The sequence below is a fragment of the Magallana gigas genome, chromosome 7 (genome assembly GCF_963853765.1).
Source record: "Magallana gigas chromosome 7, xbMagGiga1.1, whole genome shotgun sequence".
Lineage (NCBI taxonomy): Eukaryota > Metazoa > Mollusca > Bivalvia > Ostreida > Ostreidae > Magallana > Magallana gigas.
In genome coordinates this window covers 8,373,662-8,444,599 of record NC_088859.1, presented here as the reverse complement: position 1 = coordinate 8,444,599, position 70,938 = coordinate 8,373,662, and the positions used below count along the sequence as shown (strand labels likewise).

General features: G+C 33.0%; 3 protein-coding genes across 4 annotated transcripts; 1 reads left to right on the top strand and 2 right to left on the bottom strand.

Annotated features, from left to right (window-relative positions):
• Positions 1-25,455: 25,455 nt before the first annotated feature.
• Positions 25,456-35,549, bottom strand: LOC117684338 (uncharacterized). The gene is made up of 2 exons (XM_034456020.2): positions 34,970-35,549; positions 25,456-27,056 (listed from the first exon to the last, which is right to left on the bottom strand). The coding sequence occupies exons 1-2, from the start codon at positions 35,460-35,462 to the stop codon at positions 26,476-26,478; spliced, it is 1,074 nt and encodes a 357-aa protein (XP_034311911.2). The 5' UTR covers positions 35,463-35,549; the 3' UTR covers positions 25,456-26,475.
• An 11,270-nt stretch (positions 35,550-46,819) lies between these two features.
• Positions 46,820-49,285, bottom strand: LOC105343559 (uncharacterized). The gene is made up of 6 exons (XM_011450965.4): positions 49,103-49,285; positions 48,534-48,717; positions 47,984-48,211; positions 47,650-47,731; positions 47,332-47,442; positions 46,820-46,905 (listed from the first exon to the last, which is right to left on the bottom strand). The coding sequence occupies exons 1-6, from the start codon at positions 49,193-49,195 to the stop codon at positions 46,824-46,826; spliced, it is 780 nt and encodes a 259-aa protein (XP_011449267.3). The 5' UTR covers positions 49,196-49,285; the 3' UTR covers positions 46,820-46,823.
• A 2,958-nt stretch (positions 49,286-52,243) lies between these two features.
• On the top strand, positions 52,244-69,931 carry LOC105343557 (uncharacterized). 2 transcript variants are annotated; one of them, XM_066065663.1, is made up of 34 exons: positions 52,244-52,467; positions 54,465-54,538; positions 56,831-56,922; positions 57,347-57,489; positions 57,689-57,784; positions 57,977-58,096; positions 59,048-59,139; positions 59,261-59,333; positions 59,469-59,743; positions 59,860-59,921; positions 60,029-60,291; positions 60,403-60,599; positions 60,720-60,781; positions 60,889-61,151; positions 61,263-61,495; positions 61,955-62,016; positions 62,429-62,691; positions 62,804-63,018; positions 63,479-63,540; positions 63,953-64,215; positions 64,311-64,543; positions 64,658-64,719; positions 64,829-65,091; positions 65,186-65,296; positions 65,397-65,597; positions 65,712-65,921; positions 66,024-66,211; positions 66,312-66,373; positions 66,603-66,862; positions 67,003-67,157; positions 67,300-67,358; positions 67,480-67,625; positions 67,964-68,115; positions 68,254-69,931. In XM_066065663.1, exons 1-34 carry the CDS (start codon positions 52,281-52,283, stop codon positions 68,473-68,475), a joined length of 5,421 nt encoding a protein of 1,806 aa, XP_065921735.1. In that variant the 5' UTR covers positions 52,244-52,280; the 3' UTR covers positions 68,476-69,931. The 2 variants fall into 2 exon arrangements, with proteins under 2 accessions (XP_065921735.1, XP_065921734.1); XM_066065662.1 differs by having other exon boundaries at positions 65,174-65,296.
• The last annotated feature ends 1,007 nt before the right edge of the window (positions 69,932-70,938 follow it).

The following is a 70,938-nucleotide window of genomic DNA, read 5'->3' as shown; positions in this document are numbered from 1 at the left end:
ACAGATACGCCACATATACCTTTAACAATAATTATGTTACTTTTACTCTATCTTTATAACCAATTTTTAAAAATGTTAAATATGTTAAAAGAGAGATGTAAATATGTTTCCCTTGATATTATCCGCATGAACCACCAAAGAAATAATTTATTATTGTTTTTTACTCAATACATTTGAATCAACTGAACAATCAAAGATAGACAACTGTGCAATTTGAATTAAAATGAGAAGTATGTTATCTTTAAAATGCCCCCTTCTGCAAAACCAAATAAAAAGTAACTGAATAAGGAACAAACCAAAATTGTGCGTGTTTTAATGAGGTTTTCAAATGTATAGTGCTAAACCAGTATATAACAGTTTATTTGCTCGCATTTTCTAGGTCATCATTGTTCCTTTCCCCACTACCTTGCCTCACCCCCCCCCCCCCCCAAATCAAAACAAACAAATCAGAGATTTTTTTGTGTTACATTTGGACACAATTTGATCCTGACCATAAGGTATTTTTTAAAAGTATTATCTCGTTATACACAAAAGTGCATATTGTCAAGTTAATTTCCAGTGTCCGCACGTTTTTTCTGGGGCCCACTCCTTTCTCCAAAAACGGTTCAATTGGAGTCTATCTTGGAGACGCAGATTATGCACATTAGAATACAACAAAAGTAAGCATGCTATATATGGTTGTTTAGATGATTTATTGTAGATGAAAATGGTACTAAACACTTTTGCATTGCATTTCGTATAAAAGCGAAAACGACTGCAACACACGAGAGGGGGTGGTTTACCTCATTCGGAGTTAGATTAACCTTGTGTTATTATTATACTAAAGGGTAAATTTTTTTCTCAGAAACAAGTGCCTGTGAGTGTGACGTAGGTCTGTCTATTTATTTACTGACCACCCATAGCTCTTTATAGTCAACGAAATTTGTCTGCCTTTTGAGCTAACGTGAGACAATCTGTGTATATTTCACTTGACACCAGCGTTATTTTTAACTTGTTTTGATGCAAGAAAAAGATATTTACATCATACCGAAAGTACAAGGTCTTGTTAAATGGTGCTACTTGCGATGTTTACATAGGAAGAAAACTGAATTTGAAGTCTTTACTTCCTGTAAATTTATAAACTTCAAAGACAATTATGAAAATGACGATAACACATCAGTGTAATAGTCCTGTTAAAAGACATTATATCTACTAAATACTTTGCTATTTAAGAGCTTGGTGTACAAACAGTAATTAAACAAGGGCGACGGCCTAGTAATTATATAGAACAGTCATGTCGGACTTTGTACGATGATTGCCTCAGATGTGTTGAGAGATTTAAGTTTTATAAAATGAAACATTCATATTCAAGATTATTTATTTGAGTATCAATGAAAGTGCACACATTTTCGTTGATCTGGTTTCAACTGACTTAATTGGTACAAGCAGTGGCACTATTGAATATTGATACATTGATATTTTCACATTATTTGATACATACTGTATTCATAAATAAAGATAAACGGCTAAAAATCAGTATGTAGATCTGGAGATTATGTGATAATTTAATCATTTAATTTATGTCATGTCATGTTGTATCAGTATATGTATGGCTAAGCTAATCTTTTAGAGCAGAATTCATATTTTCATTTAAATGTAGGGTTTTGGTTTTTTTCCTTCTTAAATAAAAAATGAATTGAGTTTTTTTTCTGATGATTCAAGCAGGACTAAAAAGCATTATTTACATTTTTTACGTAGAAAACTGCTAAACGTACATTAAGAATTCTTAATTAAAGAATCATATTATTAATTGAAAATCACAACTGAAATAATCAACGTACAATTGCCATTAAGTTTCTTTTTCAAATTACCTAAACATTTTTACTTCCTTACGGCACTGAACAGTAACTGTAAATTGTTAATTTCACACAAGGTAAAATTCCAAGGGCGCTAAATGCTCTTGAGTCCTTGATAATGCACTATTGGGTATATTGTCAAATATAGAATAGCTTCCAAAATGTATCTATATAGCAACAAACATATTCTTTTCGCTGAAAATATTATTTTCACGTCATATATGTTGACTGAATGCCAAAAAGCATTGTTTTCCCAACTGATACCCATTTTATACACACACACACAAAGCAATAAATTCAATGAGATGAGAATTAATTTGATTAAATAATGATGATGCATACAGATTTCCCGAGGAAAAAACCCTGGGATGGAATGATTTTTTATAACAACGATTAATGGTAGAGATGATTTAAATATTGATTAAAAAGAAGAGTGTAAATTACGTGAAGTCTCTTACAGTGTTGAATTATTATTGTTATGAGTCGTTGTGTTATAACTATCATTCACTGATACATTTGTACACACACAAACACACACACACACTCTCTCTCTCTCTCTCTCTCTCTCTCTCTCTCTCTCTCTCTCTCTCTCTCTCTCTCTCTCTCTCTCTCATTTAGCCCTATTTGCTTTCTTCCCATATCCGTAATCTATATTCTTCCATAATTCAATTATTTCTACAGTGATTACAAACTTTTTATTTCTCTCGTACATATTTAATATTTAAACAATAAAATGCTTTCTTCGGTGATTCATGCTGGACATAAAGGAAACGACATTGCATTCAGAAAAAAAAATACATAACCTGCGTTAGTACTACACATCTGAAGATGATAAATTCATTGACAAACGATGAAATAGTACATAAATAAATAGATAAATAAATATTCAATAATGACTTACAAAGAACTTTCATATTCCTTTACTAAACATATCAAAAAGGTATATGTAGCCTTGTATATAACGTTTCGACAATGTCAAAACTTACAAAAATGCATGAAAAAATAATTGAAATATTGATAATGACATAAATGAACAAATAACAGATGTTTTGATCTATTGAAGATTAAATCCCTTTGAAGTACGGCTATCATTTTAGCTCATTTACATTTACAATTTCATTCACATTTAAAAAAACAATCTGCTCTCATTTCTATCATTTCCACAGAAACATGTCATCCAGTGTATCGACCACCAAACGCTGTCACGCTGTAAAAGAGGACATCAATATTTCTACGGATTCCCAATACCTCGTCAATAAGTCTCATGTACGATATCCGTGAATTGTATTCACCAACAAAGAAAATCACTCGGTCTTTCCGAAACAGAACCAACATTGATTTCAGGGAAGATTCACTTTTCCCAACGATGTCACCAGAAGCGGACACTGAACACAAAAATACATCCTCAGAAAGTCCAACTCTCAAAGGGCCTCTAGTCTTGCAGCGTTGTCGATGTATGTTTCCAAAAGTTTTAAATAATCCGTGTATTTGTAAGTCGCTTTTATTATTTCCGTAATTTAATAACACTTTGCCCTCCTTGTCAAAAACTACCGCTGACAATATTCCTGGTATAGCAACTATATTTGTCTCGTCCATGATAAGTTTTCGTTCATCTTAGTACGTCGAATCGTATATAAAATGCACCAACAAATAAAAAATAACCCACTAAGCCAGACTCTGCTTCTGGTAACACGTGGTTAATTTTTTACGCTCATCACATGACACTCAGCAAAGCAGCTGACTTCAGAGATTGATGACGCTATAATACCATGTCCTTTGTGATTTTGAGATGAACGGATGATAAAACTATCGATTCAAATCAATAGGGAGAGTGTAATGGGGAAACTTGTTTCCCAAGGCATAAATCTATTGAACGACCAGTACAGCCAAGTACTTGATAATTGTAGAATTTTATTCGAGATCATGATCAGTGTTGTACAAAAGTGATAATATCTGTATATTTTATGCACTGTGATGACTTGTTTTAAGTTTGTGCGTTGAATATCAAACCATTGGACCCTTTCATTTCCGTTCCTATGTTTATAATGAGCAGGATTTGATACAGAACACGATTTTAAAATCGTTCTTTTGATAATTCCAATAACTTTTGTTAGTTTCCTAACTCAGGGCTGCTTTTTAAAATGTTAACCATTTTGCTATAAGTATTACTTTTTAAAATCATTTTTCTGATTATATCTATGAAATGTTTTATAGATTCTACCCATATATATTAAATTAGATGTCTATTTTACAATTTATCTATACATGAAACAAACTGTTATTTATATCTTGTCGAAACAACTGCATGTCTAACTTAAAATTTTCTCTGTTGTTGTTGTTGTTGTTGTTCTTGTACTAGCATACTAATACTAACGCATTTTGATTGTCATTAATACATTAAGAGATATTTCAATGAACAAGTGTTATTGTTATACTTTCATGTTAAATACTGAAATCTGATTGGTTAAGACGCAGTTAATAATATTTACTATTACCCTCAGCGTTAGCAACGCACTTGGCAACGGGTAACATTAAAAAATGTTACATGCGCGAAAATTATGCGCGTACGGTTCGCTGTAGAATTCACGTTATTCCTATATAAAAGCAGTAAAATTTTCTTTAAAATTTTAAAAAAGACATTCAGTATAACAAAATAAATAGTGCCTGTTTGGGAGGATAACAGTTGAAACTGACACCCCTCGAAAACCATTGTCAACCTCCGCTTCGCGTCGGTTGACAATGGTTTTCTGGGGGTGTCAATTTCAACTGTTACCCTCCCAAACAGGCACTATTTATATACTATAATCATATATAGAAAAATATCTTTTTAAATGAGAATCATAGGAATATAACTATATTTTACTGACCATTTCTTTGTTTTAATCGAATCTTCACAATAAATTCAAAATTTTCAACAAAAATTCAAAACAAAAAAAAGTCTTATTAACTAAATTTCAAAGAAAATTTGAAGCTTGAAATCATGATTGATGATTCAATAATGTACAACAACATTTCATTGTTTGAATTTCCTTTGTAGCATTAATGAAGTAATCACGATAAACCACACAGTGAATAACGTAAACTCATCATCCTCTGTAATATGAAGCTCACTTTTAATTATCGTATGCATTTGAGACCTGATAAAAACGATTTCATGTTTACCTGCCGTACCTTCCTACATTACGTATGGCTTGTGTCCCTAGCATTCCTATTCCTATACACCATGTGAAGCTTGTGTCCCTGGCGTTTTTATAACGACACAACGTAAAGCATGTGTCACTGGCGTTCTTGCTACTACACCATGTAAAGTTTGTGTCTTTGGCGTTCTTATTGCTACACCACGTAAAGATTGTGCCACTGGCGTTCGTATAACTACATCACGTAAAGCTTGTGTCACTGGCGTTCCCCCGGCGTTTTTATATCTACATCACATATAGGTTGTGTCCCTGGCATACCTACCTACTTTACCTATAGCTTTTGTTTCTGGCATACCTACCTACATCACATATTGCTTGTTTCTCTGGCGTACCTATCATTAATTTGGCGTTCTGTAAACGTTTGACAGAAGCATTTGTTTGTTGTTGTTTTTTTTTAAAATTAGGTATTAATATTAACAACTTTCATGCACTTTTCTTATCAAAACAGGCGCACTTTAAAATAGATATGCAGTTTTATTATATTTTTAAAGGAACAGCATTGATATACATGTACTGTTTGCATTGAGATTTAGAGTCTTAGTTTTCAGGATTAACTTACTATGTAAGGTGTACAGATTTAATAAGCTACATCAAAGTGTATACATTCTTTACCAACATCATCAAACAGGTACATTAACAACTCAACGTTAAAAGTATATATAACTTTTATATATATATATATATATATATATATATATATATATATATATATATATATATATATATATATATATATATATATAAACCCTTCTGCAAAATAAGATTTAAAAAAACCGACAGTATAAGAGCTAAGGATATGGAGCATGTTTACGGAACAAATTTTTTGTGTAATACTTAACAGTTAACAGTTAATCAAATGATTTTTGTCTTTAAATATACTTTTTTGTCTTTATTCACCTTCTGATCTAACTCATTCAGGAGTTTTTTGCTTAATACGTATTTCTTGTTCATTAATATTTTCCACACCCTCTTCCCCACCCCCCACCCTTCTCCTCTCAAGAAAATGGCAAGAGAGTAATCTATATTTGACACATTCATACGTTTGGAAACAATAGAATTCTGACCAAATGCTTTATTCAAAGACAAGGTTTATCTCATTGTTTGTACGAATGTTTCGTAAGAGGGATAACTTACCTTCAGACGTGAACAAACGTAATGAAGTTCATAAAATTACTGGTTTGTATGTCTGTTTGATATTTTTTCTTTCACACTGTAAATTACTGTCAGATTTATGCTATGGCAATGTATGTAATGTGTACGCCAATAAAATACTAATACTACTTTATACAAATGTGACTCTAGTTAAGCTTATATCTAGAGAGCTGTTTCTGTACCATACTTTGGGATTCAATCACCCATCTCCCCAAGTAGCATCATTTTATGTCTATCAGAGGCTGACTACATTGTAGAAAAAAAACGAGGCCAGGATATCACTGATAAGTTGTGTTTGCCTGAGGGGAGGGGGGTGGTTGCAAGGTCCTGTTTGGTACATTCAGAATGTGAAATAAATATAAATTTGGATTTTCCCGGAGGATGGGTTGGGTTGCCCCCCCCCCCCCCCCTCGAGATCAGCATATGGAGGGTTTTAACACTTTTTGACATCATGATGTGAATTGAATAATTAAATAAAACACGTACATTTCAAGCAATTTTACTTTTTTTTTGGGGGGGGGGGTGGCTAATTTGTCAGTTAAGATTGGTTTGTAAGCAGACGAACTTATCTTTATGAAATTCTACTTCATAATAATCCAATAATGCTCCTTTTAAAATTCACAAGTACTGAACTTTTATATATATCAACCGAGCAATTACTTAACTGCCATGGATACATAAGGAAAGAACAGAGTTTGAAGTCTATACTTCCTGTAATCATAACCTTCAAAGAGAATTATCAAATGACGAAAACATTAGTTTATTTTAATTGCACCGTTAAAACACATAATATACTCATACTTCGCTATTTAAGAGCCACGTGAAACTTCGCGTGCAACCAGTACTTACACGAGAGCGTCGGCCTAACGATTAGATTACTCTTGTGTTAGATGCAGACATGGAGATTACGTGATCATTAAAATTTCTTCATGTTCTTTTCCTATGATTATGGAATAGTAAAAAAAATTCTTCACAATTCCGGTGGTTAAAGCAGAATTAAAGTTTGCAATATACCTGTATTCCTCCTTTTTAAAACCCCAAAATTATTATGTATAAGGTATATAAAGATTTCTTATTAAAATTATCATAATTAAAAAACACAGCTAAAATAGTCAAAGTACAATTGATATTTCGTATTAACAAAAGGTTTTTTTAAATTGTTTTCAGATCGATGTCCTAAAATATTTTTACTAGATTATCTTTGGAATGCCTTGAAAAGCAACAACGAACAATAGGATTTCAGGTAAAGATGAAGGGAGTTAACAGTAATTGAGTCTTTTGACAATGCAATTACGTATATTGTCAAACATCTAATAGCTTATATATCACATATTTATGCACTACTATATAGCAACGAACCTACTCTTATCGTTATTTTTTTACTCATTAAATATGTTGACTGAATGCCAAAAACCATGGTATACTCAATGATACAAATATTCTTCTCAAGTTGTCTAATACTGACTATATATAATAACTAAATTAAATATCAACACCAATATTTTTTTAGATTCTGTCATACACAGAGATTAATTCGACCAAATGCAAATCAAATTTATTAAACAATGATGAAAACATTGGACATAAATGGCATATAAATGTTGGGAGGGAATATGTGAAGCTGCTTACGGCGTGAATATATTATGAGTTGCTCTGTTGTAAAACCAGCATACAATCTTTTTTCCTTTCAAGGAAATACAAAGTATATTTCATTACTAGTTTTCTTAACTGTGTGTTAGCTTCTGTCTCAAGAAGTTCGATTTCCTCCATAGATTGAAAAGAGCATGACAGAGACAAACTGATATGTCCCCTGACCACTGCCTCAGTTTCTTACAACAGAACACCTACCTCTTGTCATTTAGCCTTATTCGCTTTCTTCCCATCTACTTCTTTTGTAATTCAAGTACTACTGAATCATCATTGTTCTTGGGGGACCAATGTCCATGGCTTTCGTGGGTAACCCTTGCCCACGAATTTACATCCCCACGAACTTATATACCTTACAAACAAAAAATATTCCACAGTATTTTGTACCGTAATTTCTTAATTTTTCTGCTTCTAACACACATCTAATCATGCACAATGTATATAACAGAAATCATATTATCATAAAACACCTTCAGTAAAATAAGCCCTGGTAGACGATTAAGAATTCTTGTAAAATTACAATCAGTCATGCAAGACCTGTTGCTATCGGTAAAAGTACTGCATATCTAAAGATGACCATTTCATTGATACATGATGGAATGATAAATCAATTCATATTCAACAGTTTATTAATAAGAACTTTCATTTTCCTTAACTGGACATATCAAATAGTTATATGTAAGTCACGTGTTTATTACGTAACGGTTATAATTATAAATTGCAAAATTGTATGAATAAATATAGAAAATATATACATTTCTAATTATAACTTGCATGTTCATATAACATTCCGCGCTGATGTGTTAATCTGATGAAGATTAAATCCTTTTGAAGTAATGCTATCAATTCAGATGTTTTACATTCATTTGAAAAACAATCTGCTATCATTTCTATTATTTCCACAGAAACATGTCATCCAGTATATCGGCCACCAAATGCTGTCACGCTGTAAAAGAGGACATCAATATTTTTACGGATTCCCAATACCTCGTCAATAAGTCTCATGTACGATATCCGTGAATTGTATTCACCAACAAAGAAAATCACTCGGTCTTTCCGAAACAGAACCAACATTGATTTCAGGGAAGATTCACTTTTCCCAACGATGTCACCAGAAGCGGACACTGAACACAAAAATACATCCTCAGAAAGTCCAACTCTCAAAGGGCCTCTAGTCTTGCAGCGTTGTCGATGTATGTTTCCAAAAGTTTTAAATAATCCGTGTATTTGTAAGTCGCTTTTATTATTTCCGTAATTTAATAACACTTTGCCCTCCTTGTCAAAAACTACCGCTGACAATATTCCTGGTATAGCCACGATATTTGTCTCCTCCATAATAAGTTTTCGTTCATTTTAGTACGTCGAATCGGATATAAAATGCACCAACATATAAAAAATAAGCCACTAAGCCAGACCCTACTTCTGTGAACACGTGGGTATTTTTTTTACGCTCATCACATGACACTCAGTAAAGCAGCTGACTTCAGAGATTGATGATGCTATAATACCATGTCCTTTGTGATTTTGAGATGAACGGATGATAAAACTATCGATTCAAATCAATAGGGAGAGTGTAAATGGGGAAACTTGTTTCCCAAAGCATAAATCTATTGAACGACCAGTACAGCCAAGTACTTGATAATTGTAGAATTATATTCGAGATCATGATCAGTGTTGTACAAAAGTGATAATATCTGTATATTTTATGCACTGTGATGACTTGATTTAAGTTTGTGCGTTGAATATCAAACCATTGGACCCTTTCATTTCCGTTCCTATGTTTATAATGAGCAGGATTTGATACAGAAAACGATTTTAAAATCGTTCTTTTGATAATTCCAATACATTTGGTTACTTTCCTAACTCAGGGCTATTCTTTTTAAAATGTTAACCATTTTGCTATAAGTATTACTTTTTAAAATCATTTTTCTGGTTAAATTTATGAAATGTTTTAAAGATTCTTCCCGTATATATTAAATTAGATGTCTATTTTACAGTTCATCTATAGATGATACAAACTGTTATTTATATCTTGATCATTACGAAACAACTGCATGTCTAACTTAAAATTTTCTCTGTTGTTGTTGTTGTTGTTGGTTGTTGTTGTTCTTGTACTAGCATACTAATACTAACACAGTTTGATTGTCATTAATACATTAAGAGATATTTCAATGAACAAGTGTTACTATAATCATGTATAGAAAAATTTCTTTTTAAATGAGAATCATAGAAATATAACTATATTTTGCTGACCATTTCTTTTTTTTAATCGAATCTTCACAATAAATTCAAAATTTTCAACAAAATTTCAAAACAAAAAAAAGTATTATAAATTTAATTTCAAAGAAAATTTGAAGCTTGAAATCATGATTGATAATTCAATAATGTACAACATTTCATTGTTTGAATTTCCTTTGTAGCATTAATGAAGTAATCACGATAAACCACACAGTGAATAACGTAAACTCATCATCCTCTGTAATATGAAGCTCACTTTTAATTATCGTATGCATTTGAGACCTGATAAAAACGAGTTCATGTTTACCTGCCGTACCGTCCTACATTACGTATTGCTTGTGTCCCCAGCATTCCTATTCCTATACACAATGTGAAGCTTGTGTCACTGGCGTTTTTATAACGACACCACGTAAAGCTTGTGTCACTGGCGTTCTTGCGACTACACCATGTAAAGTTTGTGTCTTTGGTGTTCTTATTACTACACCACGTAAAGCGTGTGCCACTGGCGTTTTTATATCTACATCACATATAGATTGTTCCCCTGGCATACCTACCTACTTTACCTATAACTTTTGTTTCTGGCATACCTACCTACATCACGTATTACTTGTTTCTCTGGCGTACCTATCATTAATTTGGCGTTCTGTAAACGTTTGGCAGGAGCATTTGTTTGGGGTTTTTTTTTTACACTTTAGGTATTTATATTAACAACTTTCATGCACTTTTCTTATCAAAACAGGCCTAGCGCACTTTAAATTAAAGTAAAGACCCTAAATCTCAATGCAAACATGTACTGTTTGCATTGAGATTTAGGGTCTTAGTTTTCAGGATAAACTAAGTAAGGGGTAAGGATCTAATAAGCTAATACAAAGTGCATGTATTCTTTACCAACATCATCAAACATCTACATTTACTATCATTAAAAGGAAAAGTCATGCATTTGGATGTCTGTTATATTCATTAAGGGGGTAATATCTCTTTCAGCGTTATAAATGTAATCATGGCCGTGAAAAATATGCAAGTACGTTTGAATTTTTGGGATGTACGTACTTTTAAGCAATAGACACCAATGTATATACCCTCCTTTCATAACTACTGCGAACGATGGTATTGTTTCAGAGCCTACAGGTATTTATCGGTCATTTTCTGACAAAAACAGTATATATCACTGTAAAATGGCGTTTTTTTTATCGATACTAACAGCGATATAAAAATTCAGAACATTTGAATCAATTTGATAATGAAAAATATACAACGGTGTTATTTGGTTTAAAATTTCTATTTCAAAAAAGGATTCAACGTTTAAAGTATGTTATATATTTTTTTTAAACCCTTCTGCACAATAAAATTTTAAAACCCCACAGTATAAGAGCTAAGGATATGGAATATGTTTACGGAACAAAATTTTTTGTGTAATACTTAACAGTTAACATTTAATCAAATGAATGAAATATATTTTTTGTCTTTATACACCTTCTGATCTAACTCATTCAGGGTTTTTTTGCTTAGTACGTATTTTTAGTTCATTAATATTTTCTACACCCTCTCCTCCCCCCCCCCACCCTTTTCCTCTCAAGAAAATGCCAAGAAAGTAATCTATATTTGACATATTCATACGTTTAGAAACAATAGAATTCTGACCAAATTCTTTATTTAAAGATAAGGTTTATCTCATTGCATGTACGAACGTTTCGATAAGAGGGATAACTTACCTTCAGACGTGATTTCATAAGCGCAAATTAAGTTCATAAAATTACTGGTTTGTAGGTCTGTTTGATATTTGTTCTTTCACTTTATACTTTATATTTACATAACCTGCATCCCCCTGTTATCACAATTATTGTAAATTACTGTTTAATTTATGCTATGGCGCAATGTATGAATATGTATACGCCAATAAACTACTACTACTGCTCTATACAAAATTTAAATGACTCTAGTCAAGTTTATATCTACCGAGTAGTTTCTTTACGATACTTTGGGATTCACTCACTGATCTCCCCAAGTAGCATCATTTTATGTATATCAGAGGCTGACTAAATTGTAGAAAAAACGAGGGAATCACTGATAATTCGTGTTTGCCTGAGGGGAGGGGGATGGTTGCGAGGCTCTTTTTGGTACATTTAATATGTGAATGAAATGAATTTGAATTTTCCGGGAGGATGGGTTGGGTTGGGCTCCCCTCCAGATCCACACATGAAAGGTATTAACACTTTTTTGACTACGTGATGGGAATAATAATAAATAAAACACGTACATTACAACCAATTTTATTTTTTTTTGGCTAATTTGTCAGTTAAGATTGGTTTGTATGCAGGCGACCTTATCTTTATGAAATTCTACTTCATATGAATCCAATAATTCTCCTTTTAAAATTCACAAGTACTGAACTTTTATATATATCAACCGAGCAATTACTTAACTGCCATGGATACATAAGGAAAGAACAGAGTTTGAAGTCTATACTTCCTGTAATCATAACCTTCAAAGAGAATTATCAAATGACGAAAACATTAGTTTATTTTAATTGCACCGGTAAAAAACATTATATACTCATACTTCACTATTTAAAAGCCACGTGAAACTTCGCGTTCAACCAGTACTTACACGAGGGCGTCGGCCTAACGATTAGATTACTCTTGTGTTAGATGTAGGCATGGAGATTACGTGATCATTAAAATTACTTCATTTTTTTCCTATGATTATGGAATAGTAAAAAAAATTCTTCACAATTCCGGTGGTTAAAGCAGAATTAAAATTTGCAATATACCTGTATTCTTCCTTTATAAAACCCCAAAATTAATATGTATAAGGTATATAAAGATTTCTTATTAAAACTATCATAATTAAAAAACACAGCTAAAATAGTCAAAGTACAATTGATATTTCATATTAACAAAAGGTTTTTTTAATTGTTTTCAGATGTCCTAAAATATTTTTACTAGCTTTTCTTTGGAAAGCCTTGAAAAGCAACAATGAACAATAGGATTTCAGGTAAAGATGAAGGGAGTTAACAGTAATTGAGTCTTTTGACAATGCAATTACGTATATTGTCAAACATCTTATAGCTTATATATCACATATTTATGCACTGCTATATAGCAACGAACTTACTCTTATCGCTAATTTTTTCTCATTAAATATGTTGACTGAATGCCAAAAACCATGGTATACTCAATGATACACATATTCTTCACAAGTTATCGAATACTGACAACATGTAATAACTAAATTAAATATTAACACCAATATATTTTTAGATTCTGTCATACACAGACATGAATTCGACCAAATGCAAATCAAATTTATTAAGCAATAATGAAAACATTGGACATAAATGGCATATAAATGTTGGGAGGGAATATGTGAAGTTGCTTACGGCGTGAATATATTATGAGTTGCTCTGTTGTAAAACCCGCATGCAATCTTTTTTCCTTTCAAGGAAATACAAAGTATATTTCATTTTCTAAACTGTGTGTTAGCTTCTGTCTCAAGAAGTCGATTTCCTCCATAGATTGAAAAGAGCATGACAGAGACACATTGAGAATTTGATATGCCCCCTGACCACTGCAGCAGTTTCTTAAAACAGAACATCTACCTCTTGTCATTTAGCCTTATTTGCTTTCTTCCCATCTACTTCTTTCGTAATTCAAGTACTATGGAATCATCATTGTTCTTGGGGGACCAATGTCCATGGCTTTCGTGGGTAACCCTTGCCCACGAATTTACATCCCTACGAACTTATATACCTTACAAACAAAAACTATTCCACAGTATTTTGTACCGTAATTTCTTAATTTTTCTGCTTCTAACACACATCTAATCATGTACAATGTATAAAACAGAAATCATAATATCATAAAACACCTTCAATAAAATAAGCCCTGGTAGACGATTAAGAATTCTTGTAAAATTACAATCAGTAATGCAAGCCATGTTGCTTTTGGTAAAAGTACTGCATATCTAAAGATGACCATTTCATTGATACATGATGGAATGATAAATCAATTCATATTCAACAGTTTATTAATAAGAACTTTCATTTTCCTTAACTGGAAATATCAAATAGTTATATGTAAGTCAACTGTTTATTAAGTAACGGTAATAATTATAAATTGCAAAATTGCATTGATAAATATAGAAAATATATAATTATAACTTGCATGTACAAATAACATTCCGCGCTGATGTGTTGATCTGATGAAGATTAAATCCCTTTGAAGTACGGCTATCATTTCAGATCATTTACATTTACAATTTCATTCTATTTGAAAAACAATCTGCTATCATTTCTATTATTTCCACAGAAACATGTCATCCAGTGTATCGGCCACCAAATGCTGTCACGCTGTAAAAGAGGACATCAATATTTTTACGGATTCCCAATACCTCGTCAATAAGTCTCATGTACGATATCCGTGAATTGTATTCACCAACAAAGAAAATTACGCGGTCTTTCCGAAACAGAACCAACATTGATTTCAGGGAAGATTCACTTTTCCCAACGATGTCACCAGAAGCGGACACTGAACACAAAAATACATCCTCAGAAAGTCCAACTCTCAAAGGACCTCTAGTCTTGCAACGTTGTCGATGTATGATTCCAAAAGTTCTAAATAATCCGTGAATTTGTAAGTCGCTTTTATTATTTCCGAAATTTAATAACACTTTGCCCTCCTTGTCAAAAACTACCGCTGACAATATTCCTGGTATAGCCATGATATTTGTCTCCTCCATAATTAATTTTCGTTCATTTTTGTACGTCGAATCGTCTATAAAATGCACCAACAAATAAAAAATAACCCACTTAGCCAGACTCTACTTCTGTGAACACGTGGTTATTTTTTTAAGCTCATCACATGACACTCAGCAAAGCAGCTGACTTCAGAGATTGATGATGCTTTAATACCATGTCCTTTGTGGTTTTGAGATGAACGGATGATAAAACTATCGATTCTAGGCTATAGGGAGAGTGTAATGAGGAAACTTGTTTCCTAAGGCATAAATCTATTGAACGACCAGTACAGCACAGTACTTGATAATTGCAAAATTATATTCGAGATCATGATCAGTGTTGTACAAAAGTGATAATATCTGGATATTTTATGCACTATGATGACTTGTTTTAACTGTGTGTGCTGACTATCAAACCACGTTCAAGCCATAAGGTTAATAAATGTATCGTACTTCTAATAAATCCTATTATAACTTTTCTAACTCAGAGAAGTCGTCATTGTTTAAATTTCTTCTGTAGCATTAAGGAAGTAATCACGATAAACAACACTACAGTTAACGAAAATTAATCATTATGCATAATACCAAGTGTAATTTATATCTCGTATGCATTTTGAAACCTGAGAAAACATGAAACAGCTTATATTATTCGAAATAACGCGAAGGTAAATAATTTGTAACATAGTGTTTTCATAGCCCAAGCGATACCCGTATTTTGAGAGAATTTCCTTTCAATACACACCTGAACAAAACGAAAATAACGAAATATGAATTTTTCATATTATTTGTAACTAGTACTTTCAAGACTTTGAACACACCTAATAATGTAAATTATGTAAGGGGATTTAACTTGTACTCCCGTCTTTCTACCTTGCATTTAGAATAAACAAATAATGTCAGTTTTTAAACAATTCTCTAAGTAATATCTTGATAAAGATACCCTATTATTTTTATCTCTGTGCTTTATCTATATAATATCAAAAGCAGAAATGCAATTATCTCTTTTAATCAAATTTTAAATTAAAGTACAAATTATTAATACAACTTATCAAAATACAAGACAAAGTGGTGGTATAACATAACATCTGCTTTAAGTATTTCTTGTCTGCTTTTTCGAATAGAGGTCTGCCTCCCAGGATTTAACTATGGTTTTGCAGTAACTCGTCGGATACACAGAACAATCCAATCAGATTCTTCCACGGTGTCCTTTGACCTTTATAAAGCATCTTGAGTTCTTTCGAACAAAAATATTCATTTTGTGCATTATCGAGAATTTGTTCTAATGTAGCATATTTATGTACAAACCCATCTTGATCACCCGCCACCCTTTCTTAACACAATTGTGAAGGAACTTTTATTCTTGTTACTAATCAATTCTACTAATCAATTCTATCAAAAGCCTTATACAGAATCTTTTCATATCTGGTCAATGTTAAATGAGAAGAAAGCATCTCGATAAATCTTTCAAGCGTGAAAGCAAAGGATACTTTGATTTTATTGTTCAATAAATCAAACAGCTATGGAAAGTTAATGTTTTGGTGATGAACATTACCTTTAATAGTTTCGAATGATTATTAAGAGTTTAAGAAAAGTGATCCTTAACAATTTATTTTTTGGAACAGTCACATATATATGTTGTAGTTTATCTACATATCATAATTGTAAAACTGATTTATTTTAACAATGAAACGTATTTATTTGAAAAAAATAACAATCCTTTCAAATACTGGCGCTATCAAATTCATTAACACGCACATTTTTATTACGATTTTAAACATATGTTGCCAATCGCATAGTTATCATAAAAACAAATGCCATTATCCTTGATATCGTTTACCAATTGAGGTTACGCTATTAGAGACACCATTACTATTTCTATGCATTTCCAACACATCTTCAATAATTTTTATGTACGATATCTTTAAATTGTAGTCATCAGGAAAGAGGATTACTCAGATTTTTCGGAATAATTTGAGCATTGTTTTTAAAAGATGGTTTTCTTTTTTCCATGTCAATATCATTGGACAATGTTTTTTTGATCACAAAATTAAGTCCACGCAAATCACAAAGAATTTCTTAACTAGAGGGTTTGTTGATTAATATTTCTAAAATTTACAAATACAATATTTGTAAGTAGGCTTTTTATATCTCATGTATACAAACAACAACATGTCATATCTTTCATAAACTAGTGTATATTGGTGGCAGCTTTCCTCTCCTAGCATAGTTAGGTTATTGTTATCTCCATTAGGGTGTATGCCTGTTTTGACCAAAAATTGAAATATATCGTTGAGAGGTGTCACCAATGCTGGCCACTTATTTCAAAACATGGTACTGTTGGGGAGGTTTTAAAAATATGTTCATCACATGACACACAGCTGTTATATACTGTAAACGTACTACATTTGGCTGTGTATTCTATTTAGCGCTTTTGGCGGAACGATACTTCCGCTAAACAAGTACATCGCTAAATGCCATGCATAAATGTATAAGAATAGTCACATTCAGGAAAACGCTAATTCAAATCCACGCCAACTTGTTCAAAAACTTATTTCCGCCAAATATCGTACACGCCATATATAATACGTTTATAGTATCCTACAGATGAATTCAGAGATTATTTTCTCGTCAGTGTGGTTAAGAGGACGGACATTTGTTGCTTAAGTTTAGAGCAGTATGATGAGGAAAACGTAAATCTATTAATGGATCTGTACGTTTGGGGATGAATATTTCATTTAAGATAATGTTATGCGATAGTTTATTGCTAAATAAATTCGATATTTCGCGCTATTCGCAAAATTAACAAGTTTAATAAATGTCAGAACTTTTAACAAACAATTCCATTTAGTATTCAATGGAAGTTTGTTTTATATCTTTTTTGATTTGATATACATTTATGTATATTTACAATTTGAAAGTAATTAAAGTCTTCCGTTGAAACGGAAGACCTTATTGTCTTTTCCACTATTATTTTTATTTTTTGTGTAAGGTTTTCTCAAAAACGCTTCAGCCGATTTTCATGAAACTTTCAGAACTTACTCTAAATAAAATTTGCAAGAAACTGGTTGATCATTTATTTGATCGCCAATTCTGGTCCCGAGATATTAAAGATTTTATGTTTTTCTTTGTGGCTTATTTTTCTCATAAGTTCTGAGAGATTAATTAAACTCTAAAGTTTTCAGGGATGGCAGAGAGTCTCCAGCCGCAGTGTCTCTCGCATATCCGAACGTCCGCCGACACTTCCGGATATCACCGGAAGGAAATGAAAAACCTTAATTTTTCAAATTTTTTTTACTTGAATTTTTTTTTATGCTTTTATTCGACAGAGACGCTCTCAAAACTTTCTAATATGAAATTTGTATTAAAATCGGTCCACGCATTCTCGAGATTTTGGGCTCCGAAGTCCTGCTCAGTCGTTAGAGTGGTGGACTTGAACCCAGGCGACCCGGGTTCGGTCCCCGAGTGCCGAATTTTTTTGTCCTTAATAGCGTTAAGATTTATGATTTTATATTTGAAATGATAAATTTTACTTATTTTCAATTTAATTGTATCAAAAATCACAATAATAGCGACTTTTTAAAGTATAATTTAAGTATAATTTTATGTCTATTGAAATTTTTATAGAGGGTTAAATGGAATTTAATAACGGGTTTATAAATGACAATGACAATGAACTTTATTCTCATAACTGAATTTACAGTGTAGAGAAAAAACATATGTACAGTATGTACAAATACAATATATATAATACATGAAAATCAATAGTACAGGCATGATGAAGGGATAACAGATATAATTTAACCAAGAGAGCTAACTCTCTCAAATATAGTATCTAATAGTTTACAAATATTGGTAAGTTGGTTTATGTTTGTGACATTAAACAGTTTTTCAAATTTTACAACATTTGGATTTGTTATGAAATATTTTGGTAAACATCTAACCCTTGAATTGGATATATATACATCAGTACATTTGAAAAGGTAGTGAAATTCATCCCCAATTTCATTGCAGGTACATAGTTTACAAATTCTGTTTTCTCTAGGAATATTAAACCATCTACCTATCTCAATAGGTAATTTAGCATTACCAGTTCTAAAGTTACAATATTTCTTACATAATTGTGTTGGCAAAGTCAATAAATACTTTTCAAAATCCAGTGACTTTTTAAAAATCCTATAATTTAAACCTTTTGGAGAATTATGTACCTCACTATACCATGATTGCTTAAATTGGTCTAATAAAATATTGTATACTTTAGATTTTAACCAGGGTATGTTTATTGTGTTTTGATACCATATATATGTCAATCCACATTGATTTAAAGTTTTCTTAATGGCTTCGCACCATGGGTTATTAAAATTCTTCAATACATTAAAAAGTTTTTCTGACAATTTTGAGTTCTGGAAATTGACTAATTTACCCCAGAAGGAAATCATTCTAACTTTAACATTAATTGTTAAGGGGTATCTTCCAAGTTCCCCATATACCATAAAGTTTGGAGTTGAGGTTCTCAAGTTCAATATATGTTTACAAAATTTTAAATGTAATTTTTCAAGGAGATTAGTGTTATGAAAACCCCAAACTTCGCATCCATATAATAATATTGGTTTGATAATTTTATCGAACATGTCTACTTTACAATCAATTGTTAGATTATGGGTTCTGCACTTCCCAATAACACCATACATTGCTTTAGTAGCTTTATCAAACAGTTCTTTAACATTAAGATTAAAAGAGTTGCTTTTACAAAAAGTAACACCCAGGTATTTTAAGTTGTTAACAATTTCTAATTGGGAACCTTCAAAAGTAAAACAGTTGGTTTGTTTACCTCTACCAAATATTACAACTTTAGTTTTTTTAAGACGCCACTCTTTACAATATCTAGAAAAAACATTGAGTAAGTGTTGAAAATCTTCTGGATTTTCTGACAATAAGATGGTATCATCTGCATACAATAAGACAAAAAGGTTTAAATTAAGATTAAGATCTTTCTTAATGTTATCAGACAAGCGTGACAAACCTCTGACATTGTTTGTATAAAGATACTCCTCAAGATCATTTAAATATAGTGAAAATAAAAAAGGCGATAAATTTTCCCCTTGTCGTACTCCAACTGTACATTCAAAAAATTCCGAACTTAATCCATTAACCAGAACTTTTGACTTAATACCTTTGTACATATTAGTAATAATTTTAAAACATTTCCATCAATATTGTTTGATAATACCTTGTTCCATAAACCAATGTGCCAAACAGAGTCAAATGCTTTCTCAAAATCTATAAACGCACAATATAATTTCATCTTATGCAATTTGAAGAGTTCGATAAGAGAATACAATGAAAAAATATGATCTATTGTACTACGACCCCTATGAAAACCTGCTTGGTTCTCTAAAATGAGTTGAACATTGTCAGCATATTTAAGAGTGTAATTGGTCTATAATTTTGGGGTTCTGTACTATCCCCTTTATTCTTATAAACAGGTATAATGTTACCACTAACCCACTGTGTGGGTATAACACCAGAATCAAATATTTTGTTAAACAATACAGTATATAATTCAACATACAATCTTGGGTACTTTTGATATATTCATTAAAAATTCTATCATCACCACAAGCTTTGTTATTTTTCAACATATTGATACCCTTGAATATTTCTTCACAAGTTATTGGTTGGTTAATGTCATTACTAAGATTAAATATCAGATAACATATTAAGTTCATCTAGAGAAAATACATTGTTATTTGACTCTTCTTGTTCATTATAGTTCTTGTTACAACAATCCTGATAAAAAGTAAAAAGGTCATATAAATTTGCATTACATCTTTTCTTATCTGTGTTTGTATTCAAAATTTTCCAATTCTCTAGGATTATTTGTTCTTAAACAAAAAAGGTTTTTTTTCATTTCTACTCTATGCGTTACATTTGCATTTTTCAACCTTTTTTTATACAATTTTTCTTTTTCATACAAGTCACTTTTAAAAATATCTCCACCGAATTTTTTTACAACCTTTTCGCTTTTCTATAATTCTGTCGAGCATTCTTACAGTCCCGAGTAAACCATGGTTTCTTAAATTTAACATTGAATGTTTCACTTGTATTTGTAAGAACTGGCTTTCTACCGAATACTTTTTGGCACTTTCGACCAGTACATCACTAATCTTTTCAACAATATTATCAATAAATTCAAGTGATATGTTTTTAAGCATAGTGTTACTTAGTTCATTTTCTAATGATTTTACAATATCTACTTTATCTTCTATATAGTTATGATATACTTCAACTTTTTCGGGATTCCATTGTTTAGCAATTTCTTGTGTTGGCTTTTGTTGATATATGGATTCAGTGCTGTGCTGTCTTTCAAGTGCCAATACTATCTATATAGGGTTATGAACATCAGATAAAAATGAGGAAAAAGGTAATATTCTCACATTGTGTACATATCTTAAAAACTCAGTGTTTGAAATACAATAATCTATGACACTTGATTGTTTACATGTAAACTCACCATTTTGGTCACCCATGGATCTACCATTAAGTATTATAATGTTACAATGTTTACAAATATCAATAAGTTTTTTTCCATAGCAGTTAACAATGTTATCTTTAGATTTCCTTTCTATGGAAAAACCATATTTTTCAATTGCTTCTAGGTCTATTTGATCAACAGTCCAATCAAAATTACTGTTATTGTCAGCACTGTTACAAAAATGTGATAGAGAATCATCAACATCAATAAAATCTCTCAATGTGGATACTCTACTATTAAAGTCACCTAATAAACATATTCAATCATTTTCTTTGGACAAGTTAAAAATCTCATTCTCAATATCGTCAAAAATTTCAGCTGATGAAAATCTGGAGTTTGATGGCGGTATATAAACAGTTCCCATCAAAATATGTTTCTTAATACTAAATGTTTTACCTTCTATTCTAATCCATAATATGTTTACGGTGCTACCGTTCTGGCGAGCGCAGCAAGAATTACACATACCTTGCATCATTGTCAACTTATAGAATTTTTGAGAGTATTGCTCTACAATAAGTATGCCAAAGGTACTAATTTTAATGGTTATGATACATACAGCGCAACCCCCTACCCCGAGAGAGAGAGAGAGAGAGAGAGAGAGAGAGAGAGAGAGAGAGAGACCGGTTTCTGTCTGTTGGTGTGTAATTTCCCACTTTTAAATTTGATGGTCTGACTATATGCAATATCTATATAATTTTTTTAACTGTTTATTTTTTCATTTAATTTCTTTTTATTTAGTTCAAAATGTCCTATTGTTTATTTCCTCCCTACTCATATACTTACCTGCCTACTGTACATGCATGAACAATTAGCTTAAAAATGGATGATATGACAGTAAAGTATGGCTCTTGCTAGTATAGATACATATAAAATCTCTATATTAAAAAAAAATAAAAACAAATCATATGTCAATAAGGCAGGTATATCGCAGTCTATACTGAAATAGCCAGTACACTCATTACAGATGTTTGATCCACCTCTAAATTTATCGCGGGAAATATAGCGCGAGTGCACTGTGACGTCATCCATGACTTTGTTCGTCTTTGTTTACGTTTCTCGACTCAATACGGAGGTATGGAAGCATGTAACAAATCTTTTGAGTCTCGCCAAAGCATATGCGGTACTCAAAACGTGTCCTCAAACTTTAAGTCACCGTAAATTACGAGTTAAAAGTCGGCCATTTTTGGCATAGCACCACGGGTGAAAACATTAGAGAGCATTATGGGACGTAGACAAAAAATTTTGTTTGATGAACTGTAGGTTTAGCTCGTTCTTTTTCCCGCGCACACTGGTTCTTACAGCTCGCTTCGCTTGCCGGCGCTGCGCGCCGGCGAGCTGCGCTCGCTAATATATTGTCACTTGCGTTATTAATAATGCTACAGAATTTGGATAAAGAATCTCTAATATAGACTACAATACCAACAGACTTCCGAAATGACATATTTGATCTATGTTTGCTGAATACACTGAAATTTGGGATATCAATATTGTCAGCTTTATCTGTTTTGTCTCTGTGAGGCAGATTATATCATATTTGCTAATAACATCAACAAACTCAGGATTTCGGAGCTTAGAAGCTAGACCGCAAACTTTGATAGAAACAATCCTCGCATAAGAAGTGTCTGAAGATGTGAGAGAGTTACATTCGGTGGTTTCGTTTTCGTTGTTTACATTCCCGCTCGGTTGCTCTCTTTGGTATCCCTAACGGCGCGTGGTCGCAAAACGGGTTTCATGTCGATTTGCGCTGCGCGTTGCGGATTGGCGTGGTCCGTATGCGGTATCCGAGTCAGTGCGCTGTGTTACGCTGGGTTGTGGATCGAGGAAAGGGGGATTTCTGTCCCATTCACGAAAAGTTTATCTGCAATCAGCACAGCCTTTTTTCCGAGACGTTTTGCTTGTTTATAATGAGGGTATAACAGTTTTCTGCGGTCGTTGATTTCCTTTGGGAACTGTTCATTAATTCCAAATGGTTTTCCAACAAGTTTGGATGGAGCAGCTTTTCTGACCTTTTCTCTCTCTTTGAATAGGACGAATTTTAAATGATAGAAAAGAACAACTATCACTATAGTCTACTTTATGGTGCACTCAAACGGAACACTTTTCGTTGCTCGCAACGAGCGTCTAGTTCTTCTTCCTTTATTTAAATTACATCTGGCTGTCAATAATTGGCTTCCAAACAATTTACCATGTAAAAAATAATACCCATCATTAAAGATCGAGACTTTTTACCTGTCACTTTACCACAGGTATGTCTAGGTGAGAGACAGCGCTTTTTTTTAAAGGCGTGAAAGTCCCGAAGGAAAAACGTTCGGGGTGTGTACAAAAACTAAATACATCCTCTGTTAGGATGTGAAAATAAATTACCTGTGTTTAGAGCAATTGTCATTTGGGGTTTTTTGGTTTTTAAGTAAAATCATTTTGAAACTACATTCAAGTTGTTGTTTTTGAATAACTTTAATAAAATGTGTCTCGGCACTTGCTGAAAGAATAATATTGAGTGTCGTTTGCTGTTCATTTCATATCGTACTCTACTATTTTCGTAAATATCGGGCTAACATTGAGTTTGATAATGTTTTTCAAACATTTATGCCTAATTAACGACAAAAATTTGACTTAACATTTAGATTGTGCAATGAATTTTACTAAAAAATTTTAAAAGCAATACTAAAATGGGAAGAGAATGACACAATATTTAATGAGAATGATTGGTATAAAATATTTGAACTTCCTTTTAAGACAACCCAAGAATCTAAATTCCATTGGTTACAATTCCAAATTTTACACAGGATATTACTAACAAATTATTACTTGCATAAGCTTAAACTTATTGAATCCCCTAAATGTTCTTTTTGTAAACAAGATTCTGAAACAATCGGCCATCTTTTTGTGGAATGCCCATTTGTAAAAGAACTATGGAGTGACATTGAAGAGTTATTTTTAAGAAACTACAGGGTGTCCCTAATGTTTGATAAGCAAAGTATACTTTTTGGTAAATATAAAAACTACCATATGTATAGAATACAAAACCTTTTAAGTTATATTGTAAAACAGTATATTTTCACTTGTAGACTTAAAACTTACCCAACTTTAAATGTGTTGGAACTCAAAAGGAAAATTGAAAACAGGCTTCTTGTGGAAAAATATTTACTTTTAAAGAACTGTGAATTTGAAAAATTTGGGAGAATATTATTGAAAGAATTTAGCAAGTCTTTACTATATCCCCAACTATTTGTTAAAAGAATGTATGATGCTTTTTTAAAATATCTAAATAAATCTTTTTGATAAGCAAACCCTGATAGACAGCTATGCTGCAAAGCAACCATTGCCCCGTCAGCTTTTTTCTCTCCGCCTTCTTTTCTCTCATAAATAAATATATGTACATGTACGTGCTAAATATTATGTTCATGCTGGTGTTTGTGTATTATATTATAATCACATATTGGAAAATCCTTAAATTTAGAGCTGTCAATTTATAAATTGGTGTGCATGTTATATTTTTTATTTGCTTTTCTTCTTTTGTTTCTTTTGTTTGTGTTTATATGCATATTATTTCACTCAATGTTTTCTGTCCTTTCTCACCCCCACTAAAAACATAAAAAACAAACTTTCACACCATTGTGAACTATTATATATCTATGCTTGCATGTATATTGTATGTAAAAAAAATTTTAAATGCTGACATTATCGCCATGGTAGAGCAAATATGGAAAAATTGTCCTTAATCATTGATTAAGAAATGTTGCACGTTGCAGCACAAGTAAAATTATATAATGTTTTAATTCTGAGTCTGCAACGGGAAATAACTCCAATAGAAAAATTCAATAAATACACCGGATTTTCTAAGAACATATTTACATATTACCTAAAGTATCCTTACATTTTTAGGATTACAATATTTTAGATTTTTTCACTTTAATTAAATCAAAGAATAACATTCCTGGTTGGAATGCAAGAACATGAAAATTAATGTTATTTGTTCTTTTTTTTTAAAAAGGATAATGGTGTCAATACAAATTGTATAATTATTATTTTTAAAACATATCGTATACATGATCTAAATCTTTTAAAAAAAAATTTAATGTATGCACATTTTGAACTTCAATACATCTGTTTTGGGTATTGAAATAATTGAACTTCAAGAAAACGAGTAACGTCCTTTTATAAAACTGTTGATTTAAATATTCAGGATATAAACAAACTGCGTTTTAGGCATTAAGAAAGGTGGATGGTCGTTGCCACTTCTCAACTTTTTGATCTTCTCTGGAAGAAGAGCTCTGTATGAGAATATGAAAAAAAAATCTAAATCAAAAACAGCTTTTACTTAATGATAGAACATAGCAAAATAAGTCACAGTTTTAAAATGTTGGATACATGTGTAATTTAATAGTTAATTTTTTACCACCCAGGCAAAATAAGTATAATTCTGCCACTGATATTCAGCGTGCCGTTTACTTCGAGTCGAAACTTTGAAATTTAAAGAAAAAATATGCAATTCCTCTTTGTCCATCAATAAGAACAATGTCCTTTGAGAAAACAAAACTAAGACTGACGACCTCTTGTAAACAAAACAAAGCACTTTGCGCATAATCCACTTCGAATACTAAATGCTGAGATTTAACCAAAGAAAGATATCCTTTGTAACAAACAAAATAAATAATTTCTGATAAACAATTCAAATAAAAAAATATAGAATGCAAATGATAATTAAACAAAACAAATGAGATATTTTACAATACAAATTAAAAGTATCTGATACAAATGCATAATAATACAATACAAATGAGTTATTTTAGTTCTTTTCTTCTATATTTTCGGAGACACTGCTATAAAGTAGACTAAAAAGCATTTGGGAAAACTTTTTAAAATATGATTTCTCCCTTTCTCAAAAATCGAATTTGATATCATACATTGTGATGGTAATAAAGTCGTACCCAGAAACCAAAATTTCTTACTTCAGGAATTTTATAATCATGTACAAATTTTATAAAATGTGTTAAATTCAATAGTTTTAATTTTGTAAGTTCGAAGAGTGATCTAGTGAAGATAACTTCAAGTCAATGTTTTCTATGAAGCTCAAAACTGTTTATACCCTTGATTAACAAAGTTTTATAGAGTTCATAGAGAAAACTAACTCTTGGCTTTAGTTTGGAAGCCAAAAAATGTCTAATCCCCACTGGTCACTCCTTGATACATTCAACGGCATTTTATTCATATCGCACTTGTAAGGTTTGTAATTCCGCGCGGTCATGAAGTCAATGATTTTCTTTGCAGTCGGATGTTGTCTATGAAACACCCATTCCATTATGAATCCTTTAACATTAATTTTTTCGAAAAACCTTGTTGCCTTTTCAATGGCGCGGTCCTCGAATCCCTCAATATCCATTTTGATAACTACATTTTGGAAATATTGCATAACTGGAAGATCCAAAAGATCGTCCATTGTTATAGTGTACACGTGTCCATAAGTACCCTGAGCCCGACCTTCTTTCAGGTTTTTTATATGACTGGAGTCCACATCAACAAATGTACCACCCATGTTATTCTTGTCCATTCCCAGGTTGACGAGCGTGTTTTCATTGGATATGGCGTTGTGGATGAGGTATACGTTGTCTTGTAAGCCCCCTTCCATGACAGAAGCACAAAGATGCTGCAGGTTTGTATACAGGGCCTCAACGGCCAGAACCTTACGTCCAGCCTTTGCAAAGCTCAGCGTGTAAACACCTGAAAATAACATTTCTGCATGTGTCTTAAGGTAAGGTTTGCGGTTACAGGGAGATAACTCACACATTTTCATTGTGACGTAACACCAACTACCCTTTATTTCAGTTATGACGTGAAAATTTATATGACGTCATAATTGATTTCAGTTCTTTTTTATTTCGCGGGTTTTTTTAGTTTCAATGAAAAAATAAGAGGACACAAGCATTTTATCAATTTCCACGAAAACGAAATCCGCATCATATGGTTTTGAATAGTGTTTTAGAAACAACAGATCACACATATTCTAAGATAAGTTTTTCCTGAAATCGGTGGACTTGGAAAGGTTTCAAATAAGATGTTTTCGTTTACATAATAGTAGTCCAAAATTAAGACTTTTGTTGCATTTTATTCTATTTTTAGATAGTTCATCAGAAATTAATAAAAGTGAATCATGATATTAATAGTGATATTATTTTCGAACATTTTAAGCATAAATAACCCCCATAATAGTCACATATAAAATGTACATATTTTCACGAAATTGTTTACATTTCATCAAAATGAAAATTGGAAATCATGAACTTTGACCTTTTGTAGTTATAAAACGGGACGGGCAAAATTCATTTGAATTTCATGAGAAAAAAAACTTTAGTATAGTAGACAAAATGGTATGTAACTTTGGTACAACCTCTAAAAAATGCAAGCCGCGAACCTTACCTTAAAGCTGCCTTTAAAACTTTTTTTTAATTTCATATAACTGTTTGAACCTTTGCCGATCTTTTGATGTGCATAGAAATCGCCTTTTGGGGGAGCAATTGAACTTTGTTATTATGGTTTGATAAACAACTTAACAAGAGACTAGAGGATACAAAATGCACAACACACATGAAATCCTGTGTATATATATTGTGTATCTATATTTTTAATTTTATATCTCTATATAAAAATGTGTATCGATATTTTCTACAATTGAATTTACAAGAGTTTGTTGTGACATACTAGCCCTAAAGGACATGATTTCTTTAACAGTTTAAGGAACTCATACAAGATTAGAACTTAGAATTCAAAAATTTGATTTATTGATTTAGTCATTTAAATGTCTGAAATATGTAATTAGAACTTTTTACATGCTTTACCAAATTTTAAATGGCATTTATTGAGTTATAACTGATATAGCTCGTTTCAAAAAAGAGATATAACTAGACACGATCTCGTTGCGAGCAATGAGGAGGCCTTCCGTCCGATTTTTAGAAGAGGAAATGACCTTGCCTTTTATCTTCATCAACGAAACATATCAGTAAATGCAGATGTGATCTAAAAGAGCGATGAATGAAGGATTATACACCCCGTTGGATCCCTAATTTAAAGGACCAGCCCCATTTTATTTCATATTAAATAAGAGGTCTTTTGACCTAATAACAGGTCTATTGACCTGTAATAAAAAGAAACCGAAGAAAAAAAAGAGGGTCTGCCTTTGTTAACGGAAGACCCTAATAGCAATAAGAATAGAAGGGTCTTCCGCTGAAGACAGAAGACCCTAATAATAAAAGACTTTTTTGTCTAAATCTTAATTGAAGAGTGTTTTTCAACTTGTACTACAGTCCAACAACCCTTTTATGTTGAATATTTTAGTTAGAAAATTAAATAAAAAGGAGAAAAAGAAATAGAGATAAAGAACAAATCTTGGCTCCGGCGAGATTAGAACACACAGCCTTTGCAGGTGTCTCAAAACATGGCTGACGCCAAATAATTCCCGAATTTGTCTTTGAATTTGGGGTGTTTCCGCCCGGGAGAGGAGTTTTTGTATGAGATGAAAAACAACGTGCAAGATGTGTGACTATTCAGGTTTGGTAACAGTGTGAGGTCATTTGAAATATTGATGCGTGTTCGTGTCTGGAGGGGGGTGAAAAGACCCAAGCTTGATTTTCGTCTTAAATAAATCGAAAATAGAATTTTGAGGTGTGGATCTCGGATTCGGTTAACAACAATTAGGGGAAGTCCTAAAACAATGACTGATGCATTTTACCCATGTATTTCAGTGTTGAGAATTTTTTTTCGTGTCGTTTACTATTATGTTTGACTGTTCTATTTCAGCAGGATTGATAAAATCTTTATAAATGTAGAAATAACGAAATCAGTAAAACGTAAATTTATTGGGTAAAAATTTCATGACAGTAATTTCTACAGTTCTAACATTCATAAGTAGTTCACACGCTATCGTAGATACAGACTAAACGGAAAACGAGAAATATACATGCAAAAGAAATATTACGCGGCTGCCTACATCCCTTGTACTGTGTAAATTTTAAGTCCCCGTACTCGCCGTTTGATCTCAGGAATTTCTTCTTAATTATTCAATCCGCTGCATATTTGGCAGACAATAAGAATGGGGTCCGAGGTACATTTACACAAAATTTCATTGGGATTGAGTAAGGGGCTCGGGAGTTAGAATTTTTTTCTACAGTACAATTCAAGCACGCCAATCGAAACTCAAATGCCCAAAAATTCATAACTCTCTTAAAAATGACCGAATAGGTCTGGTCATTAGTACAATAATCTAGAATTGAACTAGGTTGAAAATAAGGGTTCAAGATGAAAGATACAGTAAAATCAGGCCAGAAAAACTAAATGATTTTGTGAATAGGAAGGGGGAGGTGCGTGTACTGTGTAAATTTAATTTCCAGGTATAGCCAATAAGAGCCGTTTAATCTCAGGAATTTCGCCTTAATTGTTTAATCCGCTGCGTATTTGACAGACAATAAGAATGGGGTCCGAGGTTCATTTTCACGAATTTTCATTAGGATTGAGTGAAGGGCTTGGGAGTTAGAATTTTTTTTACAGTGCATATCAAACACGACAATTGAAACTCAAATGCCAAAAGCTTCATAACTCTGTTAATAATGAACGAATTGGTCTGGTAATTAGTACAGTAATCTAGAGTGGCACTTATTTGAAATTAAAGACCCAAGATCAAAGATCAAGTAAAATCGGGCCAGAAAAACTAAATGATTTTATGAATTGGGAGGGGGGAGGGTTGGTCGGTGACTTCTATTTTAAACGTATAATATTAAATTATAAATATCACATATTACACAATTTCTAAATAAAATACATATGTTAGAACAATGTATAAGCGTTGTTTGAAAGATGTAACTATTGATTTTTTTTAATATCTGTTTATTCTTAGGCTCAAACACTCATAAACGGGTGGTCAGTTTTCAAACCTTGTCGCAGTCACCCGTTCGTTTGTATAGTTACGTGTATAAACTTCGGAGGTTTTTCTTAATCCCAGACAGGCAACAGATTTGTATCAGTATATAGACATGCGCAAAAAAAGGAAAAAGTACACCGTCTTTAATAAAAATGACTTTTTAGCGTTGACTTCCAATCAGTATGAAGACAATCATTAAACAATGAATTTCAAATTATTTGAATCCATAGACATTATCCCGTAACTTGAAATAAATACATGTATAATTTTTGGACGCCAATGTACATTTAGCCTCTATCCAATTGACTGCATGTTAACTGAACTAGTTCTTATTCAAATGTACTTGAGAGAGAGAGAGAGAGAGAGAGAGAGAGAGAGAAAGAGAGAAAGAGAGAGAGAGATTTTCTAGTTTTTTTATAGTGTTTAGGGAATCAGTATATCAGCAACGTATGTCAATAAACACATTTATATACATGCATGCGTGTATCTATATATGTGAATAAATACTAATCAGTTCTCCTTTTAAGGTCATGTAGAATACTTACTTAAACGTGGATGCATTGCTAAATATTGTGTGTGTCATTGAGATGGCGGCATTTCTTTAATTTGATGCCGACAAAGCAACCCAGCGTACTGCAGGGGTACTTCGGCGGCATGTCTTTGATGCCTGCGATGCGACGAGCGTTTGAATTTAGCGAACTGCTGACAGAAACAAGGTATCTATTTGTAATGAAAAAAAGCTGCTATTATTCTTATTTACAATAAATATAAAACGGAAAACAGTAAAATACATCATTTTAAAGATAAAATCCTTAAACAAAATTAAGAAAGAAAAAAACATTCGGCATGTCTTTGATGCCGGCAATGCGACGAGCGTCTAAATTTAGAGTGCTGCTCACAGAAAAGAGCTCCATATTTGTACTGAAAAAAGCCGCTATTATTTTTAATTATGACAAAAATAAAACGGAGAGCATTCAAATCCATCATTTTAAAGACGAAATCATTAATCAAACCACAAATAAGAGAGAAAAAAGATTTGGCACTCAGGGACTGAACCCGGGTCGCCTGGGCACAAGTCCACTACTCTAACGACTGAGCTACGCGGACCCTCGCTTCAGGAGTTTGGAGTCCAAAATCTCAAGAATGCGTGGATCGATTTTAAAACAAATTTCATATTCAGAAGTTTTGAGAACGTCTCTATCGAATGAAAAAATAAAAAAAAATCAAATCCAAAAAATTAAACAAGAGGCCCATGGGCCACATCGCTCACCTGAGGAACAATAGGTATGGTAAAATCAGCTTAATGGAGTCATAATACAAACTATCTGGACAATGTACAATAATACATGTAGATCCTGTATAAATAAAATCCATTTTCCCCTGGATATTCTTATGTTTATAATCATTGGTCCCTTTTCTAACAGGATGATTTTATAGTCATATCATATGTTGAGTATTGCAGTTCTCAAAAAGATCCTTAACAATAGTTTATATCTGGGATATAAACGTACATCAACCTCTGAACCTTCTCGTGAGGCCAAAGAATTGTCCTGGGGCCAAAGTCTTAACAATTATAAAGAATCATCTGGCTGATTAGTTTCTGAGAAGATTTTTAAAGATTTACCCTATATATTCCTTTGTTAAACTTTGACCCCCATTGTGGCCCCACCCTACCCCTGGGGATCATGATTTTCACAACTTTGAATCTACACTACCTGAGGATGCTTTCACACAAGTTTCAGCTTTCCTGACTGATTAGTTTCTGAGAGGAAGATTTTTAAAGATTAACTCTGTTTATTCCTATGTAAAACATCGACCTCCCATTGTGGCCCAAACCTACCCCCAGGGTTATGATTTTCACAAATTTGAATTTACACTACCTGAGGATGCTTCTACACAAGTTTCAGCTTTCCTGGCTAATTAGTTTCTGAGAAGAAGATTTTTAAAGATTTACTCTATATAATCATATGTTAAAATTCGACCCCCATTGTGACCCCACCCTACCCCCAGGGGTTATTATTTTCACAACTTTGAATCTACACTACCTGAGGATGCTTCCACACAAGTTTCAGCTTTCATGGCCGATTAGTTTCTGAGAAGAAGATTTTTAAAGATTTACTCTATATATTCCTATGTTAAACTTCAATCTCCCATTGTGGCCCCACCCTACCCCCGGGGGTCATGATTTTTTACAAATTTGAATCTACATTACCTGAGGATGCTTCCACACAAGTTTCAGCTTTCATGGCCGATTAGTTTCTGAGAAGAAGATTTTTAAAGATTTACTCTATATATTCCTATGTTAAACTTCAATCTCCCATTGTGGCCCCACCCTACCCCCGGGGGTCATGATTTTTTACAAATTTGAATCTACATTACCTGATGATGCTTTCACACAAGTTTTAGCTTTCCTGGCTGATTAGTTTCTGAGAAGAAGATTTTTAAAGATTTACTCTATATATTCATTTGTTAAACTTCGACCCCCCATTGTGGCCCCACCCTCAGGTGAGCTAAAAAGGTTAAGTTTACAATACGTTGGTTTCTGGAAGAACAGACTATGAAAATTTTCTTAATAAATATTGACAAATTTTTTACTTTTTTAATCTTTAGTTTTTAAGATATGTGTACAAACATAGAATTGTGAGCAAATCTTTGTATCTTGCTTATAATTCGAAGCTTAACACTCAAATATGGTTAGTAAATAGAAACTGTAAACAATCAAACGCAAGAAACATGCACTACATGTATAACAAATAAAGAACACAATTTATTTTTTCGAAATTATTCATATATATATTACATGTATATACCTACATATTTCCGTCAGCGATATCAAACTCTATTTAAACTGAATAAACTCGAGAAAATGCCGAGCATCTCAACAAAACCTATTGCATTAATCTGCCATTACGCAAAAGATAATGCCGAATTACCAATAGAATAAATTGTATTTCAGTAGGCACCTACCCCTACATCAGATTTTGCTTAATTTGCGCAGGTAAACAGTTAACTGTTTGATTTAACGAATTCTCTGTTTGATTTAATACGTAAAAATCACGAAATACAGACGATAGTTTCCAGGTAACAAAGCATAAATAATGAAAACGAAACGAAAATTAGAACAAGCTAGCACCAACGTCATGTGTGAAAACTGTCAACGCATTGAAATATCTAGCCTCAATTTATTTCACAAAATCGGCACCAATATATTTTGCATGTTTCAAAATTTCCCTTCATACGCGAACTGTTGCACAACAAGCAAATTCATCATAGTCAGATCGAACCTTTTTCGTATAATGTCATGGCTGCTTTAAACAAAGAACCTCGTTTTAGAAGTATGGAATACGAGTCTTGGTAAAATGGGTATGCAAACCCGGGCCGTGGCAAAATAAAAGCCGGGGCAGATCGGCAATCGTCAATTCCAAATACGCATTATTTTGCAGCAATATTTACAGCGAATACAAATATACTAGTCCATCAAATATCCTGAAATTTTAATGAGATTGGCAGATTAATAACTGCTAATATTTTGTTTTACCCAGGCCAAGTCTTGTCTACCCATTTTATTGTATGCCGAACCCGAACCTATTAAACTGATTGAAACACGCCTTTCCTTTATTATTATTTTCGTAATAACTCAGATTTGAAACAGAATTACCACTTAATTTTTGCAATTTATATTTTCCTTCCCATAAGGATAATTTATGCTGAACTACGTTGAATTTGCCTCGGTAGTTCTTGAGAAGAAGATTTTTAAAAATGCACCCCCCTTTTTCTACAATTTCAAGGTTTTCTCCGCTTTGAATACAGATCGGACTTTTATTTCTGCAATTTATATTCGCCCTCCCATAAGGATGCTTTGTGCCAAATTTGGTTGAAATTGGATAAGTGGTTTTAGAGAAGAAGTTTAAAATGTAAAAAGTTTACAGACGGACAGACGGACAGACGGACGGACGGACAGACGGACAGACGGACAGACGGACGACGGACAAAAGGTGATCAGAAAAGCTCACTTGAGCTTTCAGCTCAGGTGAGCTAAAAATTAAGGTTTTTCATTTTCTTCCTGTGACGACCGGAAGTGACGGCGGACGTTCGGATATGCAAAGGGCACTGCGACTGTTCACTTTCTACCTTCTCTGAAAATTTGAAAGTCCTATCTTGAATACTTTTTAAGAAAAGTTGTGAACGAGCAAAATCATAAAATCTTTAATATCTCGGTATTGGAAGTGACGACCAAAAAAATCTCGTGTAATTTTCTTACAAATTTTGTCATTAATAAGATCTGAAAATTTAATGAAAATCGGCTGCAGTATTTTTAAGAAAACGTGGGAGAAAAAAAAATAATAATAGAGGAAAAGAATCAAAGCAATAACAATAAGGTCTTCTGTTGGAAACGGAAGACCTTAATAATTTAATTCGTTTTTTTATGAACGATGCATGCTTTGTTTTTAATTTCTGGAAGTATCCCATAAAACTATGACAACCAATATACGGTGAAAATCTTACAAATCTTACAAAATGAACAAATATTTTTCTTAAAAGAAAGAGAATTTTTTTTTTACTTTCATGGATTCTAATTTAATGTTTGTGTTAAAAATTTAAAAACAAAATACTGTAATTCATGCATCCATTTTTTTATGCTGTTATATTTTAAGTTGATTAAATTATCTAACTCGTACTTCTCTTTGTCCACCAAGTTCAATATTCATTTTCATGTACTTACCAATATTAGCTCCAATATCAATAATTTGTAGTTCAGGATCATCTTCAATCATTTTGGACAACATCAACTGCTTCTTAGATTCAAACGACCCTCTAGTTCGAAGTACCTTTGAGATCACCAAATCCTGATCTTTTGTGTAAATGAAGATGGGCGTAGGTCCATAGTTGGTTTGTAATGTAATATGGGGAAAATCGAAACAAGCGTCACAGACATTGCGATTCTCGTACCATCCTTCCTGGTCACGGCTAAAGATGTTTCTGATAATCTTCTGTTTCCTACCCCTGCATTCAATCATATCCTTATTTTGTTGGTATAATAGAGTCCTTTGTACCAAATCATCTTTTTCTGAGGCCCAGGCGCTTATTGGAACATAATTTTTAACTCCATTTCTAAATTTCAATGAGTTTTGATTGAATTCCAAGTACAGAATTACTACTGCCACTGTTGCAATAACCAGAAGAAATTTCGAGATTGACCGTCTATTAGAAACCATAATGAATCTGAAATTAATTTTCTAAAAAGTCTTATTTGTATTGTTTATATATTAGATATAATATAGATAAATGATATACTACCTTTCACTTCGTCAGTCCGATGAGTAGTAGTACATGTATTATTCTATGGCAAGGATAGTGTGATCGGGTTATACGTATAAAACACCCCCGTGGAGACTGGTAATCATTAACGACATGCTTGTGTGTTTTTAAGATGAGTAGGGGAGGTCCCGGGTAGTAGCTTTTTTTTCAGCTTTGACCCCCATCCCTATTCTCTGAACTTTTAAGGTATGTTCAATTTTCCAAATCTGAAAACGTACATAAAAACTTTATAAATTTACTTTGTATTGTATCTAGGTTGTAAAAGTGCAAAATGTATTTGGGAATTTTGTGATCCTGGACATAGGGGGTTAATTCGTTAACCCGAGCTTTGTTGATCACAATTAAATGTTAAAAATACCCTGCAACATTCAGCACAAAATATGACTGTATGGTTGGAATAAGCGATATTCACTTCCCATGGGTAGTCTAGCCTCAGGTGGGAATCTCTTCGTTTGTGAATTAGTTATTCATTTCAATTTTCAAGATTATTTATTTCCCTTGTTTTTGTTTGTTCTAAGAGGATTACACTGGATCAGTGTACATGTTTAAGGTCTTACATCTACCAAACACCCTTCTCATTTACTACATTCCAAACCAGCTTTTCCCTTTTTAAGAAACGCATAAAACGTACTAAAGACACCCACTAGCTTAAATAATATTCAATGTAATGTATTATTCCCTCAACATTAGCACATTTTCAATTTAATTCAAAATCATACAATTTTGGGTTGGTTTTTTTTTTACGAAATCATTCTATAACAAATCATTATGAATTCGATGTTTGTAAATGTAACAATGCAGTGCAATTTGCATTTTAAGGACACATTTTAAAAATGTTTGGGGTTCTTGTATTCAAATTAATCTTGAACGAAAACGTTGTAAGATTATTTACTTTTATCCTAAATCATTGGCCGAAAAATGATGACAACCACTTTAGAATAATCAACGTACCTTGTGCAGTTGCATATGTTTTAACACTTTACATACAGGAATAATGGAAGATACTATCCAACAATATTCTCCAAACACTCTCAAACATTCGCAAAGGCACCGTAACCTCCCGTACCCGGATTAGAATATTTTGTATAAAATCATTCTACCTCCTTAATTTTTTTCAATTTGCAAAAGGATCATCAATCGTATGCGTGCCCCATGTAAATATGTAATTTGATACATCCCAATCATTGCTTTAAAAAATCCATCTGTAACTACATATGTATCCGCACAATCATTGTACTCACTTGGTATCCAGTGTACTTCAAGTAAAATTCGTATTTTAAACAAACACCAAAATTACTTGCTACCGGTCGCCAGGAGGCGGTCAGTTATATGATATATGATATGGAGTGAAAGGAAGCTGCAGAGCTATTATTATAGCCTAGTTCAACCAGACTTTATTGGCTACGCAACACAGCTTTGATCGGAGATAGCATGTAGTTGGACAAGAAAATTATGAGAAATGTTGTGTCAAAAAGTACTTTAAAAAGTAAAATGTATAAGTGAAATAAATGGTATTGTGTTTCTCTGTATTTTTAAAAAGAAAGAATAAAACTAAAAGGTGAAATTATTTATACGATGAGCATCAAGTACATGTATGTTCTTGTATTGCTGTCAGCATTTGGAATCACCAAACTTAAACAAAGCAGGTCATTAGTAAACGAAAAGTTTTATATTTGTTTTGTTTTTAATTAAGGTCTTCCGTTTCCAACGGAAGACCTTATTGTTTTCGTTTGGTTTCTTTTTCCATATTATTATCATTTTTTTTCCAACCAATTTTGTGTACGCGATTTCTCTAAAACTACTCCACCGATTTACATGAAACTTTCAGGTCTGATGGATAATGATCTGAACCTTATTGGAAATTTTTCTTAATGATGACGTCACTTCCGGTTTTGAGTTATTTACAATTTAACGATTTTCAGAGGGTCGGCTTGTCCAGGGGTAAACTCCGAAACGATTTAAGATATTGAGTTCAAAATTTCAGGTATTATAGACAAAAGGTTGTAGATCTGACATGTGGTATATATATTTTCCTATGACCAAAAGCGCCGAAGCTCGCCCGAGCTCGAAAATTACAGTTAAAAAAGCGTCGTGATTTTTCGTGGTTTTCTTTTAATATTTCTTTCCTTGATTGTATTTTGTTATAATATGTAGAACAAAAAATCTTTATAAAGTCAAGAGCTTTCATATGACATCAAGAAAAATGGGCTGGCCCTTCAAATAAGGGGCTGAGGGGGCTCTAAAGTCTTTTAATGATAACTTTTTACTGTGAAATATTTTGTGATACGTTATAGAAGCAATTATGTTCATTCTAACGTTATCTAGCTACACATGGCAATCATTTACTCATATGTTACGTAATTAGGGATTTTAAGGGGCCAGAAGTCCAAAACTTTGATGCTCAATATCTCAAAATGGAGGATAATGTTGATAAGCAATATTGAACAGAAAATGCTCAAAATATTGAGCTTAACAATCTACAACCATAATTTCTTTGTTATGCGGCCCCTAAAAGGAGTTACAGGGTTGGCCCCTAAATCGACCCTTTCAAGATATCTCGAGAACGGTACAAAATTTGTAAACACTTGTTGAACAAAATGTGTTTGAATTGATTAGAGCTTTCATTTGAAATCAAGAACTAGGGGCTGGCTCTTCAAATAAGGGGCTGAGGGGGCTCTAAAGTCTTTTAATGATAACTTTTTACTGTGAAATATTTTGTGATACGTTATAGAAGCAATTATGTTCATTCTAACGTTATTTACCTATACATGGCAATCATTTACTCCTTTGTTACGTAATTAGGGGTTTTAAGGGGCCAGAAGTCCAAAACTTTGATGCTCAATATCTCAAAATGGAGGATAATGTTGAAAAGCAATATTGAACAAAAGATGCTCAAAATATTGAGCTTAACAATCTGCAACTATAATTTTTTAGCTCACCTGAGCTGAAAGCTCAAGTGAGCTATTCTGATCACATTTTGTCCGTCGTCCGTCTGTCCGTCTGTCTGTCCGTCCGTCCGTCCGTCCGTCCGTCTGTAAACTTTTTACATTTTGAACTTCTTCTCTAAAACCGCTTATCCAATTTCAACCAAATTTGGCACAAAGCATCCTTATGGGATGGCGAATATAAATTGCAAAAATAAAAGTCCGATCTGTATTCAAAGCGGAGAAAACCTTGAAAACTGTATAAAAAGGGGGGTGCATTTTTAAAAATCTTCTTCTCAAGAACTACCGAGGCAAAAACAACGTAGTTTAGCATAAATTATCCTTATGGGAAGGAAAATATAAATTGCAAAAATTAAGGTCTAATTCAGTTTCAAATCTGAGTTATTACGAAAATAATGATAAAGGAAAGGCGTGTTTCAGCTTCGGTTCGGTTCGGCATCCGGTAAAATGGGTAGGCAAGACTTGGCCTGGTCAAAACAAAAGATTGGCAGTTATTAATCTGCCAATCTCATTAAAATTTCAGGATATTTGATGGACCAGTTATATTTGTATTCGCTGTAAATATTGCCGCAAAATAATGCGTATTTGGAATTGACGATTGCCGATCTGCCCCGGCTTTTATTTTGCCACGGCCCAGGTTTGCATACCCATTTTACCAAGACTCGTATTCCATACTTCTAAAACGAGGTTCTTTGTTTAAAGCAGCCATGACATTATACGAAAAAGGGTCGATCTGACTATGATGAATTTGCTTGTTATGCAACAGTTCGTGTATGAAGGGAAATTTTTGAAACATGCAAAATATATTGGTGCCGATTTTGTGAAGTAAATTGAGGCTAAATATTTCAATGCGTTGACAGATTTCACACATGACGTTGGTGTTAGCTTGTTCTGATTTTCGTTTCGTTTTCATTATTTATGCTTTGTAATTTAACCTGGGAACTCTCGTATTTCGTGATTTTTACGTATCAATTCAAACAGAGACTTCGGTAAATCAAACAGTTAACTGTTTACCTGCGCAAATTAAGCAAAATCTGATGTATCAAAAAAGTACTGAAATACAATTCATTCTATCGGTAATTCGGCATTATCTTTTGCGTAATGGTAGATTAATGCAATAGGTTTTGTTGAGATCATTGCTCGGCATTTTCTCTAGTTTATTCAGTTTAAATAGAGTTTGATATCGCTGAAGGAAATATGTAGGTATATATACATGTATATATATGATTCATTTCGAAAAAATAAATTGTGTTTTTTTTTTGTTATAGTGCATGCATGTTTCTTGTGTTTAATTGTTTACAATTTCTAACCATATTTGAGTGTTAAGCTTCGAATTATAAGCAAGATACAGAGATTTGCTCACAATTCTATGTTTGTACACAGATCTTAAAAACTAAAGATTAAAAAAGTAAAAAATTTGTCAATATTTATTAAGAAAATTTTCAAAGTCTGTTCTTCCAGAAACCAATTTTAACAACTTATTGTATTGTAAACTTAACCTTTTTTCGTCATCATTACTCCTACTGTACATGTGATCCTTGACCGTGTTTGTGTACATTTGTATAAACTGATTTTGAACCTTAAATACCAATGAACTGGTCTTGAGTGAATAAAAGAATTGAAAATCTTAGGCCATTTTTTTTTTCCATTTTAAATGCTGAATAGGAAATACCAAGTTAAAAATCTTAAAGCTGAATGTAATAAAGTCATGTCAACAAAATATGACTCAAACCTAGGAAAACTGTGAGCTCAGTATCTTGCTTATAATTCTACGATTGACGCTGACATTTTGGTTGAACAATAGAAATTCTATATGAATTAAAGTATGTTAAATACTTGTACAAACAAAATAAAAGAAAGATATTCTGTATATACCTACTCTCTGGGGTCCCCTCATTATACTTATAAATAATGTGAAATCTACATCAATTTTGATAGTTTTTCAGACACGAGTAAATAAAAACGACATCTTTAAAACAGTTTCCATAGTTCTGACACATTTCTGTTATGGGGATAAAATAATTATCGCTATTCCTAAGAAAATATCACAGCGGAAAATTATCCTGGTTTGTACGCGAGGTAAATAACAGTCATTTAATTATAATGGAGAAGACAAATTAAATTTTTGAATGTTTTAATTTGAGGAATTGAGCACATTGAGGTACAATTTTCTTCTTCACATCTATACATGTAGGATTTTTTAAATAAAATACAATAACTATTATATATTTTTTTTTAATACAATAACAAGTAAGTAGTTGATGAAACAAATGTACCTATATGCTCTCATATATTTTGATCGCTTTACAAAGTGGGGGGGGGGGGGGGGAGAACGAAAATATAGGGAATTGGAAGTTAACAACTTTTAAACAGTGTACCCCTACCAAATGTTTAGTTTTATATCTTGCGTAGGATTTTCTTATTCTGGTAAAAAATAGTATTTCATGAAGTTACAATGTCAATGATTACGTGTATGCAAAAATAAGTGTAAAATTCGAATACTTGACAATATTTATTTTTTGTTATTTTACCGAGGGACCATATGGCACAATATCTTTTGAACGCCCGTTGTTGCTCAGGTGAGCGATGTGGCCCCATGGGCCTCTTGTTTATTATGCTGTCCCTAAAAGGATTTAGAGGATTGGCCACTAAAACGACCCTCTTAAGATATCTCGAAAACGGTACAGAACTTCTAAACACTTGTTGAACATAATGTGTTTGAATTGACAAGAACATTCTTATGGCATCAAGAAAAAGGGACTGGTCCTTCAAATAAGGGGCTGAGGGGGTTCTAAAGTCTTGTAATGATAACTTTTTACTGTCAAATATTTTGTGATACGTTATAGAGGCAATTAGGTTCATTCTAAGGTTATTTACCTATACATGGCAATCATTTACTTCTATATTATGTAATTAGGGTTTTAAGGGGCCAGAAGTCCAAAATTTGATCCTCAATATCTCGAAATGAAGGAAAATTCTGAAAAGCAATATTAAACAGAAGATGCTCAAATAATGTAGTTAACCATATATTGTTTTTTATCAGGACTCTAAAATGAGTGGATATCAAAACGATATTCCCCAGATATCTCAAGAACGGTAACCAATTAAAAAAAACTTATTAGCGGTACACAAAAATACCTGCAAGAGTTACGCGTACAGTCAACAACTTTGCGCATTTTTTCTTCGAATTGCCGTAGGTGCAAAGTTATAACTTTTTCTGAATTGTGTTAGAACTATATAAAATTGACATTATATGTTATGTTCATTAGTTGAGAAATTGTGATTTTATTGATTTGAGGTAAACATTACTTTTTTAATTTCTACGACTTTTTTTTTTACAAACGTTTTCATATATTTGAAAGAAAAAGAAATCCTAGGGCAAACATACAAAAATAATATGGGGAAACCCTGAAAGTTTAGCGCTTTTTTAAAAAAAAAAAATTACGCTAGAGTCCCATTGTAAAAGTTCATAGAAAAAATTGTTAACTTTTGAAACGATCCCTAGGAAATCAGGGTGGTAAAAAAATATTTTGATCTTAAAATAATTCGTATACTAGTAAAACTATATGAAAGAAATCATCAAAATTTCTAGAGTAGAAATAATTAGAATCAATCTCCTTAAATATTTTAGAAAATTTATTCCTTTCTTCATCCATAACTTTTTTGTCTCAAAGTTAACATATTAGAAAGATATTAATTAAAAAAAAAAAAATTATTTTTGTAAAAGAAAATGGGGAACATTTCTCTAGAAATATCTTAGGGAATGTTTGTCCTGTTTTGATCCAATTAAATAATTGCAAAAAGAAAGTTTCCGATTTTCAAATTGAAATGACAGATAGAGAGTTACAATAGTTTCCTGCAGTTTACGGGGGTTCACGGGTTTTTTTTTTATCTACGATTAAAATACCGTACACTGTGAGAGTCGTTTTCCCACCTAAAGTATTACGTTTATTCAGAGTTTCAGTTTTCATAAACAATGTTTTAATGAATACCGATTGTAACACTTTTTCATAGACATTTTTTTAAAGTTCAACAACTGAAATCAAATATTGTTCTAAACAGACAAAATAACAATGTTTTAATGAATACCGAATGGTAATACTTTTTTTCTGGTTTCTTTGATGAAGTTATGCAATGATAATTATTTTTTCTTTTTCACGCCTTAAATTTTTGGGGAGCAATATAATCATAAACATAATTGATCGTGAGATTTAGAGGTTGTTATGCATGTTTTGTTCTAGTGAAATATCAGTTACATTTTAGGATAAATGGCTAACACGCCAAAAATTTTATTTTGAAAAATATACAAATTCAATTTCAAATAGCACATCGCTAAAATTTGAATTCTTGTCTCATGTACATAATTTTATCTCTAAGAGAATGCTAAAGGAAAAAGTTACCATAGACAATTAATGTTTTAGAGTCTCTATCAGTCAGCTTTTTGTGATATCTTATCAAAAATAGGTCGAATTTAGAAAAATTTTGTAAAGGAAATTCGGATTAAATTAAAGTAAACTTTTATGTTGAAACTATTTTTTGCAATATACAGTAAGAAAAATACCCTTTTTTCACTGTTAACCACTTGCATTTATAATTTGTAATAATTTTAAAATGAAGAAAATCTTGGTAATGGTGTAAAATTTTGAGGACATTGCAAGAAAAAGTGGGTCATTATCCTAGTAATTTGAAAGCTTCAGTAGTAGGGTAACAATGTAAAATTCTTGGGGTTTTTTTGTTCTCATTGGTGGAGTTTTTGCGCCGGGCCCTAAATAACCGTAATCTTTAAACTGGAGACTTGCGTAATATTTAGACTCAGCACTTAGATATAAGCCCTTTTTGGTCATTGCACGCGATTGCCAAGGAAATGTAATTCTGGGCGGTTTATACAGCTGTATAGCTTTCAAATCAACTATCAATCCTAATTTTCTGAATTGTTCTTGAACTATTTGAATCAGAAGTTTCACCAGTATAATTTTCATTTTATTCATTTCATTTAGTTTCTAAAAGAATCGAAGTTACTTGATCATGACTTCATGATTTGCATAAAAACGGAATTTTATTGAGATATCAAACACCATTAAACTGTTTACTCTTCTGGTGTCAACTATAAAAACAGTACAATTTCGTACTTTGTACGAGGTCTGCTTCCCTGGAATACTTCACAAATCTCGACGGGCCCACTTGTCGGTGGGCTAGGCACGTTTCCTTACGTGCTTAGATTTGGGAACCACGGTATCCTTTGACCTCATTTTAAGTACACACACAATTTCGATCATTTTTTTAAACCTGAATTTTTAACCTAAATACGGATGTGTCAGCTCATTATTTAGGAACCCTCAGCACATTGCACACATGCAGTTCATGGTACCTGTGAGTGGTTAGAGAGACCTCCTCATTTGATGGGATTTGGGGGAAGTTTAGGTAATCATTTGTAATCTTACCTTTTATATTAAAAGACTGAAAACTGAATTCACTTTAATATTTTCTTTTTAAATAAATGTTAGGATTTTTATTCGTCTTTAATAATTCCTCCGGGGTACAAATGGCTTATACCCTATTTTGACATTGAGCAAGGTGGACGTCTGTACATTTAGCTCTCAGTTTGAACAAAAAATCGTCCATCCGAATTTTTTCAGACCGGAAGCTACATACCTGCAGCCAACATTAAGCTAGATAAACTAGAAATACACATTTAATTGCGATATTATCTTAAAGTTAAAAAAAATACCATTTGAGTATAGAAGGTCATGGTATAGAAAAATATAGAAATGGCCAAAATTTAATCCGTAAAAAAAATGTTATTTTTGTTAAAAGCTCAGTATATGAACATACGATTATTTCCGAATGTCTTCAAAAGTGAATATGGTAAATGAAATTTCATGCGCGGATCAAGAAATATTTTACGACGGAAAATTTTCTTTGACCGCAGATGGGGAGGGGGGGGGGGGGTTCCGAGGCCTATTCATAGTCATTTTTTAATTCATGTGTTTCATGTGTTTAAGGTCCGGACCCAAACCCCTTTCCTTCCAGACCCATACATACATTTTACATGTATCTTACATTTTATCTGGGATCCCTTAGATTGCTGCAGTCAATTACTAGCCCCATTTACAGTTTGTTTACATGGGTACAAAGCTGCATATATAAATCAACAGTTAGAGAAATTGCATCTATATATTTTTGAATTGTATCACTGAAGACAGAGACATAAATAACTATTTATGTCTCTTTATATGAAGCTATGAAGAAGGAATCACGCCGTTTGTGGCCAGTAATCGAGCAGTAACTAAAGGAAACAAAGGAGAATCGTAATGCCAGTCGTTATATTGATCAGATGGTAATAAACCTATTTATAAAATGAATTATTTTGACGAAAATTACACAATCTGTTATGTTTAGTTTATAAGGTACCGTTTATTATTATTTGGCTTACCTAAAAAAAATACAATATTTGATTTAGAGTCCAGACAAAATATTTTAATGTTTTATTATTTCATTTGGACAACGTTTACCGTATAATATAGGTGATATTTGTGATGTTTGCCCGTGGTTAATATAATGAGTCGGGCCTCTTATCTCGACGTTAACTTGAAAGTCCGATAACTCGATTTTTTTTTTACCTGAACAAAACGGAACATAGTAGGTAATCGTGTACGGACAAAAGTATGCGTTCAAATGCGTCCCTCCTGATCCTTTGTATTGTTCATGTAATAAATAATTGTTCATAAATCACCTTGTTTTTTATTTACCCGTTAGTCTTATAGTCTCATACAGCTTAACCAACTGTTAACGCTTACCAAGAAATGTAATTCTTGTTTACATATCACTTAAAATATTTTACAACAATTTACTGTTAATTCAATATTTTAGACTTCTAATGTATCTTTTTAAACATAAAAACTTTACAACAAATATTTGACTAGTTGTTTCATTCATTTGAAATCACATAAACCAAAATCCTTGAATCATGAACTTGTGAATTAAAAATAACTTAATCTTATTAAAATATTGTAAACTGACCGAGTTTATAAAATGTTCAGATACCATATATATACAGTCTGAAGACCCATCATGATGAGGTCTGTCTCCCTGGTAAACGCTGAGTGTAAAACTTAGTTAACGCGTCTAAAAAGCCGTAACGTAAGTCTCAACCACGGTGTCCTTTGACCTCTTTTGCTGAATAATTTCTTTCTGATTTTGATTTTTATGAATACAGTCATTAAGTATGTTGATTTGCTTTGTGGAACTATTTTTGTTGGTTACATGATTGTAACTTTGTACAATGCCAATGCCATGTTTTTGTGTTTCCTTGCAGTGAATGGATTGTGACAGCTATAATTGTTAGATTTTGATTGGATTTTCAATTGGACTTTAAAAAGGCTATAAATTATATATCCACAAACGGCTGAATTTTTACAGTATAGTAGTTTAGATACTGTATTTCAAAAACAATTTCAACAAGATGGGATTATTTTTTAAATCAGTATAGGGAGGACCAGCCTCTCAATTTAATTGAAATATTTTAGAATAGTTAAATATATAATATTACATGTAGTATACATAGATTGAAAATATACATTGTATACATCACCAGATCATATACATATATAAAGTATGTGTTAAGTATTTACATATATTATTTTTTACATGATGAATAAAAATTGAAAATGAATTTTTTAAAAATACAAACAAAAAGATGTTCTGTCGAAACAAATACATCGACAATAATTAATATTAATATTATTTGAAATGATTTATCTATAGTATGAATAAAGTCACCACCTAAAACTAGTTATAAAAAAAAAAATATATATATATATATATATATATATATATATATATATATATATATATATATATATATATCTGCATGTACATCTAGTTGCCTAAAAAAGTAGTAGGCTAAAAACACAACTACACATATTAGATATATAAGTGAACTTGTATGTTTGAATGCTTAACCTACTCCAATATTACAACTACACCTGTGTTTTATCCAATTTTACAAGGTTTTGAATATGGAACCAATATCATAGACCGGCATTACATGTACATTTAAAATCTGCTGATAATTTATACAATTGTAACCAAATATTTGATAAAATTTAAATTAATCAGATGAGTTTATCAGCTGTTTGAATATTCAATAATTATTCTATTTTAGAACTGCTTATACTTTAATTCTATTTATCATACAATATATATTCATTAATCGTTATTGAGATATTTTTAACAATTGTTATTATGAACCTAGTTGTTATAGATGTATGATGCAATATACAGCTTGTCATTTTTATCCTTTTTGTGGGGTTGTTATATAAGCAGTAGATTCACAGAGAAAGTAGAATTTTGTCCATCCTCTTCCTTTCTTAGATCACCGATCACATCTTCTTCCCTGAAATAAGACATCATGTTATTTCATTTGTTATAAGTATTTTAACAATAAAATCAATTTCAACACATATTTGCCATAGTCCTGCTATGTCTAATTTAGATTGTTTATAGATACTTATAGTGTTGAATTCCCTATCAAAAACTTACCAGTATAAATTGTGTAAATACATGTATTACTCTGAAGGATTGAAGAAAGGGGTTCTTTGTACAAATGAATTACCTCCAATTTTGAAATATTTTGTTTAAATGTAGCAAATAACAATAGTTTTTTTTCTCAAAAGAAAATAATTCTTAGCAATGTTATGCAAGTTTCTTTGCATTTTTTCCATTTTATGAAATGTTTTGTTGATATGCTTTATATAAAATATTTTGTCGTTCATGGATTTACATATCTTGATTTTGAAGCTACATAAAACCTATGATCTACCTGAGTTCTTGTTTTTCAAAGCAAACATGGATATCACTGGCAGATTTCAGAATTTTTGCAGCCAGGAACTTTTTCACCTCTCTCACTGTATCTTCCTCGGACAGCTGTAATCTGATTAAAAACAACAACAGCAAAAATTCTTCAATTAAAAAAGTAAAAAATCAAAATGCTGTTGTTCTAAATATTAAGCTTGACATCTTTTAATTACCAATTACAATTTTCTGTTATTTCAATTTTTCCTACATTTTCTTGTCACATTAAAGATGTTGTAAGTTTTTCCATAAAAATAATGAGAAAATTCCGAAGTCAAGCACTTACTCCACACTCTGCCTGTTGGCTGTAGATGACAAGTTGTTTTGGAGTCTGTCCTCTGGAGTAATCTCCCCTGAACTATCACCACCTGATAAATTCAAGACGAAAATCTTACATTTGGAAATATTTTCCTTTTATTATAAATATACAAAAACATATACATGTACACGTTAATTTTTATTTGCTTCTCTGCTTGTATGCATGGAGTTTTCCAAAAAATAAAATAAAAAATTAAACAGCTGTAGTACATTCATGGGGAAAACCCCGTGCTGCAAGACGGACTAAATTATCTTGTAACCATAATAGTTTAGAAGTGTTTTGTAAATTAAAAATGCATTACCTTCACTACTGAAGACCAGGTTATAATACACATTGTTTGGTTTTCGGATTTGGGGCCAGGCGTAGTCATTTCCTTCCTCTTTAGACATAGTCGGCAGAACTCTCTTTCCGTCAGTGTTCTTATTCCAGCCAATGCTGTACACATAGAACAATTTCTTGTCTTTAGCTCGAGGCGGACCATGTGTCACAATACGAAACTTGTGCTGGTCTTCCACGGTGGGATTTGACTCTAGTATGGAAAAAAAATAGCTGTTATCATATTATTTCAGATAATTAGCATCAACACTGATTTTTGTTGAAATGTTAGCATAATTACATCATGGTACTTCATACATATGCACAGGCACCTAATTACTTTAAAAACAAGCAGTATTTGTTAATTTAGTCAAAACAGAGTTTGCTTCAATTCAATTTTTTTTTTAAATGTTATCAAAAACCTCAATTTTCTTATTGTATTGGTGTAGATCAAATCATAAAGTCAGATAGAATATATTTCAATTATATTTCACATATAATATAAGAACATTTTTGTTACAATGAAAAATTCCTACTTTCACTGAAATCGTTCAGTCGTGCATGATAGAAGTAGTTCTGTTTGCCAACTTTTTCCTCTCCCTGGAATGGACGCTCAACTCTCCGGGATTTGTTGGCAGGTTCCCCCTTGTATGAGCCATACCGGTATCTCACCGACCCATGCTCTACATCAATCAGGACTGGGGTGTCGATTTTGTATTGCTTCAAATGAAATACGTACATTAATGGTAAATCAACATGGATAAATGAATTATTATTATTTTCTAAGTCAGTATCATAAATAAGTCTTTGTTCTTTATTTTGGTAAATTTTCAGTTTATCATAAGTTTGTTTATTAAAAAATCAGAGACATATAATTACAATGCATGCATGAATACTGCTTTAATTTCATATGTATTTATTTTAAAGTTGTGTGGGGGATTAGTTTTACCATAAAAGGAGTTTCAGAGTAAGCAATAATAAAAGTTGATTTCTTTTAAGTTAAAAAAACGAAGTTAGTAGATCTATCAATGTGTCATAATATAATCGTGTTTACTCCGAAACGATCTCTCAAAAAAAAGAGATAAACAAGTTTCTTTCTACTTACCTTACGATCGTGTTTAGATAAGTTGTCTGTGTAAATAAGACGAGGGTTAGCAGTGACACCCTCTGGAACAGACGAACTTGCTCCAGTACCCATATTTTATCTAGAAAAATGGTACACAAAATGACATTTTGATTGATGGATTCCTGGACAGTCAAGTGCGTCTTTGACAACAACAATTCTGAATGCCGATCCCGATTGATTATATACTATAGATTATTTGAATACAATGAATGCGTTTTTAAAATAGGACCATTTTAAAACTATATTTACCTCCTTAGACGAAGAGTTCTGTGTAAAAATACTTTAAAATGTTCAAAATTTAAAGATAAAATATTTGGATTTTTTCTTTACCAAAGAATATTTTATAACCATAAATATCATTATTTAAACAGTTTTAAGGCAGATATCTAATGAGTAATTTGTTGACCACACAGCCTCCATAAAAAGATTAGACTTAAAAGAAAATATGATTCCTGTTGGTCTAAATGGTCAATGGTATAAAAAACTTCGTTATGGATTAAAATTTATAGAAATACAGCAGTACTGTTTGCAGGTAAAAACGAGTGGCTAATGCAAAGCGGTTAATGGCTGTACAATTTTCATTTTGTAAACTTTGAATTTACTGGGAGGGTGTAAAAATGAGACATTTGCAATCTGTTATATTTCAAAGTAAGTATTTATTATAAAAGTATATAATTAAATTTATATCAGACTGCACATTAAGATACGTACATATACATGTTTTCACACTAGAAACTTGATATCTTTTTAAAAATGTCAGATATCCTTAAGACTAAGTTCTGTTTTAATAATAAACTTCAACAGTGTTGAAAATAACTCTCTCATTTTATCAATAAATGTACATCATACAGAAACAGTGCACTAGCTTAATTGTCACTGAGATTTTTTCCCATCTCATGTAAATGTGAAATATAATGATATATCTTTCAAACCGATGTGTAATAAAAAAAAAAAAAAACAATACCTCTGTTTATGCATATATTTGGCCTTTGCTAATTATTTTAGCTTTGTTTATGGCAAAAAATGTTTGTAATTGTATTTTTACATACATGACAGAAAATGAACGTATTTTTATTTTTTTCTACAGAAAAAATATAATGGTGAGTTCAAATCAAATATGTGCCGACCCCCCCCCCCCTCAGATTTTTGCGTTAACCTTGAACCTACCTTTTCTTTCATTTTTTCTTTGCTCAGCTAAAAGGACAGCATTCAACAATATTTTAATCGAACCCTAAAAAGATACGCAATTATGACAGCAACTCAACCATGCCACTGCTTTACCACACGAGTAGTTTAATACACTGCATTCACGGGTCAGAAGGTGGTCAGGGGTTTCGCGCCCACCCCCACCCCCCTGCAAAATTCATATTTCTATAAATCATATCATAGAATTACCAAAATTATGCCTCAGACTCTGGCAAACTCAAATAATTGCCCCCCCCCCCCCGAAAAATGTTCTTGATCCGCGCATGCACTGTTTGTTCATTTTGCTCAATGGTCATTTTATTCTTTACTTTCCGTGCAAAGGCAAAGGTGTTGTGGGCATATAAACTATTCAGCAATAAAGTAATAATAATCAAAATAAATTCAAACTCTTGTAATGAATAAAACACATTTACTTAAGAGGTTTCAAATACAATACATACAATATCATAACTCAACTTTTTGAAAAGCTGGTGCTAAACTGTTTTGTTCAAATGTCTCTGGAAATCTGAATTTGTGTGAGAGTTGCGAATACTACCAGATTTAAGTGCGTGTTGGCAATGCGCAAAACAACTGTCAACTGAGCTTACACTTCAGAATTAAAACTCCCTACAGCATGTATCCGAAACTCCTTTAGACTGTACATGTTCTGAATTATGTTCTAGAATTTGAACTGTAGGCTATTGATTTCAAAATAACATATATAAAAGAGTTAAAGTTACGTTGTCCTAAAATACGCACTTGAACACACTTAATTTAAATGACTAAGCAAAGACATACGAAGCATTTTTAAAGTCACGCTTTTTCGCTAAAATAAACTTTCTAACAAAATATATTCAACGACGACTGGTTTTAACGCACTGATTCTTTTTTGCTGGATATATAAGAACGTTTTAGAGCTTCTAATGTTGTGAAAAAGGGTATTCCCAATTAAACAAATTGTAAAAGCCCTATGTTCAGTATTCTGACACAATTTAGATGTTGATGGATTACATATGAACACAACTTTTAAACGAATTTTGTTCATTGAACGTATGGCAAAGAACCAATTTGAAAGCACTATATGAAATAAAAATGAATAAAAAAAATAATCACCATCCTATAAATCTTTTTAATGAATTAAATATTCCAAGACATAAAACATTACTTTAACGCCTAAAGCTTACAATTTACGCACAGAAAAAACACGTGCATTTTAAACGCAAATGTAAATTGCAAAAATGATATTTCATATATTTTTCATAGATTTCACTATGTTAATACACAAATGAAAAAAATAATTGCTAAAAAAAAATAAATAAATAAAATAAATCTATGTTATGAATGTGTCAGACATTGATAACAAACCTTAAATCGCAAACAACTGATGTACATGTATATAGTACTTATTCATATTGATATTTTGTCTTTAGAATTACTGCATTTTATCTAAAAAATATAAAACTCTAGTAACCATAAGAGCATTTTCTTTAAAAAGAGGAAATTGAAATACAATGCATGTATAAGAATGCTAAAGTCATGTAAACATGAGTTTTATTTGCTTGACGATATTGAAGTCTAACAATTGGTTAGGTAACGAGGCTGTCAAAATAAGGTGACAATAAGTTGACATAATTAGCTGTCAAACATAATAGATTACTCTAAGAGAACGGCAAAAATTGTACATATATAGAATGTGCCCGAAGATAAAAGCAAAACAAACATTGTCATGATCAATGAAAAGTATTCAAAATTTCGGGGTTTTTATGCTACAAATTATTGACATGTATGCAGAGAGCTTCATGGGGGTTTTTTCCCGGAACTTATAGGATTTCGGTCACAGATGCATGATTTCCGACATCGCTCCGATTCCTGAAGTCTTTCATTCAATAACAACAAAGTTGAGTGTGAAATACTTTAAATCCCACATATCCAGTATATCTATTTAAAACGTATACCCAGTCTAGGCACAGTCATGGTTCGTGCGGCCATGTCCCTGGATAATTCTGCCTGCACAATCCGGGTGTTGTCATTTCTTGTGCTCGTTAACCTGGTCAGTGAAACTGGGGGCCACGTATCTCTGACATATCCCCCCGCCAGGAAATATGCGCTGGATTTTCTGGATAATCTAAGAACAACAGGGCCCTGCGGAATTCCTAAAGGTATAGTGTCGTGTCGTTTTTTTGACTAAGATTGTATAGGGGAATTCTAAAGTAGTCATGTTGTATATTTTATTTGATAAAATGAAAAATATCAGAAAGGACAGTAGGCTAACAATTCTAATTACACTTTCAAACAAGTTTTTCTAGATTTTACGTCAGAACAGGTCGCGATTCTGTAATGGATCATACCAATAGCTATCTCCAGCTATGATAAATATTTACTGTAAATGCAATTAAAAGCTAAGGTCGCAATTGATTAAATCACCCTAGTATGCCCTGAAATGACCCCACATGTACATGACCTTTACTACGTGTTAGCAAAAATAATCCTTATTCACTTTGCCATGCCCCTTTTTATAAGTAAAAATCAAGTTAAGCGGGAAACATTTTGTTGAATTTCAATTGTTACTACTACTACTACTACGTTGCTAAAAGGAAGAATTAATGTGGTTGTTAACTTAAACATTTTTCGTACTCGAGATTCTGGAAAAACATCCATACATGTGGTTAGCTGAACCATGTATCTCTGGACTTCATGCTTCACAATGTTTTCTTTGAAAACAAAATGTGGAAGACATTTTTCAATTTAGTCGAGCCAATTCAATCAGGCATATTTGCTTAAGAACGTCCTGTTCTTTAAGTTAAGTATTATATTTGCACATTCAATAAATAAAGAAACTACAATGTAATTTCAACTTTGTTCGACTATGAATCAAATGCTTGATGATCGATTTTTTACTAATATTACCATTTATGCACGTATAAACATTTCATAAAACGATTTTTCGGTACACAATTTATGTAGTCGAAAGAATTTCATAAACATTTTTTTAATCATGTCAAACATTCAGCTGAACGTATAAAACCAGTTTGGATTTTTTTTTTTTAAGAATTATGATATTTTAACAGAAAATGATAGAAAAATTACTCGAGGCCACGTGATACACTGGACCCATGTAAACAGACCCACATACTACACAACAATGATGTATCTCCCATTGTGAACATGACAGACGATTGACTGAACAATTATTTATAGCCAAACAATAAGATTACAAATTTATCGTGAGATACGACAAGAATCAAGCAACTGTTGACATAATGTTAAACAAATTGAACGCATCTGAACCATATAATTCATAAACTATCACCTTTCAACGTATTTTATCTCGAAAACGAATAGCATGCGCGGATCTAGAGGGTGAAGTGGTTGGTGGAGGGGGTTATTTTTTCTTTAATTTACAAGGTAAATTTAAAATTACCGAAAATTTGCCTCGGACCCCCCCCTTCCCCCAGCAAACTCATTTATCTGGATCCGCACTTGGAATAGGACAATTATTAAATAAAAAATGTCTTTACTTCATCCGTGACGTTCATCATTGCTTCAAATATATATTTTGAAGTTGTCAAAAGCTTTGTTTAACACAGACGAGCAATGGTAATTATTATGATGAACAGCTTATCAAATCAATCAACCTATTCCCGATTTTACTGATATATTTCAATAGAAGTAAACAATATGCAGTTGCTGCCATATACTAGTACTCAGTAATCTCTGTCTGGGAATCTCAAAGTTGTTCAGAGACCTCGTTTGGTATTGTACTTTCAAGAAAAAGGTGAAACCATCAGTCTTACTAAAAAGAATACATGTAGTAATACCGCTATGTTTTCTTAGATCCGTTACGTGTATAATTTACACAATCATCTCTAAATTTTATGGCATTTAATTCAATTTTGAGTTTTCCAGAAATACAATTTTTCGATTTGGTATATTCAAGAAATGCTGTTTTTTACGAGAGAGAGAGAGAGAGAGAGAGAGAGAGAGAGAGAGAGAGAGAGAGAGAGAGAGAGAGAGAGAGAGAGAGTTTACGAAATCGCTTTATTGTTTCTCGATTATCTTAATATCTCCATGTTAATTGCATGTAGTTACACATGTAATCAATGTCATCGTAAGTCTTTCTTTTAATTGGCATCTAACGTTTGACTTGATTCTTCAGGATTGGGGCCCACGACTTCCCTAGTCCCCGGGTCAAGGATTAATGTGACTTGGAGCATCGCCTATCCACACAGGGTAAGCCAGTCAAAGTTAGCTGTCCCTTTTATAGACGTAATTTATAGGTATTTTCCTATTCTAAAAGGAATAAACCTTTTTGAAAACCATTGAAATATAAATGTAGATGTATATGATGTCATTCCAACGGCAGAGGAATGTCAGACATTCACCTGCGTTGCTTTGATTATACACATGTGTAAATATAGTTAAATTCTTCGACTAATTTGTCACCGTACTCTTGTTTTGATTGGGGATTATACTTTCAGTGTCAGATTAGGATTTCACGCATATAGGCTGTGCTCTAGCTAGATTATTTAAAACAAATACGATATTCGTTTCATGTTCAGATTGTATGATGATAAAATTAATTAAAAACTGACATTCGTAGGTTAGCAATTCAATAAAAAACTTAAATAAAACTATAAGATCTCCTAAAGATGTATTCGATGTTCCTTTAACATTTTTGAGACCATCATACCAAATTCAAATTTTAATTTCTCCAGGCCTGTGTTTATTTCAATGAAAAATTAAAATGCTAGTACTTGTTTATTAAATAATTACTATATATAAGTATATGCGATGTTTTTATCATTTTTAAAGAAATGCAATTATTATTATTATTTATTATGCCGATGTTGTTTCAACGCGATGTTGTTTCAACAGCCAATAAAAAAAAATTACTACATACATGATGAATGTTTCCTGTTTAAAACACGTTTTCTTCAAACATATAAAAACGTTAGATTAGGTCGTCTGATAATTTTTTGCTGGAATTTTGTATATAATCGTGATGATTATTTGGGTACACGTACATTGTACGTGTGTGGTGAGGAAATCAACTACAACTAAACCCTTACAAAACGAAAGTCCCAATATGTCTATATATCAAATAGCATCATTTAAGGTGACAGTGATTTATAGTTCTAATAAGCAGAGTTTTCAATCTATAAAATTGTAACTATGACATACATATATCTCTGTTATAAATTTATGATTAAATAATTTCTATTTCCTGTACATCTAGAGAATAATATCGGGTAAAGGCGTCACTGAGCCAAACCACCGAGTTTTTTCTCCTGTATTAAGAAATGCAATTGTATTCATACTGCTATTGTCAAAACCAAAGAATGATTTCTTATACAAAATAAATTTTCCGTAAAATGAAAAAAAAAATTGTCTCCAAAAACATGTTTATTATCTAGAAAAGACCAGTCCTTTGTCATGTTGTAAATTTTGAATTTACCGGGTGGCAGTAAATACAAAATTTACAACATGACATCTTTCACATTTAGGGGTTGGCTTAACGTGTATTTTTTCGTAATCGATCGAAGAAAACAACATCATAACACAAAGTTTCATCAAATAATTATATTATTGTAGCTTCCCTATGGATCATTTGGCTCTCCGGTCTATTATCACCATGTAAAATGTATATTTTCTGTAGTTTAGCTTGTTGGTAAATTAACGTTATTCACTCTTCTTAATTATCGTGAAATTCCTCCTGACTGTGATGTGATAGAATGTAAATTAATGTTTATCAAACGTCTTAACTGTAACAAAGAAATAGGACATCAAAGTAATCAAGTGTAGCTTTAGGAAAGATACTTATTAGAAAGGCAGGATTGAAGGACAATGGTTTCAGCTAAGAAATGTGCGTTAATCCGCTAATTGTTATGTTTAATTAAATTACTTCAAAATACAGGTTTTCAAAAGTTAAAACTCTCTCGTAAAATAGACAAATCTTCATAAACAGATGCAAGATTTTTTTTTTTAAAGACACATTTTTTTTTTGAAAAGAAAACTAGTTCAACTTCAAAACATCAATCTTATTTATATCCGGTTGTGCATTAATCATAGCTAGGGATTTTACGGAGTAAAACCTAATAAAATTAATCGCTTGTTGTATTGGAAAACCAAAATAGCTGTAATTTATGAAATAAAGTCATAAAATAACTTATAGGGCGTCGGTTTGTAAATACCTGCAAAAAAGAGCTCTTTGATTGTAAAAATCCACGTTTGAGAGGAATTGATTTATTGCATTCAAATTCGGAAATGTTTTTCTGTATCAAATATATATAAAGACAATTGATAGTTATTGGAAGTTTTCACCAAAAAAAACAACAAAATCAACTTTGGTTATGTTTCATCACAGTCACATGACGTTAAAAACATTATTTTTAAAATGAATAATATTCCATGCAATAATAATCCGTGTACATGATTGTGCTTAGATCGGGAAATAAACTACCCGTTTTGTATATTTCATTTATGTTTTCATTATCCATTTCTCAAGCATTACATTTTTTACAGGGTGGGTACCAGCTAAATCTTCTCGACGCCAATGATGAGCCCCTATACAATCTGACCCTGGGAGATGGGTTCATTGGTTCCTCAGACCCAACGTATGTATAAAGTTACAGCAGAAACCAAACCGCTCCCTATGCATGGGTTGTCTATCCGTCACATTGCTTCCAACAACAATTAAAAGCAGTATAACGAATGAAAAACTCGAGCGTTATTCTTCTATTAGGTGTTTTTGTACCAATTTTAGAAAAAAAATGTAACTTTACATTTGATGACTAAAATAATTGATTTTTCACATGAAGCTCGTAAATATGTGATTATCATAATGAAAGCAGCAGCACACATAATTTCTATAAACAGTGGCATTTTAAAGCAGCTTTACAGGTTTTGCAATAATATTGCTTCCCTGCTATACCGGTGTATTTATGAGACGCACAGTTATATATAAAAACTAGAGTAATGAATGAGTAAACTAAAATGATGGACATAATATTGTTATTGCGCAACTATTGATTGACACAGACGACGGTACCAGGAAGTGACGTTGCCGACCGAGGAGTGCAAGAACTGCTCCATACAGCTTGTCCGACAGGCGGGGGAGTGGAGCGCCGGAAGTTGTGGACAGTACTTATTCTGGTCATGTGCAGATGTTAACATTGCTAGTGGTAAAGACATCGTTTTGACCAACCTCAGTTGGGAGTCTAGAAAATCAGTATCCAAAACAATACAGTTAATAAATTAAGCGTAAAAGATGAAAACAAATGTTTTGTAGTATGACTTTTAATTACTTTTAATTGTAAACTTTTGAATTAAAAAGCAATATTTAATCATAAAAATGTTGACTAGTACATTTGTGGTTGACAGGTGCTTCAGCCTCAGAACTGTGCAATGGCTTCCCTATGGAGAACGGAGCCTGTGTGTGTGGGAAGCAATACAGTGGGACAAGATGCCAGTACCAAGGTCGGTGTTTGGTACTACGTTTGTAGATTAGGACCAAAGCACAGCTAAAAATGAACAGTTTCTCGAAACAGTGAAAGCAATCTGTTCAGAATATGAATGAAACATTGTTCATGCATAGATTAAAATAAATAAATAAAACATTCTTGAATGTCCCAGCATTCTGACATTGCGGCCATATTGTTTTGATTCTAGATGACTGTCAGTCGGACGGCGACTGTTCCGGTCGCGGCGTCTGTTCGGCGTCTGAAGGATTCTATCACCAGAGGCACTGCTTCTGTGACATAGGCTTCTTTGGGAAAAGGTGTGAAAGAGGTAAAACAAGGCACACTGATGAGGATAGAAATATATAATTATAGTCAATTTATCAGCCTGCTATTTCTGTCATTTTATGTTTAAGAGTGGCTCCAATCCTAGTCATAAAGTAAAAAAAATTCAACTTTCTCTGATAACTTCAATTTTTCAAGTAATCAGTGCTTGAATGGGCTCAAGAAAGGTGTGAAGAAAATCCAAGTCTTTGCAGAAGTACATGTACACAAAACAGTACCTTTTGTGTAATGAAAATGACATATTCACTCAATTTCGCTTTCAACTACGTTACAATCATAATATGTTGCTTATAGGTACTTACACAAAATTTTCAAATTTTAAGTACCTAGAATGGTAAATATGGGTATTCTAATGATTCATCAACGTTTGAAAGTCAAATATTGAGTTACAAGCAAGATACAGAGTTTGGAATTCTTTGTTATGTAAACAAAGCTCAGTCATGTTTTTATTTACATATAAGTATGTGGGATATTGGTATATTAAGTTTCAATTTTTGTTAATATTATTTATGAACACATTGAATCAGTTTATCTTGTTTGTCACGAGTCATTTTGTCAAAGAAATGGTAATTTTTGTAAATTGCATTATTTGTAATTTGTTTACATAACGATGGTTTCTTAGCTCTGTATCTCGCTTGTAACTTGAATTCTAACAATCAACTTTTTGTCGATCATTCAAAATGCAAAAGTAAACAATTTTAAACATAGAACATAAAAAATGAATTTTGATCTTAAATCGTGTCTAGGTCCCTTTAAATTAAGATGATTAAAAAAAGGAATCAATTTCATACAATTTCAGTCAATCAAAATTAGTACTTTCCAAGATAAAGTTCGATAGAAATCCCATTGTACAAAGTAAACGTTTTTAGTTAGTTGTTTCAATGATTATAGCCATTATACTTATGGTACACAAGGCACATTCCTCCTTTTCCTTTAGAGTCTTCGATCAAAAGCCTCAGCCTGGACCTTATGAAATACACTCATACAGATCTCTCGCCAAGGTTCCAACTTTTACACAGAATTCTCCATGTAAGTTGAGAATCGATGTAAATCATACTTGAATATTTCTCCTTATAGTTTCATCTCATCGGTACCACGGGCACTGTTCAAAATAACTGTCAGGTAATTACGTGTATTTTCATTTGTATAGAGGGAGCAAGAAATAGAAGTTGTGCTAAAGGTAAAAACAGAGACTTGGGTAGGAGTGGGATGGAGGCCTCCAAGTAAGTTACTAGCACAAGCTTTACACCTATATATGTGCTTAAGAAATTTTCTTTACATGTCTGTCAAAAATCTCAGAACAACAACTGATTTAGATGTTTTATATTGAATTTTAACAAGAATCTTGAACACTTCAGGCTTCCGGTCCGGATGCCAGCACTTTCCACAACTTCCCGGAACTTCATTGGGGTCAACCGACAGTACCTCAGAACCGGAAGTTACTTCAGAACCAGAGACAACCGCTGAACCAGTTTCCTGTACAGGTAGTGCTAAGTCCTGTACCGACGCATCATGTCCATACGAGGTTTCATGGATCCAAGATCCAACCAATGATGACGTCACTTTCACGGTGTCTGCTCAAGTACAGTCCACCGAATGGCTTGCTTTGGGATTCTCGTCCGATCAATCCATGGTATGACTTTTGAATTGTAACTTTTATACTCTTACAAAAAAAACACAGTTTAGAAAATTCAAAAGAAATTTGCAAAAATACTTGTGTATAAAACATATCATTTTCTATTTGATTAGCCAAATACAGATGTATATCTAGGATGGGTGGATGCATCACAGAATGTTGTAATCAATGACAGGTAAAATTATCTTCCAACCATTTTGAAGTTTTGCAAACCTTGTGCCGTATTATTTTAAATTTGTCTTTGATCATAGTTACGATAAGTGTTTCCTTTGATTTTTAAAGGTTTGCTACCCAAAAATCGGAACCCACGATAGACGCTGTACAAAATATATACAACACATCGGGGTCTTTTGTCAATGGCAGAACCACGCTCAAATTCACGCGCAAGCGCAATACAGGCGACCAATCCGATTTCCCTTTAACAGATGGAAATTGTTGGTACTTCATGATGGCATGGGGAGGCTCTTACAATGCTAACGATGGCAGCGCTTCTTACCATAAACAGCGGGTTGCATCCAGTGACAAAATCTGCATTTCCACTTGTGGTTAGGTCCATTTTTTAATTTAGTCATGCTTTTGATTAAACATAAAACTTTGATACATGGAAAATACTTGGTATAGTTTGTGTGCATATTGAGAATCTCATGAAAATGCAGGATCAACGGCTGAGCCAGAGACAACCCCTGAACCAGTATCCTGTACAGGAAGTGCCAAGTCCTGTGCCGACGCATCATGTCCATACGAGGTTTCATGGATCCAAGATCCAACCAATGATGACGTCACTTTCACGGTGTCTGCTCAAGTACAGTCCACCGAATGGCTTGCTTTGGGATTCTCGCCTAATCGATCCATGGTAAGACTTTTGAATTGTAACTTTTATACTCTTACAAAAAAAAAACCACAGTCTAGAAAATTCAAAAGAAATTTGCAAAAATACTTGTGTATAAAACATATCATTTTCTATTTTGATTAGCCAAATACAGATGTATATCTAGGATGGGTGGATGCATCGCAGAATGTTGTAATCAATGACAGGTAAAATTATCTTCCAACCATTTTGAAGTTTTGCAAACCTTGTGCCGTTTTATTTTAAATTTGTCTTTGATCATAGTTACGATAAGTGTTTCCTTTGATTTTTAAAGGTTTGCTACCCAAAAATCGGAACCCACGATAGACGCTGTACAAAATATATACAACACATCGGGGTCTTTTGTCAATGGCAGAACCACGCTCAAATTCACGCGCAAGCGCAATACAGGCGACCAATCCGATTTCCCTTTAACAGATGGAAATTGTTGGTACTTCATGATGGCATGGGGAGGCACTTACAATGCTAACGATGGCAGCGCTTCTTACCATAAACAGCGGGTTGCATCCAGTGACAAAATCTGCATTTCCACTTGTGGTTAGGTCATTTTTTAATTTAGTCATGCTTTTGATTAAACATAAAACTTTGATACATGGAAAGTACTTGGTATAGTTTGTGGTGCATATTGAGAATCTCATGAAAATGCAGGATCAACAGCTGAACCAGAGACAATGGCTGAACCAGAGACAACGGCTGAACCAGAGACAACCCCTGAACCAGTTTCCTGTACAGGTAGTGCTAAGTCCTGTAATGACGCATCATGTCCATACGAGGTTTCATGGATCCAAGATCCAACCAATGATGACGTCACTTTCACGGTGTCTGCTCAAGTACAGTCCACCGAATGGCTTGCTTTGGGATTCTCGTCCGATCAATCCATGGTATGACTTTTAAAGCAATATGAGCTGCAATTTTTAAGTTGAATTTATTCTTAAGAAAATGATATTTTCTTCTAAAATGACAAAAAATATCATGGTTTTAAAATTTCTGTTAGCTCTGTTTTTGTTGGAAAAGCCGTTAAGAAGCCTTAATTAGAGCAACATTGAATTATTGTCGTCCTGTACAAAAATTGATCTGCTATATATTCCTTATAAGTGAAATCTTTCTCCTGACAAAAATTAATGATTGTTTCAAATCTTATTAATCATAAAAGTTTAGGTTGCAGGCAGACTTATCATACTAGCAGGTTTTTGCAGCCAAATAAAATTCTAAAAAATACAGCTCATATTGCTTTCAATTGTAACTTTAATACTCTTACAAAAACACAACCTAGAACATTTAAAAGAAACTTGTAAAAAATACGTGTGTATTAAAAACATATCATTTTCTATTTTAACTAGCCAAATACAGACGTATATCTAGGATGGGTGGATGCATCACAGAATGTTGTGATCAAGGACAGGTAAATTTATATTTCAGTCATGCAAAAATGTTGCGTATCCTTCTATAGGTGGTATGGGACATTTATATATTGTGACGTACTTTCTATCGAAAAAAACAATAAAATCAAGTATAATTTTATACTTTTAAAATTTCTCTGCAGTGTTATCTAACAGCGTAGCACAATGCGTTATATCGTTAACTACAAATCTAAGTTTTGAGTTCGAATCCCACTGAGAGTTATATAATTTTTACCTTTCCAAATTTTTAAATCTTTCAAATATTGTAAAATTTGATAATTCTAAACCGGTGAAAGTATTTCGATAATAATGTATACTTTTATCCACATTAATATCAATAGGTGTTCTATATTTACTTAGATTGTTCTTTCGTTATGGTTACTCTTAAAATGGAATATCCTTTCTGTTTACAAGGTTTGCTACCCAAAAACGGGAACCCACGATTGACGCTGTACAAAATATATACAACACATCGGGCTCTTTTGTCAATGGCCGCACTACGCTCAAATTCACGCGCAAGCGCAATACAGGCGACCAATCCGATTTCCCTTTAACAGATGGAAATTGTTGGTACTTCATGATGGCATGGGGAGGCACTTACAATGCTAACGATGGCAGCGCTTCTTACCATAAACAGCGGGTTGCATCCAGTGACAAAATCTGCATTTCCACTTGTGGTTAGGTCCATTTTTTAATTTAGTCATGCCATTGATTAAACATAAAACTTTGATACATTGAAAGTACTTGGTATAGTTTGTGGTGCATATTGAGAATCTCATGAAAATGCAGGATCAACAGCTGAACCAGAGACAACGGCTGAACCAGAGACAACCCCTGAACCAGTTTCCTGTACAGGTAGTGCTAAGTCCTGTAATGACGCATCATGTCCATACGAGGTTTCATGGATCCAAGATCCAACCAATGATGACGTCACTTTCACGGTGTCTGCTCAAGTACAGTCCACCGAATGGCTCGCTTTGGGATTCTCGTCCGATCAATCCATGGTATGACTTTTAAAGCAATATGAGCTGCAATTTTTAAGTTGAATTTATTCTTAAGAAAATGATATTTTCTTCTAAAATGACAAAAAATATCATGGTTTTAAAATTTCTGTTAGCTCTGTTTTTGTTGGAAAAGCCGTTAAGAAGCCTTAATTGGAGCAAAATTGAATTATTGTCGTCCTGTACAAAAATTGATCTGCTATATATTCCTTATAAGTGAAATCTTTCTCCTGACAAAAATTAATGATTGTTTCAAATCTTATTTATCATAAAAATTTAAGTTGCAGGCAGACTTATCATACTAGCAGGTTTTTGCAGCAAAATAAAAATTCTAAAAAATACAGCTCATATTGCTTTCAATTGTAACTTTAATACTCTTACAAAAACACAACCTAGAACATTTAAAAGAAACTTGTAAAAAATAATTGTGTATTAAAAACATATCATTTGTTATTTTAACTAGCCAAATACAGACGTATATCTAGGATGGGTGGATGCATCGCAGAATGTTGTGATCAAGGACAGGTAAATTTATATTTCAGTCATGCAAAAATGTTGCGTATCCTTCTATAGGTGGTGTGGGACATTTATATATTTTGACGTACTTTCTATCGAAATAAACAATAAAATCAAGTATAATTTTATACTTTTAAAATTTCTCTGCAGTGTTATCTAACAGCGTAGCACAATGCGTTATATCGTTAACTACAAATCTAAGTTTTGAGTTCGAATCCCACTGAGAGTTATATAATTTTTACCTTTCCAAATTTTTAAATCTTTCAAATATTGTAAAATTTGATAATTCTAAACCGGTGAAAGTATTTCGATAATAATGTATACTTTTATCCACATTAATATCAATAGGTGTTCTATATTTACTTAGATTGTTCTTTCGCTATGGTTACTCTTAAAATGGAATATCCTTTCTGTTTTCAAGGTTTGCTACCCAAAAACGGGAACCCACGATTGACGCTGTACAAAATATATACAACACATCGGGCTCTTTTGTCAATGGCCGCACTACGCTCAAATTCACGCGCAAGCGCAATACAGGCGACCAATCCGATTTCCCTTTAACAGATGGAAATTGTTGGTACTTCATGATGGCATGGGGAGGTACTTACAATGCTAACGATGACAGCGCTTCTTACCATAAACAGCGGGTTGCATCCAGTGACAAAATCTGCTTTCATTCTTGTGGTATGTCCCTTTTTCTCATAAAATCCATATTGTTTGTGCATTATACATTTACTTTCATTGAAAGGCTTAGTAAGTAATTTGTGGTGCATATTCAGAAACTAATTGGAATGAAGGATCAACGGCTGAACCAGAGACAACGGCTGAGCCAGAGACAACGGCTGAACCAGTATCCTGTACAGGTAGTGCCAAGTCCTGTACCAACGCATCATGTCCATATGAGGTTTCATGGATCCAAGATCCAACCAATGATGACGTCACTTTCACGGTGTCTGCTCAAGTACAGTCCACTGAATGGCTTGCTTTGGGATTCTCGCCTAATCGATCCATGGTAGCACTTTTGAATTATAACTTAAATACTATTACAAAAACATAATCTAGAATATTTGAAAGGAATTTTTCAAATGACTTGTGTATAAATCGTATCATTTTCTATTTTAACTAGCCAAGTACAGATGTATATCTAGGATGGGTGGATGCATCCCAGAATGTTGTGATCAAGGACAGGTAAAATTATCTTCCAACCATTTTTAATTAAGTTTTGCAAAACTTGTGTCTTTTTTTCAAATTCGAATTTGGTTGAAGTTACTATAAATGTTTCCTTTAATTTTCAAAGGTTTGCTACCCAAAAATCGGAGCCCACGATTGACGCTGTACAAAATATATACAACATATCGGGGTCTTTTGTCAATGGCCGCACTACGCTCAAATTCACGCGCAAGCGCAATACAGGCGACCAATCCGATTTCCCTTTAACAGATGGAAATTGTTGGTACTTCATGATGGCATGGGGAGGCACTTACAATGCTAACGATGGCAGCGCTTCTTACCATAAACAGCGGGTTGCATCCAGTGACAAAATCTGCATTTCCACTTGTGGTAAGGTCCATTTTTTGTTAATTCACACATATGCGCATCATATGTTTGGCTCTTTGAAAAATAAATTATAATGCATATTCAGATATTAATGCAGAATCAACCGCTGAACCGGAATCTACCGCTGAACCGGAATCTACCGCTGAACCGGAACCGACAGGAACATGTGGAAGAGGTGTTTTCGCGGGCACAAGCGACACAACAGGAAGTAAGTTTACAAGCAGTTTTAAATAAACTCGGTTTTATCAAAGTTAAACCATATACAATTTCAAAACTTGGATATTTTTTATGACTTCACTTATATCAAGATACACCACACCCTATGGACTGCACGGATATGGTGATAGGGGCCGCTCGAGGCATGCGTAGTTGGGTCGGGGACTACTACACACGCGGAAGATCTACACCACAAAGAGATGGATTTTATGGGGGTTCGGAAAGTTTAACGGCTGCTGGTGGTTTTGAAAAAGATGGATACACCTACATTTTATTTCGAAGGAAGCTAAAAGGTACAAGCAGGATTCGATTTTGTTTGGTTTGTTCTTGTTTTGTAAATTTTTCTTCAGTTTTAATAATATATCACCATTTATTGAGCGCTGTTTGCATATCCTTATTTATTGCAGTGGCGGAGCGGACTGACCATGAAATAAGTGATAATTACATGAACCTCATTTGGGCACAAGGACAAGACGCCGGGAGTTATGTTCATACCCCTGCCGCAGGAATTGAAGTAGAGGCCAACATATCAGACAAAAACTTCTACAAACCAGATGACCTCAAGTACCACGGACCTCGCGAGCACCGAGGAACCAGGACCTTCAACTTTTTCGATGGTGATTTGGCTCAGTTGGCGATTTAATGTTGAAATTCATATTCAAGCTTTTTTTAGAGGAGTTTTTTGTTGAAAACCTGTCTTATATTTAACATTTTTACAGGCAATAGAGAAAACACTGCACCACCTAATTTGTGCAATAACAAATGGGGACGCTGTTTGGATAACAGTGACGTCAATTGTTTCTTGGTCACGTGGATTTATGACACCAATCAGATAACATTTACAATTAAAGCTTATCTTGAACGAGACCAGTGGGTAGGCATAGGGTTCAACGAAAATCCCACAATGGTGAGCGAGTTTCTATGAATGATACCTAGTGTATTTAAATAAAAACCGTGTAAATCACATCCTACAATCGCCAACTGTACAATTGTTCGTTGTTTTGTAGGCAGGAACCGATGTGATTGTAGGATGGCGAACAGAGAATGGTGAAGCAGTTATACAGGACAGGTGAGGCCTCAGAATCCAAAACATTTACTAGAAGGTTGTCAGAAGGGGCAAATTATAATCAACATAACGAAACTTTTTTCTTGCTCTTGAAACTATTTAATTCCGCGAAATGTTTATAATGCGACCAAAGTCGTATTCAAAGAAGACGCTTACCTCAATACTTTTAGAACTTTGTCTCCATAAAATTATTTTTAAGAAAATATAATATGATGTTTGATTTTGTTTACAGAAAGGCAACCGCCTATGCGCAGCCTCCCCTGGATAGCCAACAGGACGCTACGTTGATATCAAGCTCTAGAGTAGATTCAGTTACGACCTTGAACTTTAGCCGACCTTTGATAACAAACGACAAAGATGACATTTCCCTTTCATATAATTGTGTTCATTTCATCTATGCCAAGGGCGGCAAATACAGCAGCAACTCCATATCCTACCACGATAATACGCCAATCATCTCCACAAAGAAAATCTGTATACCGTGCACTGGGGGTTAGTTCATGCGTATTAATATTCGAAAGAAAAAAAACCCGTTGAAATAAGGCAATTTGAAATTTGGTTCTTAATAAAAGATATGATCGTTTTTAAATATATTGATGTGACAAAGTGAAGAAGATTTTTTATTGGTTTAGTTGAAGAGCCTTCAACCACTTCAACCGAAGTGCCCGCATCCCAGAGGACCAATGTTCGATCCGAGTTCAAGATAACGAACACACCATGGGACTCCAAACTCGGGGACGCCACGAGCCAGGAATTCCGAACACTGGCGGACAAACTACACACGGCTGTATATATATATATATATATGCTAAATATATAAAAAAAAATAGTTACACGTATAATACGTGAATGATTATTTATTTTTTTTAGTTTTCACTGTTTTCTTTTTTTCAATTGATATTGACTTTTTCTTTTTATTTGTTCACCAGTTGTTGTCTCTCCTGACATCCATTCCCGGATTTGTTGATGTTAAAATTCTCCGATTCAGGTTAGAATCGAACACTTGTAATATCTTATTCACTACTCTTTTTGCTTCACAATTTCGTTACTAGTACACAATATTTACATGTATGAGTCTTCGTGCTGTCAAATTTTAATTATGATCACAGACGTGGCAGCGTGATTGTGGAATTTGACGTCATAATGGCGGGTGATGAAGGTGCGGTCGCTCAAGGCTCCACGGCGGCACTAGAGAAGCTCCGAACGGAAGGACAGTTAGCGGAATTTACTGTCGATAAAGACAGCGTTAAATTAGGTATCAGATATCTACACAATTCATGCATCTACAGCTAATGTCTCAATGTCCAAATATACATTCAGCCTACCATATAGAACCATTTTAACAAGAGCTTGGACTTTGAACGATGTGACGTAGACCTGTCAATTTCATTGTTGGCCACTCAGCCATGGCTCTTTGAAATCAACAAGATTTGTCTGGCTTTTGAATAAGGACTACGTAATCTGTGCATATTTTGCTTGAAACCGCGTCATTTTTAACTTGCTTTGACGCAAGAAATAGATAGCTACGTCCTACTGAATGTCCAAGGTCTTGTTAAAATGGTTCTATAAGAACAATAATATCTTTGCTTTCAGTACCAGCGAAAGCTCCCGATGAAAAGTCCACACTTACGGTCACACTGATTCTCATCATTGCGATTTCCGCCGCTGGAGTTCTTTTGGTCCTTGTCCTTGGAATCTGCAACTGTATTAGGAATCGTCAACAGACTGAAAAACAAAATACACCTGTATGTATAGCAATTTCTCGAGAAATCCCCTGGCATTGTTTGATAGTCAATAAACATTTTATCAAATCCATTCTGATGATTGCATGCATCTTATCCTCTTTTCTCTCAGTTTAACCGAGACTTTTTGTCTTTGTATAGGATGATTACGTTCCCATGAATACTAATGCGGGTAACAGAAACACGGACTCTATGAAGTTATCGTACGAAGAGTGGTCGAAGCAGCAGCAGGAATACAATAACCCGACTTTTGACAACGCTACATACACCGGCCTCGGGGGTCAGAGTAGTGACAATTTAGTCAGTAAAGACGGCAGCGGGACTAAGGAACAGGGCACCTTCATCCGACATTTTTGTGAATGAATGTTTATTTCAATGGTACATGGGGAACAGAACAAAAATATATTTACAAATGTACATCAAATGTACATGTACATATGAAAAATCAAGTGAGGAAAAGGAATTTGAAGAAATCGAGCTAATATTTAAAAAAAATATATGGACAACGTTTTCAATAAATTAATATCTATGGTATTCATAAGATTCCCAAATTTAAAGTGTTAATTAAGATTTGTTTGGTATTTTTCATCAATTAATTTGTTGTGGACTAAAGAAAATGCCTGACATTCCATAACATAGGGGTATTGGTCGATCAATGTGTTTTTATTACACAGTGAACAACTTCTAGAACATCTCTCTACGTTATTCCACCTTCCAGTTTCAATAAATTGGTGAATTGTGATTACAGGTTCTAAATTTTGTAAAAATGACTTAAATCGTTTGGAAGTTTCTTAAGATACTTGTATATTTCTTGTCCAATCTTTTCTTTAAAATTCTGTAATTAAACATTTGGGTGAATTTTCTACATTTCTGAATCAATCTTGTAAAGACTGGTAACAAATTTTAGCCAGTTGATACTTAAAAAACTTTCACTAATCAAAACATAAGAAAAAACCTCGCATATCATTGCAACGCAGCGGCCATCTATCTACGCCAATTATTCATGTATGTTAATGTATTTAACGAGCTTCCATCAATTTTTATTGAAGTAGATTTTGTGGGCCATAAAGATGTCTCTAAAGCAAAATGCAGGAATATACACATGTGAACAGCATTTGAACACACTCTAGAGACGTACCGTATATGTATATATATATAGTATTGACATTTGTATAGCAACGTGTTGGTTTTGATTTTTATGACAACACTACAGAGTTGGCTTATTTTTAAAGCCTTTTGAGAAATATATTCAATAAATATTCATATATTTTTATTCAGCATTGACGGTCAAAATAAACTTAGGCTACGTCAATGATACATAAACTAAAAACAATACATCCAAAGGTAATCACTATATTCGCCCAAACTGGGCTGAAGGAATACATATAATCTAACAGCAGTGCTACGCTAGTATCTATTTTCTGTATAAAATACTCATCTCTTTAGTACAGGGTATACACTTTAACAAATACCGGTAGTTTCGTGGCTGGGGTTATCGGACCTGGTTCAGACTGAAATGCTGCTATCGGCCTCCAGCCGTCGGTAACATGCATTTCTGTCCACAAAAAATCATTTTATTGTCTAGATGACATTACCCTAATTCACTACATTATATGTTATAAGGGACTTGCAGGACAAGTTCCCGTATAACTGTGTTGTACATTTCATGAGGACCACAATCCTCTCTTCAAGTGTAATAAAGAAGAATATATTCATATATCGTTTTTATATATTTACATATGTAATCAATATATAACACACAATTTCTTTGCTCTTTTTTATTTTATTTTTTTTTATAAATAAACAATTCGAAACTTTATGTGCTGTTGTATTCTTTTAATCTGATATTGTTTTCATTTTTTTATATCCTAAAATCTTAATTTTATAATTCTTTATAGGTCATATTATGTTCAACAATCTCTCTCTCTCTCTCTCTCTCTCTCTCTCTCTCTCATATTGAATCGGGCTCGGTCTACAAGCAGTATCCCGCGGGTTGAATGAACAGATGAATTTACCATGCGATGCAGAAGGTAGTTTAAACTAGTCAGAGAGATATATCTGAAAGCTAGATTGTGGTATATGAATGCATACTGTCTCCAGTTTAATGAAATAATAATAATTTTATATTTTGATCACATGCGCGTGTCTTATGCACTCTATAGCAGACGAGCAGTACGTACGGTACTGCGTATGGTTACATGTGTACGTCCCAACTGCGCAAAGTCTGCATCCAGTTCCACCAATTTTGCTTAACATTTCGATAATCATAAACACCCTGTGCCCAAGCTACACTTATTCCTTAAAATGAAAACAGTCCCGATTTTCTGTTGAAAAAGCCCTCTATTATCACTTCGGTAGACGGACGTCCCGGCCCAACGACACCTCGGCCCAGACGGGTCGGCCCAAAACTATTGACTCCTCGGCCCATGAACAAGATACCTCGGCCCACAGAAATTTTCGTTAGCATTTTAAATTATAAACGGGCAGGTAATTACTGTATCTATTCATTTATGTTGTTAATATTTTGCTGCTTCATTAATTTTCATTTCGTATGAACGTCTCATAATTAACTGCTCCTAATTAAACCCCCATTGACACCCGTGACACGCGTTTGAGACTCCAAAGGAGCGTGCCGTATCCTCTTATTTGTTTATCTATTGGCACTTAATTGTCGTCATTTTCATAATTTTACTTTCTTGTTTGCTTAACAATTAACACTAAATGGTCTCGTTTTTTCTAATAATTCAACTTCTTTTACAAGTATTTGATATGTAATATTTTAATACTTTTAACATATTTTATTGTGAGTGTGTGTGTGTATAAATC

What these genes read in the sequence shown, in the direction of transcription:
- LOC117684338 (XM_034456020.2), bottom strand. Translation starts at nt 35,462, where the DNA reads ATGGTTTCTAATAGACGGTCAATCTCGAAATTTCTTCTGGTTATTGCA. An exon ending in TGATATTGGAGCTAATATTG is followed by an intron (nt 27,057 to 34,969) that starts GTAAGTACATGA and finishes TGTTATTTTCAG; the next exon opens with GTGTTTACACGCTGAGCTTT.
- LOC105343559 (XM_011450965.4), bottom strand. Translation starts at nt 49,195, where the DNA reads ATGGGTACTGGAGCAAGTTCGTCTGTTCCAGAGGGTGTCACTGCTAAC. An exon ending in CCTGGTCTTCAGTAGTGAAG is followed by an intron (nt 47,732 to 47,983) that starts GTAATGCATTTT and finishes TGAATTTATCAG; the next exon opens with GTGGTGATAGTTCAGGGGAG. An exon ending in GCCAACAGGCAGAGTGTGGA is followed by an intron (nt 47,443 to 47,649) that starts GTAAGTGCTTGA and finishes GTTTTTAATCAG; the next exon opens with ATTACAGCTGTCCGAGGAAG.
- LOC105343557 (XM_066065662.1), top strand. Translation starts at nt 52,281, where the DNA reads ATGGTTCGTGCGGCCATGTCCCTGGATAATTCTGCCTGCACAATCCGG. An exon ending in GCCCTGCGGAATTCCTAAAG is followed by an intron (nt 52,468 to 54,464) that starts GTATAGTGTCGT and finishes TTGATTCTTCAG; the next exon opens with GATTGGGGCCCACGACTTCC. An exon ending in CTGTATACCGTGCACTGGGG is followed by an intron (nt 66,863 to 67,002) that starts GTTAGTTCATGC and finishes TTATTGGTTTAG; the next exon opens with TTGAAGAGCCTTCAACCACT.